At 46.1% G+C, this 72089-nt stretch overlaps 1 long non-coding RNA gene across 1 annotated transcript; it reads right to left on the bottom strand.

Annotated features, from left to right (window-relative positions):
* Positions 1–41904: 41904 nt before the first annotated feature.
* Positions 41905–43935, bottom strand: LOC140720234 (uncharacterized). The gene is made up of 2 exons (XR_012097135.1): positions 43870–43935; positions 41905–42117 (listed from the first exon to the last, which is right to left on the bottom strand). It is a non-coding gene; the product is annotated as an uncharacterized lncRNA (long non-coding RNA).
* Positions 43936–72089: the final 28154 nt, after the last annotated feature.

Genomic DNA, 72089 nt, shown 5'->3' with positions numbered 1-72089 from the left:
TTTCGGAATGAGACAGTCCAGATGAAGGATCACGAACCGGAAAGTCGAATGTACATTTCTCTCCACAGATGCTGCCTGACGCACCCAGTTCCTCCAGCATCATGGTTCTTAATCGAGATTCCAGCATCTGCAGTCTCTTGTGCCTCTCTGTTCAGAACTTGCCCCTTTCAGTCCTGCCTCAGACTGAACCAGGCTCTTCTCTCCGGCTTCATTTATGTTCTGCTTCTTCTTTAGCCCATCACGCCTACCGGGATACAAGCTGCCAACGGCAGCTCGCCAGATTCCTCTGCTCCGGACTTTCCCTTTCTCCACACGAATCAACCGTCTTCCAGGGAAGGTCCTTCCGATCCCAGGGATGAGGCCTTTGGAGATTTAGTTGACGTTTCTGTCGCACTGGGTTTTTACGGGATGGGGTTGCTAGAACCATGCCCAACACTCCTCCTTTCGCAGCAGGGCCGAGTTTTCATTTCTGTTAGGAACTACTGAATGTGTTTCTGATCCCACCCTGATATGCAAATAGTACAATTCTTTCCCACTGAATATGGGCAGCGACATAATCTTCATTCCCCGAGTCTGCAGCGCGCGTAGTGGACAATCGCGGTACTGCAGGGGATCAGCAGCTCCCCGAAAGTGAAAGCATTCTCAATCAGGAAGTGCCGGGAGTTAACATGGCTTCGAAAAGAAAGGCCGAGAGTTGGACCGAGGAGGCAATTTGTCCCGTCTGCCTGGATTTCTTCACCGATCCGGTTATACTGGAGTGCGGGCACAACTTCTGTCGCTCTTGTATCACACTGTGTTGGGAAAGGGAGGAGAGAAACTCCTGCCCGGAATGTAGAGAGGAGTTTGCTGACCGCACCCTCAGGGTGAATCGGGCCTTAGCAAATCTGGCTGAAAAAGCTCGAAATCTAAACCTGAATCCGAAAGGGAAGAGAAGTAAACTTTACTGCGAGGAACATGAGGAAGAACTGAAGATATTTTGTGAAACGGACAAGACACTGATCTGTGTGATCTGTGCGGTTGCGCAGGAACACAGAGAGCACCGCTTCATGCCGATTAAAGAAGCTGTTACACTCTACAAGGTAAAACTAACTCGAATTTGATTCTAACCCCATCGTCTATTGTCCACGACACGAGCCTCCATAAACAACATATCATTCCCCCCACCGTTCGCCATCTCTAATCGGATTCTACCACGAAGCACAGACCCTCTCCCACCCTCCACCACTACAACTCCCCGCGCTCTATAGGGATCGCTCTCTGCATAACTCCTTTTTATCCACTCGCTCCTCCCCACTGATCTCCCTCCTGACAGCGATACCTGCAAACGGGACAAGTGCTACACCTGACTCCTACCAACCCCTGCCTCACCACCATTCAGGGCTACAAACAGCCCCAAATCCCCCCCCCTCCCCGTTTCTTCCATGGTCGATTGTCATTTCGTATTAGATTCCTTCTTCTCCAGCCCTGACCTCTTCCACCTGTCCCCTCTCAACTTCTCACTTCATCACCCTCCCCCACGTTCCCCCTCACGTTGTCTCACCCGTCACCTGTCAGCTGGTTCTCGTCCCCAACCTTTTTATTCTGGCTTCTGTCCCATTCCTTCCCAGTCCTCATCCCGAAACACCGACTGTTTATTTCCCCTGAATAGATGCTGCCTGACTCACTGAGTTCCTGCGGCATTTTGTTTTGATAATCGGGTTTGATCACCTGTTTCTTTTGTTGCATCTTTGTTTCTATTTCCTTCACTCTCTGACTTCCAGGATCAGCTAAAATCTTCCTTAGACTCTCTCACAAAAAGGAAATCAGACTTCCAGGAAAAGGAGCAGCAACAGAAAGAGAAGATTTCCGGAGTTCGGGTGAGGCTTCCTGAGCGGAATTTCTGATATTACTGTCTAGTTTTGCTCCATTTAATGCAGAATAGCAGAGTATCGCAGCTCCAGTGATCTGGGTTCGATCCTGACCTCTGCTGCTGTCTGTGTGGAGTTTGCATGCTCTCCCTGGGGCCATGACGGTTTTAGACACATCCCAAGAACATGCTGGTTAAATGGTTAATTACAATTAACCCTGTGAAGGTGAGGGAGAGTGTGTGTTTGAATCAGGTGGGAGTTAATAGGTCAATGAGGGAGAATAGGTTTCAGGAAAACTTGAGGGAATGGGGTTGATGGGAATTTCTCAGAAGTAGTATGGACCCCAATGGACCGAATGGTCACCTTAATGTCATAAGGAAATACAACCCAGCAATGCAGTAAACTAATGTTCACCTTTCATTCGACAGAAACAGTCACACAGCGTTCAGTGCCACATCACATCCCAGTTTGCTGAACTGCACCAGATTATCACTGAGAAAGAGCAGAGCTTACTCAGGGATCTCAGGGAAGAAGAGGTGAGGATTCTAAATCCAATGGAGAAAAATCTTCTTAAGATTCAAGAGAATATAAGGATTATTCAGGAGGAAATCTCAAAGTTAAAGGAACAGATGGATCAGAAAGATGATGTGATATTTCTCAAGGTGAGGGATTACATTTCAATTTATTTCTGTCAAATTGAACTAAGTGAACAGTGGTATATTTGAAATAAACACAGCACAGTGGCCAATTCTACCAAATCAATTGCCGCTGCTGGTGTCCTCACACAGAGTGTTCTCCTTGCATGACGAACCTCCAATCACTCCGCTAATGACATTCTAAATATCAGAGATTGATATTCGATCCTTTATCAGCAACATACAATATTTAAGCGATGAATTTTCTGCATAATTAATCATAAATTAAATTGCAATTAATCTGTCAACAAAAGATACGACATCTGCCAGTCCCAGGCTCAAAACAGCCCAGAACAAAATACGAATACGTAACTTATTCCCTTCGCTTTTACCATGTCCCTACTCACCTGACTGGTTTTCGTAATAAACACGTAACTCAGAATACAATGCAGACAGAAAAAAGACGTGTTGCTCTTACACACAGCATTTACGAACAGTAGTAAACTGTTTCTCACCAGACAATTGATGCAACTATTCAGGGTTGTTGTTGTCCCAAAACTGGACTTCCACAACTTCTGTACATCCGAGGACAGAATGCAATCTTTTCTGAAATGATTTACTCTGATCATAACACAGAGCTGCTGATTGTGTCCTTAATTACCACATTAAATATCCTCTAAAACTCTCATTAACACCCAGTTCCAATCACAGGCTGTGAGTGTGTCTGGTGCGGTGGGTGTGAGGATCTCTTTGTCAATCAGTGAGAACAAAGAACTTGACCCACACATCAGACTTATCCTCCATATCCGGTTTCCGTCAGATTAGGGAAACTTTCCATGTTTCTTTAATTTTTCGTTTATGTTTCACATTAGAAACGTAGAAATATAAACATTGAAAACTTACAGCACAATACAGGCCCTTCGGTCATCAGATTACGGAAACTTTCACTCTCTCTACTTTTTTGGATAAGTTTTACATGGGATTGTGTCCCATTTTCTGTCATGAGCAGGCCATTAGGTCCATCTTCTATCAATTTCCCTGGTCCCTCACGTGTTTATCCAGCCTCCCCATTGCATTCAATCTCTGCTGTTCCATTTCAACCACTCCTGTGGCACTGAGTTCCACATCCTCCTCACTAAATTTCTTGTGGGATTTATTAAGAACCACCTGGCATTTTATCTTTGACTGAAGGTCTCCCCATAAATAGAAACATAGAAACACAGAAAACCTGCAGCACAATACAGTCTCTTTGGCCCACAATGCTGTGCCGAACATCTACTTACTTTAGAAATTACCTCGAGTTAGCCATAGCTCTCTATTTTTCTAAGCTCCATGTACCTGTGTAGGAGTCTTGTGAAAGACCCTATCGCATCCACCTCCACCTTTGTTGCCGGCAGCTCATTCCACCCATTCCAAAACACTTACCCGACATCTCCTCCGTACTACTTCCAAGCACCTGTGTCCTCTCGTGTTGGCCATAATGAGGTACTTTTTCCACCTTCGCGCAAGCAAATCCATCACTAATCTTAAATTGTTCCATTTTATCATTCTGACGCCTTATCCAGATGATAATGCACAGCCTGTCCTGTCTTTCCTGTAAGTTTCATCCTCTCAGTAATGGTCTGACATTCAGAAACTTTTCCTGTAATTTTCCCCGTGGTTCCGTATTGCTGGTGTGTGTTTGTGACTGTGGGACTGGGAATTTTCAACATTTTGTAATGATTTGGATGAAATTCAGGATGTGGACTGTAAGTCCAAGTCTAATCAGATTTGTGCTTTTATTTATTTCAGGAGGAAGCTCATCGAAACAGGAGGTAGGACATGATCTTTACTGAAAACCTGTATGGATTTGTAAAATAGTTCAAAATTCCAGTTTATCACCAGCAGTTTAATATTTACAGAATCAGTGATGATGTCCAGGAATTGTCAGTGACAGATGAGGCCCTACCGGTTGAAAAATTTGATCACCTCTATTTGTTGAACACAGTGCTGAGAGAAATACTTGATGCCATTAACCGAGGTAAAACTACAAAGATTCAGTTTTTCGTTTATCAGACACAATTAATTCATAATTTGAGGAAAAGATTGGCTGTAATAACAGGCTGAAGGGGAACTGAAGTTTATTCCGCATCAACCCCACCGACTGGGAGGCATCACTGTCACATGGTCAGCTGGAGATGTCAGACCCCTGGACACACCAGCACAGGGTCACAATACAACCAATACACGGGAGTGACAGATGAACACTGTGTCCTGATCACAGGCACACTGCACTAACATGCCAAAACACTAGTTTGTATCCTACCACAGGAGCTGAGAAATTAATACAGATTTCATGATACTGTAGGGAATAAAAGCGGGTATCAGTGTGGTGACCGAGATTGTCAGGAAAATACACAAGTCCTTTGTGCCCTGTGAGTCCAGTGTCTGATTGACACAGGTCTTCCACCTTCTGGATCAGCATCTCTCACTGTTGTTAGAGGCAGAAGAGGGGAGTGGTAGTGATAGGGGACTCAATCTACAGGGGAGCAGATAGGAGAATCTATGGAAATGAATGGGACACCAGAATGGTATGTTGCCTCCTTGGTGCCAAGGTCATTGACATCTCAGATCGTGTCTGCAGCATGGTGCTGGGGACAGGGATTCAGGTTCTTGCATCATCGGGATCTGTTCTGGTGGAGGAATGACCTGCTCAAAAGGGATGGGTCACACCTCGACCCGAGCGAGAACAATATTCTCACAGAGAGGTTTGATAGAGCTGTTGGGGAGGGTCTGAACTAATTTGGTGGGGGTGCGGGGGGTTGGAACAGGAGTGAAGAGATAGGATTGATGGTAAAAATGCAAAGATATCGTGCAGTCAGACTGTCAGATAGGGCGGACAGATACGATGACAAAATTGCAGTCAGCAGGGTGAGTATCAGTGCATTAGAGATGCAGAATTAAAAAGGGGTAGCAGATACAGTGCACACAGTGTTATATTTCAATGTGTGGAGTATGAGAAATAAGGTGGATGATCTTGTTGCACTATTACAGATTGTCAGGTATGATGTTGTGGCCATCACGGAATCGTGGCTGAAGGATGGTTGTAGTTGGGAGCTGAATGTCGAAGGTTACACAATGTATCGGTGGTATAGGAAGGTCGGGTGAGGGGGTGGCGTGGCTCTGCTGGTAAATCAGCAGATAGATGTGACATAGGATTGGAAGATGTTGAATCCTTGTGGGTTGAGGTAAGGAACTGCAAAAGTAAATATGACACTGACACGAGTCATATACAGGCCTCCCAACAGTCAGTGGGTTGAGGCCCACAGATTACAACTGGAAATAGAAAAGGCTGATGAAAAGGATAATGTTATGATAATCATGGGAGATTTCATATGCAGGTCAATTGGGAAAATCAGGTTGTTAAAGTATCTCAAGAGAGTGAGTTTGTTGAATGCAATGTGATGGCTTTCTAGAGCAGTTTGTCGTTGAGCCTACTCGGTGAACAGCTCTACTGGATTGGGTGTTATGTATTGAACCAGAGGTGAGTAGTTAAAAGAAACCTTAGGAAGCAGTGCTCACAACATGACTGAGTTCAACTTGAAATTTGATGAGGAGAAAATAAAGTCCGATATTGTAATATTTCAGAGAAGTGAAATAAATTACAGTGGTCTGAGAGAGGAATTGGCCAAGCAAATTGGAAGGAGATGCTGGCAGGAATGAGAGCAGAGCAGAAATGGTGTCAGTTTCTGGGAAAATGAGAAAGCTGAAGGATAGATGTATTCCAAAAATAAATAAATACTCAAATGGCAAAGTAGTACAACCGTGGCTGACAAGGGAAGACAAGTTAATGTAAAGGCAAAAGAGAGGGAATACAACTAAACAAAAATTAGTAGGAAGACAGAGGATTGGGAAGCTTTTAAATACCTACAGAGAGGAACTAAAATAATGTTTGGGAGGGGAAAAATAAACAAGAAATTGATTTGAATTGAATTGACTTTATTACTTACATCCTTCATATACATGAGGAGTTAAAAATCTTTACGTTATGTCTGCATCCAACTGAAATGTGCAATTTATAGTAATTTATGATGAATAATATGTACAACAGGCTGATAAATATAACATAGAATTTCAGTTGGGTCAACATGAGTTAATCAGTCTGATGGCCTGGTTGAAGAAGCTGTCCCGGAGCCTGTTGCTCCTGGCTTTTATGCTGTGGAACCGTATCCCGGATGGTAGCAACTGGTACAGTTTGTGGTTGGGGTGACTCTGGTCTCCAATGATCCTTCAGGCCCTTTTTACACACCTGTCTTTGTAAAACAAGTTAGCAAACAATATCAAATTGATTTTCAAGTATTGTAAAAAAAACAGAGATGAGAGTGGAAATAGGACAGCTGGAAAATGAGGCCGGATATATAATAAAGCGGGATAAAGAGATGGCAGATAAACCAAATATTTTGCACCAGTCTTCACCGTGGAAGACACTAGCACTGTGCCCGGTGTTGAAGAGTGTGAGGGAAGAGAAGTGAGTGCAGTTACTGTTACAAGGGAGAAGGTGCTCAAAAAGCTGAAAGACCTAAAGGTACATAAGTCACCCAGACCAGATGAACTGCACCCTAGTGTTCTGAAAGAGGTCGCAATAGAAATTATGGAGGCATTTCAAATGATCTTTCAAAAATCACTGGATCCTGGCATGCTGCCAGAGAACTGGAAAATGGCAAATGTCACTTAACTCTTTAAGTAAGGAGGAAGGCAACAGAAAGGAAATTATAGACCAGTTAGCCTCACCTCTGTGGTTGGGAAGAAATTGGAGTCAGTTGTTAAGTATGAGGTTATGGAATACTTGGTGACACTGGACAAGATAGGACAAGTCAGCATGGCTTCGTTAAGGGAATATCCTGCCTGACAAATCTGTTGGCATTCTTTGAGGAGATTACAAGCAGGATAGATAAAGGGGATGCAGTGGATGTTGTATATTTGGAATCTCGGAAGGCCTTTGACAAGGTGCCACACATGAAGGTGGTAACCAGGTTAAGAGGCCATGGTATTACAGAAAAGTTACAGGCATGGTTAGAACATTGGCTGATTGGTAGGAAACAGAAAATGAGAGTAAAGGGATCCTTTTCTGGTTGGCTGCCAGTGACTCGTGTTCCACAGGGGTCAGTGTTAGGCCACCTTCATTTTATGCTGTATATCGAGATTTAGCTAATGGAATAGACCATAAGATATAGGAGCAGAAGTAGGCCATTCGGCCCATCGAGTCTGCTCCACCATTCAGTCATGGGCAGATCCAATTCTTCAGTCATCCCCACTCCCCTGCTTTCACCCCATACCCTTTGATGCTCTGGCTAATCAAGAACCTAACTATCTCTGCCTTAAATATGACTTGGCCTTAACAGCCACTTGTGGCACCAAATTCCACAGATTTTCCACACACTGACTAAAGTAATTTCTCCACATCTCAGTTCTAAAAGGACGTTCTTCAATCCTGAAGTCATACCCTCTTGTCCTAGAATAGATGGCTTTGTTTCCAATTTTGCAGATGATACGAAGTTTGGTGTAGTGTTGAGGAAACAGTTAGGCGGCACAAGGACTTGAATGAGGAGAATGGGAAAGAAAGTGGCAAATGATATACAATGTTGGACAATGCATGGCCATGCACTGTGGTAGTAGAAATAATGTGCAGATTTTTTTTTCAGATGGGGAGAAAACCCAAAAAGCTGAGAAAAAAATGGACTTAGCAGTCATTCTGCAGAACACACTAAAGGTTAACTTGCAGGTAGAGTCAGTGGTGAGGAAGGCAAATCCAATGTTAGCATTCTGTTCAAGGGGTTTAGATAGCATTCAATTCAAGAGCATGGATGTGATGCTGAGGCTTGATAAGGCACTCGTGAAGCCTCACCTTGAGTATTGTGAACAGTTTTGGGCTCCTCATCTAAGAATAGATGTGCTGGTATTGCAGAAGGTTCATTTCATAAGGATGATTCCGTGAATGAAAGGGTTATCATACGAGGAACGTTTGATAGCTCTGTGTCTGTACTCGCTGGAATTTAGAAAGATGAGGGGCGATCTCATTGAAACCTTTCGAATGTTGAAAGGCCCAGACAGAGTAGATGTGGAAAGGATGTTTCCCATGGTGGTGGAGTTTAGGACAAGAGGGCACAGCCTCAAGATAGAGGGGGGTCTATTTAAAACAGATGCATAGAAATTTGACCCATCAGCTGGTGAATTTGTGGAACTTGTTGTGTGTATTTAAGGCAGAGCTTGATAGGTTCTAGATTAGACACTGTATCAAAGGTTACGGGGAGAAGGCCAGGTAGTGGGGCTGAGGAGGGAAAAAAAGGATCAGCCATGAGTGAATGGCAGAGCAGTCTCGATAGGCAAATGGCCTAAATCTGCTCCTATGTCTTATGGTGATCAGACCACTACATTGAAGCATTGTGAGAATGAGCTCGGACACACCAACAAGCATTGACATGGGTCAAGATTTCATCTCGGGAGAAGCACACACATCATAACCAGCCTGGCAAAGCTCCCTCACACACATACACAGGAGGGACTGGCAGATTGTATTCAGAGCCTCAGCAATGTACGTTGTCATTTCCCTCAGTAACCTGGAAACCAGTCTCTTCAGAGACAGTCATTTATTAATTTAAACAACTCATTCACGTCACACATTGTCAACACACACCAGACATGTGATGATAAACTGTAACATACAAATTCTTCAATATGCACACTCTCCTTCAATGTGTATACACACCACACGGATATTTACCACAATCAACACACACACACACACACACACACACACACACACACACACACACACACACACACACACACACACACACACACACACACACACACACACACACACACACACACACACACACACACACACAGATATACTATCAGAGTGTGACACACGGCCACAGAAATAGACACATATTTCCATTTAGGATTGAAAGCTGACGTCCTTACCCGGTCTGTCTGTTCTGTGGCACTGAGCTGCCCTCTGACGTGACGTCACATCAACACTTCACAGACAGACTCCGGGGTGAGATTCCTCAGGAGGACGATCTCGGAGGGTTTGATGGATGTTGAACCCACGGCCCACTTCATCAATCTGCAAGACTAAGATGTCTTCTTGAGCATGTCCCATTTGTGTATGTTTGCACCATATTCCCCTAACCATTTCCCATCTGTGTACCTGCCCAAATTTATTTTAAAATATTTTATTTTTACCTGTTTCTACCTTGTCTGAGGGCAAATTCAATTTACCAACCTCCCACTCTATGAGAATGTTACCCGATAGACCACTCAGAAAAATTTCCCGTCTCACTTTCAATCCGAGGCCTCTGGTTCTGTACTCCCATTTCTTGGAAAAAGAAACATTATTTAAGTTCCTTATGAATTATTTACCTCGATAAGGGGTCATACCTGAACATCCTACACTACAGCTGAATAGCTCAAGCTTATCCACTCTTTGCTTTTAACCCAAACCCCCAGTCCTGGTAACATCCTCCTGAAGCCTCCTGTCCAGTGTAATGACATCCTCCCCATATTCGGGAACCGGAAATGCAGACAAAACTCCAAGTGTGGCCTATCATCGACATCAAAGGCCTTACTGAATTTCATGTGGACAGTGTGGAACAGGCTGATGAATACATGACTGAAGCTGTTTTTTAGATTGGGACAAGAAGGGTGGCGTGGGAGCTAAATTCTGAAGGAAGGCAGTTTTTTAAAAAACTTCACATACAAGAACGGCGAGACTGCGCAGGACAGCGTGGAGAGTTTAAAACGATGACCACCCTATACAGCGGGCAGCGGAGTGGGTGGCAGCAGAGTGTAGGGCTTTGGCTCAATGGGCTTAGGTGGTAATGGGAAGAGGCGAGAGCTAGGCACCGACTCTTTTTTTCCCCTTGCCAAATCGGCCCGGACGGACGGGGGAACAGCAGGGCACATGAGCTAACGGTTTAAAAAGTTTGTGTGCTTGGCGAAGTAAGTGGGTGAGTAGAACTAACTTTCTTTGTTTCATTCCTGTAGAATTAGGTAGCATGTCTGCAGGGTTAGTGCTTTGTTCAGGGTGTCAGATGTGGGAATCCTGGGAGACCTCCAGCCTCCCTGATGGCCACATCTGCATCAGGTGAACCGAGATTCAGCTCCTCGGAGACCGTGTTAGGGATCTGGAGCTGCAGCTTGATGACCTACTGCTTATTAGAGAAAATGAAGAGGTGATAGACAGGAGCTACAGGGAGGTAGTCATCCCTAGGCTACAGGGGTCAGAAAACTGGGTGACTGTCAGGAGAGGGAAGGGAAATGCCCAGATAGTGGAGAGCACCCCTGTGGCTGCCCCCCTCAGCAACAAGTATATCATTTCGGATGCTGTTGAGGGGGATGACCTGACAGGGGACGGCCACGGTGACCGGGTCTCTGGCACTGAGCCTGGCGCTGTAGTGCAGGAGGGAAGGAGGGAGAAGAGGAATGCGGTAGTCATAGGGGATTCCATAGTCAGGGGAACAGACAGGAGATTCTGTGAGCCTGGTAGAGATACCCGCATGGTATGCTGCCTCCCTGGTGCCAGGGTACGGGATGTCTCGGATCGGGTCCAGAATATCCTGAAGGGAGAGGGCGAGCAGCCAGCTGTCTTGGTACATGTTGGTACCAATGACATAGAGAGGAAAAGGGAGGAGGTCCTGAAGAGAGATTTCCGGGAGTTAGGAATGAAGCTGAGAAGCAGGACCTCCAAGGTAGTAATCTCAGGATTGTTACCTGTGGCACGTGCTAGCGAGGGCAAGAATAGTAGGAGCAGGCAGATGAATGCGTGGCTGAGAGACTGGAGCAGGGGGCAGGGCTTCAGATTCTTGGATCATTGGGATCTCTTCAGGGGGAAGTATTACCTGTTCAAAAAGGACGGGTTAAACCTGAACCATAGCGGGAATGTTTAATAGAGCTGTTAGGGAGGGTTTAAACTAATTTGGCAGGGGAATGGGAAACCGGAATGATAGAGTGGAGGAGGGGGAAAACAGAAACAAATCTAAGATAGTGAGCAGTAAAGATGTCAGGAAGGACAGGCAGGTGATGAGGCAAATTTGCAGCCACTGGGATGAGTTGCAGTGCAATCAAAAGAAAAAGTATCAAATACTGGATTTAAGGTGTTATACTTAAATACACACAGCATAAGGAATAAGGTGGATGATCTTGTCGTACAGTTACAGATTGGCAGGTATAATTTTGTGGCCATCACTGAGACGTGGCTATAGGATACATGTCTCTGAGAGCTGAACGTCCAAGGATACACGGTGTATCGGAAGGATAGGCAGGTAGGCAGAGTGGGTGGCATGGAAATGATATTAAATCATTAGAAAGAGGTGACATAGGATCGTACGAATCTTTATGGGTTGAGCTAAGAAATCGCAGGGTTAAAAGGACCCTGATGGCTGTTATCTACAGGCCTCCTAACAGCTGCAGTGAGGTGGACTACAAATTACAACAGGAAATAGAAAAGGCTTGCCAGAAGGGCAGTGTTATGATAATTGTGGGGGATTTTAACATGCGAGTGGATTGGGAAAATCAGGTCGACACTGGATCTCAAGACAGAGAATTTGTAGAGTGTCTACGAGATGGCTTTTCAGAACAGCTTGTTGTTGAGCCCACTAGGGGATCAGAGGTACTGGATTGGATATTGTGTAATGACCCAGAGGTGATTAGAGAGATTGAGGTGAAGGAACCATTAGCAGGCAGTGATCGTAATATGATTGAGTTCACTGTGAAATTTGAGAAAGAGAGGCCGAAATCCGATGTGTCGGTATTTCAGTGGAGTAAAGGAAATTACAGTGGCACGAGAGAGGAACTGGCCAAATTTGACTGGAAAGGGACACTAGCGGGAAGGACGGCAGAGCAGCAGTGGCTGGAGTTTATGCGAAAAGTGAGGAAGGTGCAAGACAGATATATTCCAAAAAAGAACAAATTTTTGAATGGAAAAAGGATGCGACCGTGGCTGACAAGAGAAGTGAAAGCCAAAGTAAAAGCAAAGGAGAGGGCATTCAAGGAAGCAAAAATTAGTGGGAAGACAGAAGATTGGGAAGTTTTTAAAGGCTTACAAAAAGAAACTAAGAAGGCGATTAAGAGGGAAAAGTTGAACTATGAAAGGAAGCTAGCAAATAATATCAAAGAAGATACTAAAAGCTTTTTCAAGTATATAAAGAGTAAAAAAAACAGGTGAGAGTGGATATAGGACTGATAGAAAATGATGCTGGAGAAATTGTAATGGGAGTTAAGGAGATGGCTGAGGAACTGAACGAGTATTTGCATCAGTCCTCACTGAGGAAGATATCAGCAGTATACCGGACACTCAAGGGTGTCAGGGAAGAGAAGTGTGCGCAGTCACAATTATGACAGAGAAAGTACTCAGGAAGCTGAATAGTCTGAGGGTAGATAAATCTCCACGACCAGATGGAATGCACCCTTGTGTTTTGAAGGAAGTAGCTGTGGAGATCGCGGAGGCATTAGCAAAGATCTTTCAAAAGTCAATAGATTATGGCATGGTTCCGGAGGAGTGGAAGATTGCAAATGCCACTCTGGTATTTAAGAAAGTGGCAAGAAAGCAAAAAGTAAATTATAGACCTGTTAGCTTGACATCGGTGGTTGGGAAGTTTCTGGAGTCAATTGTCAAGGCTGAGGTTACCGAGTATCTGGAGGCATATGACAAGATAGGCCAAACTCAGCATGGTTTACTTAAAGGAAAATCCTGCCTGACAAACCCATTGAAATTTTTTGAGGAGATTACAAGTAGGCTAGACAAGGGAGATGCAGTCGATGTGGTGTATTTGGATTTTCAGAAGGTCTTTGACAAGGTGCCGCACATGAGGCCGCTAAACAAGATAAGAGCCCATGGAATTACAGGAACGTTAAATATGTGGACAGAGCGTTGGCTGATTGGGAGGAAACACAGAGAGGGAATAAAGGGATCCCATTCTGGTTGTCTGCCGGTTACCAGTGGTGTTCCACAGGGGTCCGTGTTGGGGCCGCTTCTTTTTACGTTGTATATCAACGATTTGGATTATGGAATAGATGGCCTTGTGGTTAAGTTTGCTGATGATACAAAGATAGGTGGAGGGGACGGTAGTGTTGAGGAAACAGAGAGTCTGCAGAGAGACTTGGATAGATTAGGAGAATGGTCAAAGAAGTGGCAAATGAAATACAATGTTGAAAAGTGTATGGTCATGCACGTTGGTAGAAGAAATAAACGGGCAGACTATTATTAAATGGAGAGAGAATTCAAAGTTCTGAGGTGCATGGGACTTGGGAGTGCTCGTGCAGGATACCCTTAAGGTTAACCTCCAGGTTGAGTTGGTGGTGAAGAAGGCGAATGCAATGATACATAACATATAAGAACATAAGAGATAGGAGCAGGAGTAGGCCAATCGGCCCCTCAAACCTGCTCCGCCATTCAACAAGATCATGGCTGATCCAATCTTAACTCGAGTTTTCATCGAATCCCACAAGGCAACAGTGCCAACCAACAGGGCACCATGCCGCCCATTTTATTTTATTATTCATCTCGCCCAAACCCATGTGATCACACGGGGGGGGAAAAAAACGAGTTGCCAATTGAGGAGAAAAAATCTGGCATTCATTTCTAGAGGAATAGAGTATAGGAGCAGGGATGTGATGTTGATTCTCGATAAGGCACTGGTAAGACTTCACTTGGAATACTGTGTGCAGTTTTGGGCTCCTTATTTAAGAGAGGATGTTCTGACATTGGAGAGGGTTCAGAGAAGATTCACTAGAATGATTCCTGGAATGAGAGGATTAAGATATGTGGAACATTTGACCGCTCTTGGACTGTACTCCTTGGAGTTTAGAAGAATGAGGGGGAACCTCACAGAAACATTTTGAATGTTAAAAGGCATGGACAGAGTGGATGTGGCAAAGTTGTTTCCCATGGTGGGGAGTCTAGTACAAGAGGCATGACTTAAAGATTGAAGGGCGCCCATTCAGAAGGGCGATGCAAAGAAATTTTTTTAGCCAGAGGGTGGTGAATCTGTGAATTTCTTGCGGCAGTGGAAGCCAAGTCATTGGGTGTATTTAAGACAGAGATTGATAGGTATGTGAGTAGCCAGGGCATCAAAGGTCATGGTGAGAAGGTGGGGGAGTGGGAATAAATGGGAGAATGGATCAGCTCATGATTAAATGGTGGAGCAGATTCGAAGGGCCGAATGGCCGGCTTCTGCTGCTTTGTCTTATGGTCTTATTTGAATGCACTAGTATACGTAATAAGGATCTTGTAGCAAAGGTAGAGTTTGGCAGGTACAAACTTAGCCAGGTATGACTTTGGTCGAAGAAATAAAGGCATAGACAATTCTGTAAACAGGGCGAATTTCAAAAATCAGAGGTGCAAAGGGACATGGGTGTCCTTGTGCAGGATTCCCTGAAGGTTAACTTGCAGTTTGTGTCAGTGGTAAGATTGGCAAACTCAATGTTTAGAGGATTAGAGTAGAAGAGCAAGGATATAATGCTGAGGTTTTATAAGGCATTGGTCAGACCACACTTAGAGTATTGTGAGCAGTTTTGGGTCCCTTCTATCGGAAAACATGTACTGGCATTGGAGGGGGTCCAGAAGATACACAAGAATAATTCCGGGAATGAAAGAGTTAACATATGAGGAGTGTTTGATGGTTCTGGGCCTGTACTCACGGGAGTTTAGAAGAATGGCTGATTTATTGTCCCTCTCAACCCTATTCTCCCGCTTCCTCCCCATAACTTTTGAGAATCTGACTAATTAAGATGTTTACTTATTAACTTCTGCTTTAAAAATCAAACAGGAGAAAATCTGCAGATGCTGGTAATCCAAGCTACACAGGTCCTGATGAAGGGTCTCGCCAGATCTCTCTGACACCTGTCTGGAGAGAGTTGATGTTGGGAGGATGTGGGTGGGTCGAGAACGGTAAGCACAGCCTCCGACTTTAGGGATGTCCATTTAGGACAGAGATGAGGAGGAATTCCTTTATCCACAGGATAGTGAATCTGCCACAAGCAGCTGTGGAGGCCAAATAATTGAGTATATTTTAAGCAGAGTAACACACACAAATTGTTGGGGAACAGCAGGCCGGGAAGTTTCTGTGGAAAACTGAAACACTTCATCAAGACCTGTGTTGCTTAAGGGTTCCTGCAAATTCATCCCCTGTCCAAATGAGGGGCTGCGGGGGATGGGGTCATGGGAAAGGGGACAAAGTCATCCGCATCTGCCATCTTTGCCCCCTCTAGCTTCTCATTACGTCTACACACACAGTTCGCCCACAGGCTTTCCACCCCTCCCCCTCCTGGTTCAATCTGCCATTCATCTGTCCGCTACTGGTTCCCATTATCACCTCCTTTACTGTCTCAAACCATCACACTGCCCCACTTCACACTCACAAATGAAAGTGAACATTGTATGACGGGCCTTGTCCTGTGCTGTACTGCTCTATGTTCTCTGTTCCACAGTATCCGACCCCCCCCCCCGATCCCTGGGTCCCGCTGCCCGAGTCACCCCCCGATCCCCGGGGCCGCGCTACCCGAGTCTCCCCCCGATCCCCGAGGCCGCGCTGCCCGAGTCTCCCCCCGATCCCCGGCCGCCCGAGTCTCCCCACCCGATCCACGGGGCCGCGGCCGCCCGAGTCTCCCCCCGATCCCCGGGGCCGCGCTGCCCGACTCTCCCCCACGCCCCCTCCCGATCCCCGTGGCCGCGCTGCCCGAGTCTTCCCCCCCCCCCCCCCGATCCCCGGGGCCGCGCTGCTCGAGTCTCTCCCCGATCCCCGGGGACTCTCTAATTCTCTGCTTCTCCCCCCAGTCTCTGTCACCCTGGATGTGGAAACGGCGCATCCGCGGCTCGAGGTGTCTGAGGATCGGAAGAGTGTGAGACCGACCGGGATCCGGAGGGATCTCCCTGACACCGGGAAGAGATTCACACACTGGCCTTGTGTGCTGGGATCGGAGGGAAACACATCGGGGAGACATTACTGGGAGGTGGAGGTGACGGGGAATCGATTCTGGTGGTTGGGAGTCGCCGCAGAGTCTGTGGAGAGGAAGGGATGGGTCAGACTGAGTCCGGAGACCGGATTCTGGGTCATCGGGCGGGTTGGTGACGTGTTATATCGGGATTATGACGTGTCCCGTGGTGTCCCCTCCGCCCCCGAGTCCCGTCTCCCTGCCGGTCCCATCCCCGGGAGGGTGGGAGTTTATCTCAGTTACGAGTCCGGGACAGTTTCATTTTACAACGCGGAGACCAAGTCCCATCTCCACACCTTCACTGGGAATAAATTCACTAGGAAACTTTATCCTTCCTTCATGACCTGGGATGGAAACCAGTGGCTGAGAATCTGCTCCGGTTCCGCTCCGGGTCTGTAAACGGGTCGGGTCCCGGGACCGGCGTCAGGAGTAAAGTCCCTGTAAATATAAATGTGCGGAGAGTGCAGCTAAATACGTGGCTAAGGAGATGGTGCAGGAGGGAGGGCTTCATGTTTCTGGACAATTGGGCTTTGTTCCCGGGAAGGTGGGGCCTGTTCCGACGGGACGGTTTGCCCCTGAACTGGAGGGGGACTAACATCCTTGCGGGTAGATTTGCCAGTGCTGCTCGGGGGGGGGGGGGGAGTGTGTAAAAAAGATTTGCAGAGGGAGGGGAACCAGAGTGTTAGAGCAGATAGTGAGGTGGAGGAGGATAAAGGTCATGCGAGGACTGCATGTATAGACAGAAATCAAATGTTTGTACATTAGGTTGTAAATTAATTTTCAGAGCTTTAGAAATTGTAGAGAATAAAGATTTCCAAAAACATTTTGATGAAGAACATGACCAGAACATATGTGAAAAATTGGCTAATTCAGTTTTACACCTATCGCAATAATTGTCTATGTTAGGAAATATTTTGGATAGTCTCTCCTTTGTTAAATAGTAACAGTGAACAATTTTAAATTGAATTAAACACTGATCGGCACATATTAAAGAAGAATTGACCATCTTCATTAACAAAGGTCATATTAAGTTCTCTCTCCCAAACTTGTTTAATCTTTAGTGATTAAGGGGATCTGTTTTTTTTGCAGATTTATTTATTTTTATTATCATTTATTTTGTCATGGTTGATTGATGACTTTTGAAGAGTTAATTAGCAAATATTCTCTCTCTCATACACACTTACTGCAATATCTTCAGGTTAGACTTTTTTTTACAGAACATAATTATCTAAGTTCCCATATATGCAAGAATCTGATTTGTTGGATACTATTTTAAATAGGAATCCTTATGTAAGAGAATTTGTAATTCTCATTGGTAGAATTTATAATTTATTTTTAATACATTAATACAAAAAGATAACCTCCCACCTAAGGTGATAGAAATATTCGTTGTTTCAGACGTGATAGAGGGGGAGGGATGAAAGGGGGAGGAGTGGCATTACTAGTCAGGGAAAATATCACAGCTGTGTGTAGACAGGACAGCCCGGAGGGCTTGTCTGCAGAGGCCATATGGGTGGAGCTGAGGAACGGGAAAGGTGTGACCACACTAATAGGGGTGTATTATAGACCGCACAATAGTCAGAGAGAATTGGAGGAGCAATTCCATATAAAGATAGTAGACCGATGTAAGAAACAGGAAGTTGTAATAGTCGGGGATTTTAACTTTCCACATATTGACTGGGACTCCTAAACTGTAATAGGGCTTGATGGCTTGGAGGTTGTGAAATGTTTTCAGGAAAGTTTTCTAAATCAATATATAGAGGTACTTACGAGAGAGGATGCAATACTTGATCTCCTATTAGGAAACCAGACAGGTCAGGTGACAGAAATATGTGTAGGCGGACATTTTGGGTCCAGTGACCATAATGTCATTAGTTTCAAGTTAATTATGGATAAGGATGGGTCTGGTCCTTGAGTTGAGGTTCTAAATTGGAGAAGGGCCAATTTTGTGGAAATGAAAAAGGATCTAGGAAGAGTGGATTGGGATAAGTATTTTTTTTCCTGACAAGGATGTGTTCAGTAAGTGGAAGGCCTCCAAATGTGAAATTTTGAGAGTGCAGAGTTTGCATGTTCCTGCCAGAATTAAAGACAAAGTTAACAGGCACAGGGAACCTTGGTTTTCAAGGGATATTGGCGATCTGGTTTAGAAAAAAGAGAGAGGTGTATAGCAGGTAGAGGCAACAAAGAGCAAATGAGTTACTTAAAGAGTATAGTAAACGTAAGAAAATACTAAAGAAGGAAATTAGGAAGGAAAAAAAGAAGACATGAGGTGGCTTTGGCAGATAATGTGAAGAAAAACCTGAAGGGTTTCTACAAGTATATTAAGAGTAAAAAGATAGTAAGGGACAAAATTGGTCCCCTAGAAGATCAGAGTGGTCGTCTCTGTGTGGAGCCTCACGAGATGGGGGAGATCTTAAATAGTTTTTTTGCATCAGTATTTACTCAGGAAACTGGCATAGTGTATATGGAAGGAAGGGAAAAAAGCAGTAGTGTCATGGAACATTTGAAGATTAAAGAGGAGGAGGTACTTGCTGCCTTACAGCACATAAAGGTAGATAAATCCCCCAGGCCTGACTTGATATTTCCTCGGACCTTGAGAGAGACTAGAGTAGAAATTGCAGGGACCCTGACAGAAATATTTAAAATGTCTTCAGCCACGGGTGCAGTGCCGGAGGATTGGAGGGTAGTTCTTGTTATTCAGTTGTTTAAAAAAGGCTCCAATAGAAAACCAGGTAATTACAGGCCAGTGAGCCTGACATCAGTAGTATGTAAATTATTGTAAGATGTTCTGAGAGATCGGATTTACAAGTATTTGGACAGCCAAGGGCTGATTAAGGACAGTCAGTATGGCTTTGTGCATGGTAGATCGTGTTTAATGAATCTCAAAGAGTTTTTCGAGGAGGTTACCAACTAATAGGTGAAGGAAAGGCTGTGGATGTTGTCTACATGAACTGTAGTAAGGCCTTTGACAAGGTCCCACATGGGAAGTTAGTTCAGAAAGTTCAGACATGAGGTATCCATGGAGAGGTTGGAGAGATTGAAAGAGTGCAGAGATTTACTAGGATGTCGCCAGGTCTTCAGGAGTTGAGTTACAGGGAAAGATTGAACAGGTTGGGACTTTATTCCTTGGAGCATAGAAGAATGAGGGGAGATTTGATAGAGGTTTACAAAATTATGGGGGATATAGACAGTAAATGCGAGTAGGTTCTTTCCATTTAGATTAGGAACGATAAATACGAAAGGACATGGTTTAGGGTGAAAGGGGAAAGCTTTCGGGGGAACATTAGGAGGAACTTCTTCACAGAGTGTGGAATGAGCTGCCATCTTACGTGGTAAATGCGGGCTCACTCTTAAGTTTTAAGAATAAATTGGATAGGTTCATGGAAGGGAGAGGTCTTGAGGGTTACGGAGTGGGTGCACGTCAATGGGACGAGCGGAATAAAGTTTCCGCACAGACTAGAAGTGCCAAATGGCCTGTTTTCTGTGCTGTAGTGTTCTATGGTTCTATGGAGTGAAATAAACACGACATGAGAATTGTCGATCGATTAATTTTAACTCGTTCAACGCATCCGTCAACCGAACAGAAACACCGGGGATACAGCAGCAGCCGTGGGCGGCTGGTCCTGAGCTCCCCTGGGTCCTAGAGTCCACCCGTAATGAGAGAGGTTAAATGGGACAAGTGGGGGCGGTGCTGACCGGAAAAGACAGTGAAGATTGTTCATTAAGTTCATCTGCCATTTCTTTGTCCCCCATTACATCCCCATTTACATCCCGGATGTAAATGTAGAATTACCTGGTTTTACTACGGTAAGATTTGACAGAGATGCCAAAAAGTGTGGGAAGAAGAAAGGAGGGGGACTCGCTGTCTACATTAACGAAAGATGGTGTAACCCCGGGCATGTGAGTACAAAGATCTCCGTTTGTGAAAGAGATATTGAGCTGATCGCCGTGAGTATGAGGCCATATTACCTGCCTCGAGAATTTGCAAGCGTCATTGTGGCGAATGTGTATGTCCCGCCACGTGCCGACGCAACGGTAGCGTGTGACGTCATCAGCTCCGCTGTTGCTAGGCTTCAGACACAGCACCCTGAGGCACTGGTGATAATTACAGGGGACTTCAACCATGTGACTTTGGACAAGACACTACCTGCTTTCTCCCAGTACGTGGATTGCTACACCAGGGGTAATAGGACTATTGACCTACTGTATGCAAACGTAGAGGAGGCATATAGTGCATCCCCACTGCCTTCATTGGGGAAAACTGATCACAACCTGGTTTTGTTATAGCCCAGATATAAATCAATTGTGATGAAGCATCCCACTACCACACGCTCTTTTAGGAAGTGGACTCCTGAAGCTGAACAGGCCCTGAGAGACTGCTTCGGTACTACTAACTGGGATGTACTGCAAGGGGGGCTCTGTGGGGGCGTTGAGGAGGTCACTGAATGCACAACGGACTATATTAACTTTTGTGTGGATGCAGTTGTCCCTGTTAGAACTGTTCATTGCTATCCCAATAATAAGCCCTGGATCACTAGTCACATCAAAGGCCTCCTAAACCAGAAGAAGAGGGCCTTTAAAGATGGTGATCGGTTGGAGCTTAAAAGAGTTCAGAAGGAACTCAGAGTACAGATAAGGGGGGCAAAGGAGCAGTATAGGAGGAAGCTAGAACAAAAGCTGCGGAAAAAAGCATGAAGGAGGTGTGGGATGGGATGAAGATCATCACCGGATGCGGTGCAAAGCGGGGGACAAACATAAGTGGGCATGTGGAGAAAGCGAACCAGCTGAACAACTTCTTCAACAGGTTCGACAGCTCAATCTCATCCTCACCGCAGAAATCCACACCAGGCTTACTTCCCTCACAGGAAAATAGCCACTCACAGGAGACCTTGCCCACGCCCAGGATTACGGCTGCACAGGTGGAAGGTCAACTGAGGAAGATCTGTACCAGCAAGGCGGCTGGACCGGATGGAGTTTCCCCACGATTACTGAGGGCCTGTGCGACTGAGCTGGGAGAACCACTACAGCGCATCTTCAACATGAGCCTGGAGCAGAGAAGAGTACCCAGACAGTGGAAAACATCCTGTATTGTCCCGGTACCGAAGAAACCACAACCAAAGGAGTTGAATGACTTCAGACCTGTTGCCTTGACGTCGCACGTGATGAAGACCATGGAGCGGCTGATAATACAGAATCTGAGGCCACAAACCAGGCACGCCCAGGATCCTCTTCAGTTTGCGTATAAGGAGAAGGTGGGAGTGGAGGATGCTATCACGTATTTGCTGCACAAATCACTCTCTCACCTAGAGGGGGTCAGTTGTGCTGTGAGGATTACATTCCTTGACTTCTCTAGTGCCTTTAACACCATCCAGCCCAAGATCTTAAGGCACAAACTAACGGAGATGGGAGTAGACTCTCACATGGTGGATTGGATAGTGGACTACTTGACAGATAGACCTCAGTATGTCCGGTTGGGAGACTGTAGGTCTGACACGGTGGTCAGCAGCACAGGGGCGTCGCAGGGAACCGTACTCTCTCCGGTCCTGTTCACCCTGTACACATCAGACTTCCAATATAACTCGGAGTCCTGCCATGTGCAGAAGTTCGCTGATGACACGGCCATAGTGGGGTGTGTCAGGAATGGACAGGAGGAGGAGTATAGGAAACTGATACAGGACTTTGTGATATGGTGCAACTCAAACTACCTGCATCTCAATATCACCAAGACCAAGGAGATGGTGGTGGACTTTAGGAGATCTAGGCCTCATATGGAGCCAGTGATCATTAATGGAGAATGTGTGGAGCAGGTTAAGACCTACAAGTATCTGGGAGTACAGTTAGACGAGAAGCTAGACTGGACTGCCAACACAGATGCCTTGTGCAGGAAGGCACAGAGTCGACTATACTTCCTAAGAAGGTTGGTGTCATTCAAAGTCTGTAGTGAGATGCTGAAGATGTTCTATAGGTCAGTTGTGGAGAGCGCCCTCTTCTTTGTGGTGGCGTGTTGGGGAGGAAGCATTAAGAAGAGGGACGCCTCACGTCTTAATAAGCTGGTAAGGAAGGCGGGCTCTGTCGTGGGCAAAGTACTGGAGAGTTTAACATCGGTAGCTGAGCGAAGGGCGCTGAGTAGGCTACGGTCAAGTATGGATAACTCTGAACATCCTCTACATAGCACCATCCAGAGACAGAGAAGCAGTTTCAGCGACAGGTTACTATCGATGCAATGCTCCTCAGACAGGATGAAGAGGTCAATACTCCCCAATGCCATTAGGCTTTACAATTCTACCGCCAGTATTTTTTACTGAGTTAAGTATTGTATTTAATTAGTTTTGCTACAACAAGTGTATGGGACATTGGAAAAAAGTTGAATTTCCACATGGGGATGAATAAAGTATCTATCTATCTATCTATCTATCTATCTATCTACCTATTACTACTTCACCAGCATCATTTTCCAGTGGTCCAGTATCAACTCTCATCTTCCTTTCACTCTTCATGTAACTGAAAACTAAACTTTTAGTATCCTGATTTATATTATTGGCCAGTTTGCCCTCATATTTCGTCTTGACCATTCTTATGGCTTTTTTTGTTGCCTTTTGTTGGATTTTAACAGCATCCCAATAATCCAACATCCCACTCACATTTGCTACCTTATATGCCATTTCCTTAGGTTTAACAAAATTATTACATGCCTTTTCCAGCTCAAACTGTGAATTGATTTAAAGTCAGTCCCATAATTTGATGAAGCTTTTACCTGAAAACTATCTACCCTCGCAAAGATTGTACTGAAGACTGCATTTGATTTTTCTTCAGCCTTGTACGCTTCACATTGAAATAGTATGTGTTTCAACAGTTTCATGATGACAAAATGTACACGACACAGAATGAAGTTTTCCAATTAGTTACAAGGCATAACTAAGCATAGTGTGGGCATTTCTATGTCATGTCAATATCATTCCTTCCCTTGTTTTAAGCCCTTCTATAAACCCAACAGGTTTATGTATTCTGTAAAGGTGTCTGTCCTTATGTCCATTATCCTACGTCTTGCCATAAGCCCCTAATTCTTAACACTACCAACCCTTTAGCTTCTAATTTGCTAAGTGGAAGGTCTATATCGGCAGCTTAACATTTAACAGCTTTTGGTGCTAAACAGTCAACATTATCATTTCCCTCAACAGTGTGATGTGCAGGGCCAATAATGTGCAGACATATAAATCAAACTTTATATATGAAATACCGTTTGAGGAGTTTCCAACAGTCAATCTGACCTACTGCCAGAATAATCTGTTTAAGACTCATCAAAACTGAAATGTACTCTGAGCAAATTGTAAGGACCAATTTCCTCCACCCACTGTAAGCCTATACTGTTGGGAAAGAATTCTGCTTCTATTGGAGAATATGAATATTATGGAGTATTGGAGAATATGAATATTATGGAGTATAAAACTTAATGCTAAAAACTATGGTGTGTTGGTATATGCTAGGGAGAGGTGGCTGAAAGCGGTCGCCTGCTGTGAAGTTGCTGTGTAACCAAAACTGTGTGAAATGCTAAAGGACAATGATGTGTCAATATATGCTAATCAGGTATCCAATTGAATGTAGAGACAATATGTGTTAATGAAACTCAGGGATATTTTGCTTTGAATTTGTCGACTACGTAATAAAGCAATGCAGAGAAAATATGTAGGGATATTTTGCTTTGAACAGGTCTGCTGTGTAATTAAAACTATATAGCCGATTAGAACGAATAAGTCAATAGGTAAAAACAATAGTAACTGTGATATGCACCGCTTTGATATGTTAATGCAGCTAAACCAGGTTTGCTTTAAAAAGCTGCTGTATCCAAGAATCGGGAGGCAGTCAGCAACCAGCTCAATGACTGTCTCAGCTTTGATTTGCAAATTAAAGTTTAACCCTTCTTGAAGAATCTTCTGCGTCTCCTGGTCATTTGAAAAGCACGAAAAGCCACGACATAATTGGCGTCAGTCGGCAGGATCGGGCAGAGACCCGCAGAAGGGAAACGGCAGATTGGGAACGCTTCCCGGTCCTCTAGGGACTCCCACAAGGCTAACAGAATTAAGGGTGCACCCAAAACAAAAGGAAAGCGCTTTTTTGTGACAATTTGGACTAAGAATTCTGTTGGCTTTGAGGAGGTCTTGGAGTCTCGGAAGTGTAGAACCGCTGCCAAAGGGACTCTCCGGTCCAAAGAATCTGGCAGAATTGGGGGTTAACGGAGGAGGCTCAGAGGATTGCTCAAGAACACTGCAGTGAGGGTAAGTACAAATAAGTTAGTACGTTAAGAAAAAGTCCTCACGGTTACCGCCTTGAGAGAAGGGTCTGCTCGGGCGAGGTGTTAGAATAGAATTAGGGAAAAAAGTCCTCGCGGTTACCGCCTTGAAAGAAGGGTCTGCTCGGGCGAGGTGTTAGAATAGAATTAGGGAAAAAAGTCCTCGCGGTTACCGCCTTGAGAGAAGGGTCTGCTCGGGCGAGGTGTTAGAATAGAATTAGGGAAAAAAGTCCTCGCGGTTACCGCCTTGAGAGAAGGGTCTGCTCGGGCGAGGTGTTAGAATAGAGTTAGGGAAAAAAGTCCTCGCGGTTACCGCCTTCAGAGAAGAAGGGTCTGCTCGGGCGAGGTGTTAGAATAGAGTTAGGGAAGAAAGTCCTCGCGGTTACCGCCTTCAGAGAAGAAAGGTCTGCTCGGGCGAGGTGTTAGAATAGAGTTAGGGAAGAAAGTCCTCGCGGTTACCGCCTTCAGAGAAGAAGGGTCTGCTCGGGCGAGGTGTTAGAATAGAGTTAGGGAAGAAAGTCCTCGCGGTTACCGCCTTCAGAGAAGAAGGGTCTGCTCGGGCGAGGTGTTAGAATAGAGTTGGGGAAGAAAGTCCTCGCGGTTACCGCCTTCAGAGAAGAAGGGTCTGCTCGGGCGAGGTGTTAGAATAGAGTTAGGGAAGAAAGTCCTCGCGGTTACCGCCTTCAGAGAAGAAGGGTCTGCTCGGGCGAGGTGTTAGAATAGAAGTAGGGACAAAAGTACATTAACAAGAGAGAATAACATGACAGGTAAAGGAACAGCAGTAGAGATTCTGAGCAAAAAATTCCCATTTTTTAAAAAATGAAATCACAAAAAACTTCAGAAAAATTGGAAAAAAGAACCAAAAACCTGGTCACAAAGTGACCAAAAGAAGGAACATCTGATGTAAGTTTGTGCGAAGAAATGGAGGAACTAACTAAAAAGTACAAATCAAAAGATAAATCTAAGAAAGGGAGCAAAAAAGAGAACAAGAAATGGAAGTGCTAAAACTCTTTAGAACGGAGGGAGAAAGGCTGAGGAGGACAGGTAGAATATTGATTGCAAGTGAGAAAGATACAGAGGTGCTGGAGAGACAGAGAGGACAGAGAGAGAGAGAGAGAGAGAGAGAGAGAGAGAGAGAGAGAGAGAGAGAGAGAGAGAGAGAGAGAGAGAGAGAGAGAGAGAGAGAGAGAGAGAGAGAGAGGAGAGAGAGAGAGAGAGAGAGAGAGAGAGAGAGAGGTACAGTGAGAGGCAGGCTTCAGCTCCGTACCGGGATGCGAAAGAAACAGAAAACCCCCCTCCCTATAATGAGGAAGGAACCCCTAAGTGGTGCCCCCTGCTAACGGGAACTGTAAACATGCAGGGAGAAGTACAGGTTTGGGATAATGAGGAGGAAGAAAAAAACCAATATGAGAGGGGGAAAAGCGGCGATATGGCAGGAGATACAGCAGAAAAGATAAAGATAGAACAGGTACAGGGAGAAGAACAGAATATGAACGGATGAAATACTTGAGGGAGGCGAAGGAATATGAGGAGTATTGGTATACCATAGGAATAAATAGACTAGAAAGAGAGTGGCTCATTGGAGGAGCAAGAGTTAAGTGGACAGAGAGAGAGGATGCGAGAATTTATGGGGAAGAGTTAGGGGGGCAGAAGCCTAGAAGGAACAGAAGGAGGCAGTAGGGGAGCGGCTTGCTGAAGTAGAGAGAGAGTCAGGTAAGTTACAAAAATGGGTAGTACCAGGAGAGATGCGAAAAATATTCAAGGGGCCATCCAGGCATTGAATCAAGACAGACAGGAAGGACTCCACAGGGAGACCGAGGGAAGAGCAGAACCCCAGAGACATTGTGTGGGAGGCAGTAAAGACATACCAGAGACAGATGGGGAGTCAGGGAGAGGAGGAAAGCCAGGGTAGGTGGGAAGGAGGAAGAAGAATGATGCCGTTGTTAGTTAAAGGATCAGGACAAGTGCAGTATATCCCTTGGGGATCCCAGGACCTAGAAGGGCTGAAAAAACACTCTGCCCAATTTACATGAAGGAGCGGGAAATGGATTAGAGCCTTTGAGGAAGAAACAGCAGGACGATTATTGGCTATGGGAGATTTGAAGGCACTGTTGATAAGGTTGATGGGAACTCCAAATTTAACGAACTAATGGAAATGGCTGGCATAGTAAACTCGAACGACCCAAGAACTGATGGAGACGGGTTTGACAGAATGAGGCAGAGGGTATGGCAGGCCCTCAGAAAGCTTTAGCTGCCAAAATGGACCCCAAAGCCTTAAAGGGGGGATCCACTGGGAAACACTGAAAACCCAGCAGCCTACGTAGAAAACCAGTTGAAAAGGTGGAGACTGGAGACTGAGCAAGAGGTGGGAGAACAGCTTATTTATGACCTCACTGTTCTGACATAGCATTTTGGATGCAATGCCTCCACAAGTAAAATCCAAACTGGAGGGAGGTGGTTGGGCTAACGTCAAAGACCTCACAAGAATTTAGAGACCACGTAGTCCATGCCGTTGAGACAAACAAAGGTTGGCTGAGCAGCAGGAAGAGGTGCAAAGAAAGTTAACACAAATGCAGCTCGAAGAACTCAAAAAGAGGAAAAAAGAGAAAAATAAAAAGATGCTGCCAACAACCACCGGTTCGAGTACAGCCACCGAACTGGACAAAGCACTGCTATATGGAGGGGCCGATCATACTGTAAGACAAGGGCTGGAAAACCCCATGCCAATAATTAACTTTGAGGGAGCATCCCCACAAATGGTCTATCAGGAACAAACTAAATTCAAACAGCCCAGACAGGACTGGAAGTCCCAAGGAGGGGGACAGAGGGGCTATGGGCAAAAGGAGACCAGTGAGAAGACAGTGGGAAAGAGAGGTAGAGAGATTGTGCTGGGAATGTAATCAGCCAGCCACAGTATGCCCGTCACCTTCCATGTCAGGAAAGTTTATTAAGACGGTAGGGTTCTCGGGGAACACAGTTAACACAGTGCACGGCTCCAGTGCGGTTGAGAATGGGAAGTAAAGAAATTGTTTTGCCGGTGCTAGTATTTAAAGGAACTCCGATTAATTTGTTAGGCAGAGATGCCTTGTTGAAACTGGAATTAAAATTAGAATGCACCAGAAATGGGCTGAGTGTGAAGGGGCTCAATTGATAGTGCAAGAAGACAAGAAGACTAATGTCTTTTGGATAGGAGACATCGCAGATCAGATTCAGGAAACCTGGGAAAAATGGAAAAAAGGGCGTGCAGGCTATATTACCCAGGGCTGTAATGCCCAAATCTGACGTACATTGTACAGTGATTTTTGACGAGACTCAGAACAGGGAGTTAGAGGAGCGATGGCACCTAGAGGTATGTACCCAGCAGCACCTGGAAGGGAGTGCTGTGATAATTGGAAAAGCAAGGGGCAGCTCTACAAGTTAAGTGGAACACCTTTTTAGAAAAATGGTACAGGATACCGGAGGCGGCGCCCCACGTAACGTTGTTGATAAATAAGGGATATCAGTCTAAAGACTTAGGACCTTTAGTTAAGAGTGCTGAAACCGTAACAGTGGGAGGAAAATCACGCCAGAGGTGTGGATATCAGAAGACCAACAATTGTATTAAAATAATGGTAAGTGTAGATATGGTAGGGATAGTGAGAGAGGTCGAAATAACTCCCCAACCACACATGCCCGTGCTGGGAAAAGAAAGAGGCCAGCAGAAAAGATAAGGGGTTAGATGAGTTGCCGCCTATTCTGTGGTCACAGCATGACGCGGATGTAGGGAAAATAAAAACAGCTAGTCCGGTGGAAATAAAGCTAAAGAGAGGAGCAATTCCACCCAGGAGACCACGATACCCACTAAGACCAGAAAATAAAGGAGGAATAGCGTCGACAGTGCAGGGGTTGCTTAAAATAGGAGTGCTTAGGATTTGTTTGCATTTACCTACAGAGGTGCTCAGTATACCTATACCAGAATGCCGCAAGGATTTAAACATTCACCACACATTTTTAATCAGGTATTGAAGGCAGACCTAGAGGGCATGCCATTGGAAAGTACATTGTTACAATATGTGAATGACCTGTTGATTTGCTCCCACAGCGAGGAACAATGTAAGCAGGACACTACAACTCTGTTAGAGAAGCTAGCGCACGGAGGACATAAAGTATCCAAAAAGAAACTGCGATTCTGCACGCAGCGTGGAATACTTAGGCAGGGTAATATCCAAGGGAGTGAAGGCGATAGCACTAGATCAGATTGAGGCAATAGCTAAGGCCCCAAAACCCCAGACTGTAGGGCAGATGATGACATTTTTGGGAATGGCTGGGTACAGCTCAGATTGGATAGGAGAATATGCCGAGATTGTGGCGCCTTTGAGAAAGATAATGAAAGAAGCAGGACATACTAATTTAAAGAATGGCTTACAGTGGAATGGAGAGGCGGAGATAGCTTTCAGTACTATTAAGCAGGAATTGCAGTCAGCACCACAAAGTAGCAGAACTGCTGGAAAAAGGGAAATTTGTGCTGACGCCAGCCAGGATAGCAACGTATCAGATGCTATTGACATTTCCTGACATAACTATAGAGATGCACTACCAGTAATATAGCCGATTTTATCCCTTTAGACTATGAAGGAGAACCCCATGATTGTGTAGGGAAGACAATGGCATTTGCCAAATTGAGAGCAGATTTACGGTCAGAACCACTAGAGGAGATAAACAGGTTCTGTTCGTAGACGGCTCTTGTTATAGGGACTATGATGGAAATCACGCAGGATTCTCAGTGGTGCAGCAGGATCAGTCGAGCTATAAGATTATTAGGATGGAGGCCTGTCCCCAACCGTGTTTTGCCCAACTAGCAGAAATCAAAGCTCTGACAGCTGCGTGTGAAATGATGGAAGGTGAGAAAGTAGACACCTATACTGATTCGGCATATGCTCACGGAGTATGCCATTTGTTCGGGGCAGTGTGGAAGCAGAGAGGTTTTTTAAAAAAAGTAGCAGAGATCCCATACAACATTGTCAGCAAATTCTAGACTTAATAAAAGCCATAATGAAACCTAAAGCATTGGCTATAGTAAAATGCCAGGCACATAAAAAGGGAAACGATGTAATAACAAAGGGAAATCAAGCTGCAGATGAGGCAGCTAGAAAAGCGTCTGGATGTACGTCAGCCGTCATTGCCCCCAGGTAAGCCTAACTCCAGAACCTGACGTGGAGGACCTAATTGAAATACAAGGTAAGGCAACTTTGGCAGAACAGACAATGTGGAGAAAAAGGGGGGCCAAGCAGAACCCGGAAGGCTTGTGGAGCACGGAAGACGGCTTGTTGGTAGCGCCCACCCCTCTACTGACGATTCTGATTTCAGAAGCGCATGGGATTGACCATTGTACAAAGGGGGAAGTGATAAGGAAAATAAAGAAGGATGGTTTTTGGTCACCTTATTTACAGGCTTCAGTGGACTTTGTCTTATCACGGTGCGAGGTATGCGCACAAAATAATGTTCGGAAGGGAATTACAACCCCAATAGGCCACATTTCCGTACCTGAAGGACCATTTAAACATTTAGTGATCGATTACGTAGACATGATAAAGCCAGTGAGAGGGAAAAGATACATGCTGGTAGTAATTGATAGATTTAGCAGATGGGTGGAAGCGGTACCTTCAAGAGATCAAGGGGCAAAGACAGTGGTAAAATTTCTGACAAATGAAGTAATCCCCAGGTTTGGAATACCTACGGAAGTTAGTTCAGACAACGGTTCAGCTTTTATCCAGAAAGTGGTCAAACTGGTACTACAGGCGCTGAGGATAAAGCAGAGGTTTGGATGATGTGTATACCACCCTCAGTCGCAGGGCATGGTAGAGAGAATTAATGGAACCCTGAAAGCCAAATTAAACAAAATTTGTGCAGATACTAAACTTAATTGGGTCGATGCTTTACCGTTAGCATTGATGAGTTACCGCATGCAAACTAATCGAATAACATGCCTGACACCGCACGAGATGCTCACTGGGAAGCTATCATACCTGTGATAGGGGTAAGCAAAAATGTTGAATGGATAAACTATATATACTATAATCAACAGAGATTCATCAACTACACCGATGATGCACTGGAGGCCTTAGGGCAACAGCTGGATGCAACTAGCAGGGTAGCGTGGCAAAACAGGTACTGGTTTGGCTTTTGGCAGAGAAAGGGGGTGTGTGTGTAATGTTTGGAGAACAATGCTGCACTTTCATACCGAACAATACTAGCCCAGAAGGGTCTTTCACCAGAGCAATGAATAAGTTAAGGAATCTGCGGACGGAGGTCAAACAGAATGCAGGGTTCGGACGTCAGTTCTTTGATTGGTTAGAAAGTAGACTCGGAGGATGGGGAGCATGGATGACTAAAGTAGTAATAACTGTCAGTATTGTATTGTTGAGCTGTGTGCTTGTGCTGTGCTGTTTTCTTCCTTGTCTCAAATCTTTTGTAGTGCGTGCTGCAACCAAACAGTTTCCGATGCTCGTGACGATTGCCGAAGCTAGCGTAGTGGAGACAGAAACACCGATAATGTATCGTTACAGCCTACAACACCTGCAGGATGACCAGGAGCAGAACGACAGTGTGGGAGTAGATTGTAAGGGCGTTTGAGTCTTTTTCCCTGTCTCAGGTACAAAGGGACAGGTTTTTGGCTCAACGGCCCAGGGTGGCAGGGAGAGAATACTTTGAGGTCTCGGCGCAGGAAATTTTAGTTTAACCCGGAATTTGGGAATAAGTGCTTGAGCTCATTGGGGCTTTTGTGCGCAGACTCTTAGTCTTCTCTCCGTGTGAGTGTGAGACCCGGAGGGGTCTCAAAGGGGGGATATATTGGAGAATATGAATATTATGGAGTATTGGAGAATATGAATATTATGGAGTATAAAACTTAATGCTAAAAACTATGGTGTGTTGGTATATGCTAGGGAGAGGTGGCTGAAAGCGGTCGCCTGCTGTGAAGTTGCTGTGTAACCAAAACTGTGTGAAATGCTAAAGGACAATGATGTGTCAATATATGCTAATCAGGTATCCAATTGAATGTAGAGACAATATGTGTTAATGAAACTCAGGGATATTTTGCTTTGAATTTGTCGACTACGTAATAAAGCAATGCAGAGACAATATGTAGGGATATTTTGCTTTGAACAGGTCTGCTGTGTAATTAAAACTATATAGCCGATTAGAACGAATAAGTCAATAGGTAAAAACAATAGTAACTGTGATATGCACCGCTTTGATATGTTAATGCAGCTAAACCAGGTTTGCTTTAAAAAGCTGCTGTATCCAAGAATCGGGAGGCAGTCAGCAACCAGCTCAATGACTGTCTCAGCTTTGATTTGCAAATTAAAGTTTAACCCTTCTTGAAGAATCTTCTGCGTCTCCTGGTCATTTGAAAAGCACGAAAAGCCACGACACTTCCTATGCTGATAAATGGCTACAAGTCATTTCTTTACCATTACCTGCAATTCAGGCACACAAAAACAGCCACACCAACATCCCCAGTTAACTTATCTTTTGATTCATCTGTAAAATACTGTACGATACTGTATGATAATGGTTACGGTATGATAATAACTTTCATTAATATACTGATGAGCCAACAGACTCTCAGGCAGAACTGAATCCGATCGTGTAACCTAAAATCAACTGAAGTCATTGAAAAAAACAAGATGGGGTTACAGAGAAAGCTACAGTGGGACATATTATATCATCAATTACACCCATATTCCCAGCCCCCGCAAATTAATCCAGTATGTTGACATCAACTTGAACCTCTGTTACTTTGAGGGCAATTGTCCCATTGCAATCAGTAAAGCCAAAACAGGAGACAACATTACCGCACCAGAACACAATCTTAAAGTCTGTAATTGTATCACATAAAAACATTTTTAATTTGAAGATGAAGCTGATCCATAAGCCACACAGACAAAATCAAGAACAGATCAAATTAAACAAATATAATTGGTCAACAAAGATTTTCATGTTGCACCCAAAAATACCCACATAGATGTCTGAGGAGATTTAAAGCTCCTTTACATTTATCAATTATTTTACTGATAGGTGCTTTCACGTCAGCTTATTATCCATCCACATACTGAGAAATCTTACCACTAACACTTCCTCAAGACATTAATCATGGAAGTTAAAATCAAGTGCAAGTCTATTAATGCTGTTTGCAAACCACGTAATGTGCTTTAACGACGGAAAGCTTAAAATCCTCATCAATCTGCCCACTGTTTGACCTATTAATTGTAAATTGCAATTAATACCTCTAATCTATAAAGCTACATCATCTGTATATTGTGATTTACCCAGGTATCCCATTTTCCCATCTCAGAGTAAATATTATTACTCATAATATTAAATAATGAAGGGCTACAAATACTGCCTTGTGGGATCCCATTCTCTATCTCATAGAAACACAAACATAACATACCGGTACTTGGACAGTCCATCAAAAAAAATCAGAAAAATTATACAATGTCCCCCTCACTCCTAATTTAATCAAAAGTCCTTTCTTCCATATCATTTCCCTTTTCAGTATCAAGAAATACTGCTTTTACAACATCTTTATTTAATTGTGCTTTCCGAATATCATCTTCCAAACCTAAAACTGAATCTAATGTCATTTCACCCTTCCAAAATCCACTCTAATAAAACACTTTATCACCACTCTTTACAAAATATAATTCAAGCGCTTAATGACCATACATTCCATAAGTTTACATAAATGAGACATTCACGATATAGGCCCTTAACTAGAAGGATCAAATGGGGATCTGCCAGGTTTCAGAATAGGCACTACTATTTCCATTTTCCATGAGGAAAGTAGATGCATAATTCAAACATTTAATATTTTCACAAAAGCGAATTATATACAATTACAGTTTCAAATATCACTCTTTCCTGGGGACACCTGACCTGCATTATTAATAGACTTCTTAAATTCATACAAAGAAATCTCTCCATCAGTGATACTATCATTGCTACAGCTGACTTCCAGCACATCAGGGTATTGACTGAAAAACATATCCCTACATTGTTTAACTTCTTCACTTAAATTATCCTGATTATGAATCTCTGCAAATGACCCAGCCAGTAACACAACCTTCCCTGTTTCAGTAACAATCATTTTTCCCTCATTAATCAACACTAGAATATTATGATCCCCACAAATCCCCCCATTTTCTAAATCATATCCCAAACAATTCCAACTTTGATATCCCTTCCAACATTATCTCCATATAACCTCCAGAAAATCACCTCCTTCCTCACCACAGCCTTTGCCCTTTTATTGTTAATAATGTAACTCGGAGACTGATGCACCATCACATAAAAACTCACATTTCTCCCAATTTGCTTCCTGTCCTGTTATAAATCCAAATTCAAACTCATAAAGACAGTAAGGCTGACTGACGTTCAAATAAACTAATCACCCTCTGAGTTCCCATTTTATCGACAGGCAATACTGCCAATGACAGCAGGGGTCAGTTTTACGTCAGAGCTACGATAGGCTGGAGGAAATCGGCCCATGATCAGCCCCTCCTCTTCCGCTCCATCGCCATGGCGGAGATCAGCGATTCGCTTCTGTCGGTGTCGCCGGCCTCGGCGCCCACAAGGACGTATGTGATTCCCCTTCGCGCCTCGGTGGGTCTGTTTCGGTGACGTCTGTGGTGGCTGACGAAACATGCTTTGACAGGGAGCGAGCGAGGACTAATGACTACAACTTCCTGAAGGCCCCACTGATGACATTGTGGTGTTGTTTAGGGGTAAGGTATAAAAGCAAATGGAGGAAAATGTAATGCATTACGTTTTCTGTACTGTGTTCAGCTTTCAATAAAAAATTAAATTAAAAGAGAGATTCCAGCGAGAAATAGATAGAACACAGAACAATACAGCGCAGTACAGGCCCTTTGGCCCACAATGTTGTGCCGACCCTTAAACTCTGCCTCCCTAAGCTTAAATTCCTCCATATTCCTGTCTAATAGTCTTAAATTTCACTTGTGTATCTGCCTCCACCACTGACTCGGGCAGTGCATTCCACGCACCAACCAAGTATAAAATCTTCCTCTAATATCCCCCTTGAACTTCCCTCCCCTTACCTTAAAGCCATGTTCTCTTGTATTGAGCAGTGGTGCCCTGGGGAAGAGGCACTGGATGTCCACTCTATTTATTCCCCTTAATATCAACTATACCTCTATCATTTCTTCTCTCATCCTCCTTCTCTCCAGAGAGTAAAGCCCTAGCTCCCTTAATCTCTTATCATAATCCATACTCTCTAAACCAGGCAGCATTCTGGTAAATCTCCTCTGTACCCTTTCCAATGCTTCCACATCCTTCTTATAGTGAGGTGACCAGAACTGGACAGAGTACTCCAAGTGTGGCCTAACCAGAGTTTTATAGAGCTGCATCCTTAAATTCTTAAACTCTATCCCTCGACTTATGAAAGCAAACACCCCAGAAGCTTTCTAAACTACTCTGTCTACCTGTGAGGCAACTTTCAGGGATCTGTGGACATGTAGCCCCAGATCCCTCTGCTTCTCCACACTTCCAAGTATCCTGCCATTTACTTTGTACTCTGCCTTGGAGTTTGTCCTTCCAAAGTGACATTTCTCCATGTTGAACTCTGTCTGCAACTTCTCAGCCCAATCCTGCATCCTATCACTGTCTCTCTGCAATCTTTGATAATCCTCTGAACTATCCACAACACCACCAACCTTTGTGTCTTCTGCAAACTTGCCAACCCATCCTTCTACCCCCACATCCAGGTCGTTAATAAAAATCACGAAAAGTAGGGGTCCCAGAACTGATCCTTGTGGGATACCACTAGTCACAACCCTCCAATCCGACTGTACTCCCTCCACCACAACTCTCTGCTTTCTGCAGGCAAGCCAATACTTAATCCACCTGGTCAAACATCCCTGGATCCCATGCCTACTGACTTTCTGAATAAGCCTACCGTGTGGAACCTTATCAAATGCATTACTAAAATCCATGTAGATCACATCCACTGCACAACCCTCATCTATATGCCTGGTCATCTCCTAAAAGAACTCCATCAGGCTTGTTAGACACGATCTGCCCTTCAGGAAGCCATGCTGACTGTCACTGATCAGACTGTAGTGGGGTGCTACGCGCAGCGCTGAAATTACGACACGGAGTCGATAAACTGCAGCCACAGAATTAGTTTATTTCAAAAACACAGTCTTGCTTTAAAGCCTGTCTCCCCCACTCGATACTTCGAGAGGCACGTAACTGAAACTCCTTGAGGCTATCTACCTTTGTCTCTGGCTCTGGCTAATTGTCAGCCGGATCGAGTGAGCTAGTAATTGGGTCGCCACATAACCCCCCCCCCCCCAAAACCGGCGGTACACCCCCCAATGTCCACAGTCTGGGCCAGGCCCTGGGAGGTCGGCCTCTGCGCCGCGGTGCCGGAAACTCGACCGGTTGCGCCAAGTCCACATGGGCCGGTTTGAGTTGGTCCACCCTCTCTCCCCCCAACGTCCAGCACGAACGTGGACCCGTCGTTTCTGATCACCGTGAACGGCCCCTTGTAGGGCCGTTGCAGCGGTGGCCGATGCCCGCCCCGGCGTACAAACACAAACTTACAGTTCTGCAGATCTTTGGGTACGCAGGTCGGGTGCTGCCCATGCTGCGGAGTGGGTATGGGGGCCAGGGCACCGAGTCTCTCGCGTAGTCTGCCCAGGACCGCTGCGGGTTCTTCCTGTCGCCCCCTTGGGGCTGGTATGAACTCCCCGGGAACGACCAGGGGCGCGCCGTACACCAACTCGGCCGACGAAGCGTGCAGATCGTCTTTGGGCGCCGTGCGGACGCCGAGTAGGACCCAGGGAAGCTCGTCCGTCCTGTTAGCTCCTCGCAGGTGCGCCATAAGAGCCGACTTCAGGTGGCGGTGGAAACGCTCCACCAGTCCGTTCGACTATGGGTGGTAGGCAGTGCTGTGGTGCAGCTGAGTCCACAACAGGTTAGCCATCGCTGACCAGAGGCTGGAGGTGAACTGGGCGCCTCTGTCGGAGGTAATGTGGGCCGGTACACCAAAGCGGGACACCCAGGTGGCGATCAGTGCCCGGGCGCAAGATTTAGAGCTGGTTTCTGTGCGTGGGACCGCCTCTGGCCATCTTGTGAACCGGTCCACGATAGTGAGGAGGTGCCGCGCCCCGCGCGACACTGGCAGGGGGCCCACGATATCCACATGAATGTGGTCGAAACGCCGGTGGGTGGGGTGGAACTGCTGCGGCAGAGCTTTGGTGTGCCGCTGCACCTTGGCCGTGTGGCAGTGCATGCACGTTCTGGCCCAGTCACGGACCTGCTTGCGGAGTCTGTGCCAAACGAACCTGCTGGAGACCATCCGGACGGTAGTGCGGATGGAGGGGTGGGCCAAGTTATGAATGGAGTCGAACACACGTCGTCGCCAAGGTGCCGGGACGACGGGACGGGGCTGGCCAGTGGCGACGTCACAGAGTAGGGTCCTCCTACCTGGGCCTACGGGGAGGTCCTGGAGCTGCAAACCGGAGACTGCGGTTCTGTAACACGGGATCTCGTCATCTGCCAGCTGTGCCTCGGCCAGTGCCTCAAAGTCTACCCCTTGGGAAAGGGCGTGAATGTTAGGGCGAGAGAGCGCATCCGCCACGACATTGTCCTTACCCGAGACGTGCCGGACGCCCGACGTGTATTCAGAGATGTAGGACAGATGGCGCTGCTGGCGGGACGACCAGGGATCGGACACCTTTGTGAATGTAAAGGTAAGCGCTTTCTGGTCCGTGAACGCGGTGAAGGGCCTACCTTCTAAGAAGTACATGAAATGCCGGATTGCCAGGTATAGCGCCAACAGCTCCCGGTCGAAAGCACTGTATTTGAGCTCGGGTGGCCGCAGGTGTTTGCTGAAAAACGCCAGGGGTTGCCAGCGGCCCGCGATGAGCTGCTCCAGTACCCCACCGACTGCCGTGTTAGATGCGTCCACTGTGAGGGCGGTAGGGACGTCCATTCTGGGGTGCACTAGCATCGCGGCATTCGCCGAGGCATCCCAAGGTAATATCCTTGCCCGGACCGGACAGCAAGGTGAACAGGGGGCGCATGATCCGGGCAGCTGAAGGGAGGAAACGGTGGTAGAAATTGACCGTACCTACGAATTCCTGAAGGCCTTTGATCGTGTTGGGTCGGGGGAAATGGCGGACCGCATCTACCTTAGCGGGCAGAGGGGTTGCCCCGTCTGTGGTAATCCTGCTGCCCAGGAAGTCAATGGTGTCGAGCCCGAACTGGCATTTGGCCAGGTTGATTGTTAGACCGTAGTCACTCAGGCGGGCATAGAGTTGACAGATGCTCTTGACGACTGCTGCTGGCTATGAGGATGTCGTCCAAATAGATGAATGCGAAGTCCAGGTCGCGTCCCACCGCGTCCATCAACCGCTGGAACGTCTGTGCGGCATTCTTCAGGCCGAACGGCATGCGGAGGAACTCGAAACGGCCGAACGGGGTGATGAGAGCCGTTTTGGGGATGTCGTCTGGATGCATCGGGATTTGATGGTATCCGCGGATGAGGTCTACCTTGGAGAAGATCCGTGCGCCGTGCGGGTTCGCTGCAAAGTCCTGAATGTGCGGCACAGGGTAGCGGTCCGGTGTTGTAGCCTCGTTCTGCCTACGGTAGTCGCCGCACGGTCTCCAGCCCCCTGTCGCTTTGGGCACCATGTGCAGGGGGGAGGCCCATGGGCTGTCGGACCGCCGGATGATCCCCAATTCCTCCATCCTCTTGAACTCCTCCTTCGCCAGTCGGAGCTTGTCCGGGGGAAGCCGCCGAGCGCGGGCATGGAGGGGTGGTCCCTGGGTCAGGATGTGGTGCTGTACGCCGTGTCGGGGCATGGTTGCCACGAACTGCGGTGCCAGATCCGATGGGAAATCCGCCAGGACTCTGGTGAAGTCGTTGTCGGACAGCGTGATTGAGCCGACGTGAGGGGCTGGCAACTGGGCTGCACCCAGGGGGAATGTCTGAAAGGTCTCGGCGTGAACCAATCTCTTTCTGGGCAGGTCGACCAGTAGGCTGTGAGCCCGCAAGAAATCCGCACCCAGAAGCGGTTGGGCTACGGCGGCCAGTGTGAAGTCCCACGTGAACTGGCTGGAGTCGAGCCGTAGCTGCACCGGACGGGTGCCTTAACTCCTTATTGTGCTGCCGTTCGCGGCCCGCAGGGGGGGACACGGCGCCCTGCTGCGGGTGTCGTAACTCGTCGGAGGTAAGACGCTGATCTCGGCACCGGTGTCGACCAAAAACCAGCGTCCCGACCTACTGTCCCACACATACAGGAAGCTATCCCGATGGCCAGCCGTCGTAGCCATCAGTGACGGCTGGCCCTGGCGTTTCCCGGGAACTGGCAGGGCGGGCGACAACGGCGGGCTTCTGCGCCCCACCGCTGGTGATAGAAACACTAGTGTTCGTTGGGCTCCCCACCCCTGCCTCTGGGGCTAGCGGGCTCTGCTGCCGGGCCTGGACTGGTTTGCTGCTGGGAGCGTGGCCGGGTGATCAGTGAGATGAATGCCCCACTCACCTTCTTGGCGTTCCACAGCAAGCCACCTTCCGGGGGTCGCTGAAATCCGCGTCGGGCAGCAGCAGGCGTATGTCCTCGGTCAGCTGCTCTAGGAATGCCTGCTCAAACATGAGGCAGAGTGTGTGTCCGTCGGCCAGAGACAACATCTCATTCATTAAAGCTGATGGAGGCCTGTCTCCCAAACCATCCAGGTGCAGTAAACGGGCAGCTCACTCGCGGCGTGAGAGTCCGAAAGTCTCTAGGAGCAGGGCTTTGAATGCCGTGTACTTGCGTCCACCGGGGGAGACTGTACGAACTCCGCGACCTGGGCCGCTGTGCCCTGGTCGAGGGAGCTCACCACGTAGTAGTAACGGGTGTCCTCTGAGGTTATCTGCCGAACGTGGAATTGGGCTTCTGCTTGCTGGAACCATAGGTGAGGTCGTAGCGTCCAGAAGCTTGGCAGTTTCAACGAAACCGCATGAACAGATGCGGCGTCGGTCATCTTCGGTCCAAAATCGTTTGGACCTTCGGGGTCACCAATTGTAGCGGTGTGCTACACGCAGCGCTAAAATAACGACACGGAGTCGGTAAACTGCAAAGTTTTTTTATTCGCGCTGCACAGCCTTGCTTTAAAGTCTCCCTCATCCCGCCCTCTGAAACTGCTCACCCTTTTCACTTCTAATCCCATGATGGGGACTGGTGTGTGTTCCCTCGACTTCCCTTTCCTGAATCCACAATCAATTCCTTTGTCTTCATGATGTTGAGTGCAAGGTTGTTGCTGTGACACCACTCAACTTGCTGATCTATCTCACTCCTGTACTCCTCCTCGACACCGTCTGAAATTCCAGCAACAATAGTTGTGTCATCGGCAAGTTTATAGATGAGCCTAGACACACAGACGTGGTGTAGAGAGAGTAGAGCAGTGGGCTGAGCACACATCGTTGAGGTGTGCCAGTGTTGATTGTCAGCAAGGAGGAGATGTTATTTCTGATCCACACAGACTGGGGTCTCCTGGTGAGGATCCAGTTCCAGAAGGGGATCCTGTGCAGTGGCTAGTCCATACCGATATACCACCTTTCTCACTTTTCATTGGTTAAGGATGAGCACATTACACATGTGCTGCATTTACGAAAATTATGCAGCATGTTAATTGAAAATAAATGATTTCATGCTTTCCTGGCGTAAATGATGTTTTCACTCTTCTCGGGCTTCCAACCGGGTACAAGTATCTATTTTAATCAACATGTCATTACCAAACTGTGCATCTTCGTCAGGGATGACACCTGGGCATGTCTGATCAGGGCGGTTGATGGAAATATATATATACCACTGGACTAGACATGCCCAGCATAATCCCTTATGAAGATGGCAGAGTTTGTAATGGAAACATCGGTTAAAGTTGACACCTGTACCCGGCTGGAAGCAGGAGAAGAATTTATTATCCTGTTAAAAAATTCATCATCATCGAAGTAAGTTCCTTTATCTTATTATAGAAGTGATAGATTTTTCAGAAGCGCTGACATTTTTGTCTTACACTTCTTGCCATCATTCTCAGCTCTTTGTTTAGTTTGCTGACGATTTGTATGTTTGTTTGTACTCTGAGATAAACTGAAACTTTGAAATTAAGGTCACTCGTTATTTTTAACTCCCGGGAGAACTCTAAGGATCAGAAATTAAACAGAGTTTCCACAGGAGAAGAAATCAGTCATGATGGGATGGCAGGCAGACTGGAAGGGCCTAATGTTCTAATTTTGCTCCTTTATCTCATGGCCCTTCGGTCTATCAACACGTGCAGCCGCATTTGAGGCTCCACGACGATGGGAGACCATAAAACACAGGAGCAGGATTCGGCCATTCGGCTTGTGACAAGCGGCGCTCGGTCAACACACTCCTTACACACGCAAATACTGTCTTGTCGTTCTGTTGTCATTCGGCTGACTATACGCACTTCAATGTCTTTAACGTTATTTTTAATAAAGTGTTTTAAACCGGGTTGATACGCTCGGGTTGGCTTAGTGGTCCCTTTCCGAACATACACGGCATCAACGTCTCTGGTGATGGGGATGTGTAAATGTGTATATGTTGTTTGTATACTGGAGACAGATAGATAATTATGTTTATTTTGTAACAGGATTGTAACAACATTGTGGAGTGCATCATGGTCTAATTTAGGTGCAGTCTTCAATAAACTTTCTGGGTAATTAAAGATGATGTGTCCTGGTTCCCAATAAATGGGTCTGGTCGCTCTTGCAAAAATGTGAGAGGCTATTTCAGACGTTTTTTCATTGAAGTGCCGAAGGGGAAGGTGAGGTGGGAACATTCACTCAGGGGGTGAGAGTGTGGAACGGGCTGCCAGCGCAAGTGGTGGATGCGGCTTCGGTTTCCACATTTCAGAGTGATCTGCACAGGTAATGAGGGCTGGGATTTGGGGAGCGACGCATCCGGTCGATGGCTCGAGGCTGCACGGTAGTTTGGCGTCTGATAGGTGGGATGAGTGGCCTGTTTTTGGTTCTATAATTCTATGTTCACGGTCAGTAGCGACTCTTTAACGGTGTGTCCCGCATTTCTCTCCCTCACGCTGCTTTGCCCAGGGTAAAGCGGGTAGGAATCAGTGACCAACGATTCGGTGTGATTAGGCTATTTTTATTTGCTTTTTCGAAATTTGTGTTTCTGTCATTCAAATATGGCTCGTGGTTCCTACATCACGATAGTAGGATGTCTGCTGATGATCAGTCCTCCACCCTGAGTGTGGCCAGTCTCACAGGTAACAACAATCGAGCTCATCATTCCAGAAGCTTCTGTCCACTGCGTCACTATACGGACACGGCCCCGGAAGAACCCTGAGGATCGGAAATCAAACAGAATTTGCACAGAAGAAGAAATCAGTCATGGTGGGATGGCAGGCAGACTCGATGGGCCTAATCTTCCCATTGAGACCCTTTCTATCATGGCCTTTCGCTCTATGAACCTGTGCAGCTGCTTTGAGGGAATCCTCCAACGTCCTCACATTCAGAAGTGTTGGAATCTGCCGAGGGAGATGGAGGGTTAATGTAGAACTGGCTCGTCTACGGTGAGGGACGTTTACAGCCTTTCCCCGACCACTTCAAGTTCAAGTTCCAGTTTGCCGTGATTCAGCCTTACACCCGCATACTGGCTGAAACAAAACAATGCCCTGGGTAAATTTCCTACTCTCCCTCTCTAAAACCTCCACGACTTTCCTATCAGGAGGAGACCAGAAATGACACAAAACTCTCAGTGTCGTCTAACTAGACTTTCAGAGAGCTCAACATGGCCCTTGAGATTAATGTCCCAACTAATTAAGTCCAACACACCGTACGCATTCTTAAACACCCGACCGGCTTCATTGTAAGGATGTGATGATGTGGGCAGCGGGGAGAATATCCCTCTAGGTTTGTCAACCTCCTCGTGGATACACCGTATCCCTTCACTATCCCAACTTTGAGATGGCCCACGTCTTCATTATCCAGGTCCCGCAAGTGTCTTTATTGGGATCTTTCTCCTCGTTAACCCCATTTTAAAGTTTTAAGATACCTGTATGTTCAGCTGGTGGGGTTATTACTGATAGACTGGGAGAAACAACACAGTTTTGCCCTGTCTTGAGGCTTTCTCAAGGGAATCTGCTCCGTTTAAAGTTTGGATTCTGAGCCTCCCCCTCCCGGAGTGTTCTGCCCAACCCCCAACAGTCCTCGGCATTGTTTTACCAAACCTGTTTGTCTGCTTCGGCTGCAGGTCCTGACTGTTGCTGGGATACCGGCCTGTGTGTTTAGTCTGCTCGAGGTCTGTAACATAGAAACACAGAAAGCCTACAGCTCAATACAAGCCCTCCACCCCACAAAGCTGTACCGAGTAAGTCCCGCTGGGCAGGTCCCTAAAATAACTTCATGACACAAACAGCGCCGATGGGGCGGTGTGTGCGTTTGCAATCTGTTTACTGGAAACCCCGAGGAGGTCGGAATACTCCTGGGAAACGTCTTGGGATCGTCATAGGTCGAAAACTTGGGAATGTCAGAGGCAGGAACGGAAACAGGGGTTACAGTCTCGGGAACTCCGTGAGCTTCTGGGAATCGGCCCAGGATAGAGCCATTCCCATGTTTCTGACCTATGATGATCCCAGGAAGTTTCCCAGGGCCACAACAGGGCCATGCTACGAAAACCACAGAAGCCCTCAGAAGAAGCGGCCCCAAGGGATTAGATAAAGTGAAATCTGTCAGGACCTCAGAGACGTGACAAACGTGTCCTGACACAAGTGGTCTCCCGTCAAGAGCGCTGGTATTCAGGTGATGGTCTAACTCAGACACTGGTACTCCTACTGGTCGGGTCAACCGCAGATCGTAAAAAAATACCTGTCGGTCTGGAGCCAGGGATGTGGGATCTTAGGGACCGTCACGGAACTCCATCCAACAACCAGTAGGTCTTTGGACTGTGGGAGGAAACCCACACGTGTCGGGGAGAAAGTACAAAATGATACTTCAAAATGAATTTGAGGATTATTGACAGTACCCGCTATCGATCGGACAGGGGGGTATTTCCACGTTGTCTCTTTCTGCACCTGAATCACTCCGTCTACTCACACTCACGTCCCAGTGGGATTTTGTACCGCTCGGTAAAATCGGCAAAGCTTCTTCTGGACGACTAACGAATATGGAGCAGATTGTTTTAGTTGTTTTTGTTTATAAAGAATGAATCTCTGTTGGAGCGTGTTTAATGTTAATGTACTGTTCATTTCATGTACAGTGGGTACTGAGCCATAATCAATATTAAAATGCCACCTCAACAACACCCTGTCCAATTGTATTTCTAAACCAGAACCCCTTACACACCGAGCGGACTAAACAAACACACAGGCCGGTATCCCAGCAACAGTCAGGACTTGCAGCCGAGGCAGACAAACAGGTTTGGTAAAACAATGCCGAGCACTGTTGGGGGTCGGGCAGAACACTCCGGGAGGGGGAGGGTCAAAATCCCAACTTTAAACGGAGCCCGTCTGAGGGGCGAACAGCAGATTCCCTTGAGAAAGCGACAGGACAGAGCGAAACAGTCAGTCAGTCCGTCGGTCGGTCGGTCGGTCGGTCGGTCGGTAGGTAGGTAGGTAGATACTTTATTCATCCCCATGGGGAAATTCAACATTTTTTCCAATGTCCCATACACTTGTTGTAGCAAAACTAATTACATACAATACTTAACTCAGTAAAAATATGATATGCATCTAAATCACTCTCTCAAAAAGCATTAATAATAGCTTTTAATAACTAATAACCCCACCACTGATAATTTTAAACTTTAAAATGAATTTAACGAGGAGGAAGAATCCAATAAAGACAAGTGGCTGATCTGGACAATAAAGAGGTGTCCAAATCAAAGTGGCAGGGTCAAGGGAGGCGGTATGTCCACTAGGAGATCGGTAAACCTAGAGTGGTATTTTCCCCCTGCACGCATCATCACATTCTTATAACGAAGCTGGTAGGGGGTTGAAGAAAGCGGATGGTATTCTGACCTTCATTAGTCGGGGCTGAACTACGTTGCAGGTCTCTAAATGTCTAGGTAGGGAACACTGAGAATTTTGTGTCAGTCCGGGCCTCATCCTGAATGGGATGTTGCAGTTTTTCGAGTGGGTGCATATAAAATTATTCTTTAGTTTTAGCTGCGTGCTGAATCACTTGAAGCGGTCGGGGGAAGGCTGCTGGAATGTAAACATCCCTCACTGTAGACGAGCCAGCTCTACATTAACCCTCCTTCTCCCTCGGCAGATTCCTACACTTCTGAATGTGAAGATATTGGAGGATTCTGCACAAAACAAATCAAAGCTCATGGAATATATGAAAAACGATGCAGGAAGAGACAGAGACGGACAAAACAATCAATGTGCAGGGAAAATAAAAGATGCAAATAAAAATAATCTATATTTTTATTTGTAAAAATACATCGAGTTGTAGGCTCTGTGAAAGTGAGTCTGTAGGTTGTGGAATCAGTTGTAGACTGTGAAAGTGAGTCTGTAGGTTGTGGAATCAGTTGTAGACTGTGAAAGTGAGTCTGTAGGTTGTGGAATCAGTTGTAGACTCTGTGAAAGTGAGTCTGTCGGTTGTGGAATCAGTTGTAGACTCTGTGAAAGTGAGTCTGTCGGTTGTGGAATCAGTTGTAGACTCTGTGAAAGTGAGTCTGTCGGTTGTGGAATCAGTTGTAGACTCTGTGAAAGTGAGTCTGTCGGTTGTGGAATCAGTTGTAGATTCTGTGAAGCTGAGTCTGTCGGTTGTGGAATCAGTTGTAGACTCTGTGAAAGTGAGTCTGTAGGTTGTGGAATCAGTTGTAGACTCTGTGACAGTGAGTCTGTAGGTTGTGGAATCAGTTGTAGACTCTGTGAAAGTGAGTCTGTAGGTTGTGGAATCAGTTGTAGACTGTGTGAAAGTGAGTCTGTCGGTTGTGGAATCAGTTGTAGACTGTGTGAAAGTGAGTCTGTAGGTTGTGGAATCAGTTGTAGACTCTGTGAAAGTGAGTCTGTAGGTTGTGGAATCAGTTGTAGACTCTGTGAAAGTGAGTCTGTCGGTTGTGGAATCAGTTGTAGACTCTGTGAAAGTGAGTCTGTCGGTTGTGGAATCAGTTGTACTCTGTGAAAGTGAGTCTGTAGGTTGTGGAATCAGTTGTAGACTCTGTGAAAGTGAGTCTGTAGGTTGTGGAATCAGTTGTAGACTCTGTGAAAGTGAGTCTGTAGGTTGTGGAATCAGTTGTAGACTCTGTGAAAGTGAGTCTGTCGGTTGTGGAATCAGTTGAGATTTGTTGGTGATTTAAATTATCCACACTGCTTCAGGAGCCTGACGGCTGTAAGATAACGACTGGTCCTGAACTTGGTGGTGTCAGACCGAAAGGTCTCCAGATGTAGTGGTGATAAGAGGGCATATCCTGAATGCTGGGCGTCCTTGATGATGGATGGTGCTTTCTTGAGGCAGTGGTCATTCTGAATGTATTCAATGGTGTGGAGAGGTTTGCCTGTGATGGACTGGCCTCTGTTCCTGAAGTACCAGGTTCCAGGACCAGGTTCCTGAAGTAAACATGACTGTAGGCTGACCCCGAATATCAGAACGTGGAACAAATTGATGGATCAGATGTGCAAAGGGAGTTGGGAGTTGATCAAAAGTCTGAAAGTCTAAAATTGCAAATATCACTCCACTCCTCAAGAAGTGATTTAGCCAATAGCCTGAGCTCAGTGGTTGGGAAGGTGTTGGAGTCGATTAATAAGGAAAAGGTTTCGGGGGTACTTGGAGGCCCATTATAAAACAGGCCAATAACTGCACAGTTTGAGTAAGGGAAATTCCTGCCTGTCTTATCTATTGGAATTCGTTGAGCCAACAACAAGCAAGGTGGACAAAGTAGTATCTGTGGATGTTGTGTATTTGGGTTCTCAGAAGGGATTTGACAAGGTGAGGCTGCTAAACAAGGTAAGAGTGCAGGGTATTACAGGAACGATACCAGCATGGATAAAGTATTGGCTGACTGGCAGCAGACAAAGAGTGGGAATAGTGGGAGCCCTTCCTGGTTCGCTGCCACATGGGTCTGTGTTGGGGTCATTTATTTTCATATTACATCTCAATGATTTGAATGATGGATTGGTGGTCAGGTTTGCAGACAACACGAGAGCAGGAAGGGGGCGGGGGTGCAGGTCGTGTTGATGAAACAGGGTTATAGCAGAAGAAATTAGATAGATTAGTAAAGTAGGAATCAGTGCACAATTGTAGTTAGTTTTAAACCCATAATATAGGAAACGATGGAGAGGGTTCAATAAAGGTTCACAATACTGGTTCAGAAATGAAGGACTTATATGAAGAGTGTCTGAGCACACCGGGCCTGTATTCACTGGAATTCAGAAGAATGAGGGGTGCTAATTGAAACCTACTGAATATTAAAGTGGCCTAAAGTCGATGTAGAGTGGAAGTTTGTAGTGTTGCAGCCTACGACCAGTGGACACGGGTTCAGAATAGAGGGACATTCCCTTGAATGAAAATGGGGAGGAATTTATGAAGAGTGTGGTGAACCTATAAAATTTCATTTTACAGACGGCTGCGGAGGCCTCATCACTCGGTGTATTTAAGGCAAAGGTTGATCGTTTCTGGATTGGTCAATGTGTGAAAATTATGGGGAGAAGGCAGGAGGATGTGGCTGAGAGGGCTAATAAATCAGCCACGATGGAATGGCCGAGCGGAGGTGATGGAGCAAATGACCTAATTCTGCTCCTATGTCTTATGGTCTAGTGATCTAATTGATTCTGGAAATGAATTATCTAACTGACTTTACTTGAGGTACAGGCATGGGGAACTGGAATTGCTGACACTGTAAGGAATGGTGTTGGTGGAAAACAGGAAGCTTGTGAAGTACTATGGGAATGGGAAAGGACCCTCATGCAGAGCTTAGCACAGCAGGACAACAGTGAAAGCTGATGTACCTGAGCATGAAGTTGGTACAGCTATTACATTCCCATTTGACAAAATTACCAGTAGAGCTCAATTTTCATAACAGAAAGAATTCATGAAATAATAGTCTAGGTCCTGATGATTGAATAAAATGTTTACGCACAGGTCTAACAGTACAACAAATTCTCTATGACAACAACTGGTGTACACCATAACGTCATTAGTGAAGTTCCTGAAACATGGGTGTCGTCACTGTTCCAATATACTGTTACTTACACTTTGAAATTACTCTAGTACTATTTATTTGAGTACTACAGCACAAAAAGGCCATTCAGCCCGTCTAGTCCTTACTGAACTATTATTTTGCCTGGTCCCACTGACCTGTACTGGCCCATACCCCTGCGACACATGTAGTCATCCAAACCTCTCATCAATGATGAAATTGATCTTCCGCTGGCAGCACATTCCACACACACCACACTCACAGTGAAAAAGTTCCTTTAAATTTTTCACATTTCACCCTTAATCTATCATCTCTAATGTTGAATTTGTTGAGGATGTGACAAAGTGTATTGAAGTTAGAGCAGTGGATGGGTGTATTCAGAGAGTCAGGAGGCATGGGATGCAGGGAGACAAGGCTGTGTGGATACAGAATTAACTTATAGAAGGCAGAGGGTAGGTGCATATAGAGGGTATTTTGCCTAGAGGTCAGGGACATGTGGTGTTCTGCAGGGATCTGAGCAGAACAATTGTTCTTTGCGATTTTATAACAGTCAAATGCACACAAAATGCTGAAGGAACTCATCAGATCAGACAGCATCTATGGAGATGAATAATAAATCTACGGTTCAGGTCGAGACCCTTCTTGCGGACTGGAAAGGAAGGAGGCAGAAGGGAGAATGAGAATGGTTTGGGAGGGGAAGGAATGCAAGCAAACAGGTAATAGATAAGGGTGAAGGAAGAGAAATGAAGTAAGAAGATGGGAGGTGATAGGGAGAAGAGATAAACATCTGAAGAAGGAATCTGAGAGGAGAGGAGTGCGGACAACTGCAGAACCGTAAGGAGGAGAGGTATCTGGGGAAGGTGCTGGAGATGTGAGGAGAAGACAGGAGGTGAAAGGAAAGCCAAACTGGAGGAGGGGAGAAATTTCTGTAAGTTGGGGAAATCAATATTCATGCTGTAATGTAGGCAGCCGGAGTATGATGTTGTTCCTCCAACCGGGGAGTAGGGTCATCGTGGCAGAAGGGTCGGCCATGGACAGGCATGTTGGAATGGGAATGGGGTGTGGAATTACAATGGGTAGCCAACAGGAGATGCTGTCCATCAGACCGCATGACATAGGAGCAGCGTTAGGCCATTCAGTCCATCGAGGCTGCTCCGCCAGTCCTTCATGGCTGATCCCAAATCCCAATCAACTAAAATACGCCTGCTTGCTTGTCATATCCTTCGAGGTCCTGACTAGTCTGGAAATATCAATTTCCGCTTGAAATGTACCCATGGACTTGATCTCCACCACATTCCACAGATTCGTTACTTTGACTGAAAAGAAACAAATTTTCCTCCCCTCTGTTCTAAACGGTCTCCCCTCAATTTTGAAGCTCAGCCCTTTAGTTCGGGATACCCCCACCACAGGAAACATCTCTCCGCATCCACCACGTTTCAACATTCGGTACGTTTCAGTGAGGTACCCTGAATTCTTCTAAATTCCAGTGGGCACAAGCACAAAGCTGCCAAACGCTCCTCATACGTATATCCCTTAATCATCCCCGTGAACCCGGAATCATAGGCCATGGTGAATATAGCAAAGTTACTGAACAAAATTTTCCCCAGTAGGTATCAGGTCTGGTCACTGCAGAGGAGACTGGAAAGAGTCCCAGAGTCCCTGTCCCCAACAATCTCACAGGTGAAGGGTCACCTCTCCTGGGGGTACTGCTTCTGACCTTGAATATTGGTATGTGAGTAGGTGAATAGGCATTTGTAGCACTTGCTGAGATCTGACGTTGATTATAAGCAGAGTTTGGCCAAACATGTTGTTTTCTCTGGAGTTGTGGAGGCTGAAGGGAGATTTAACAAATCTTTGTATGATCACAGAGTTATAGAATAGACAACTGGCGTAGTTGTCCCAGGACTAAAATATCACAGACTAACAGGCATGCATTTACACTGAGGGGAGTTAATTTGAATGGAAATATGCTGGACAAGTTTTTGTTCACATATTTTGGTGGGTACATGAAATGCCCTTCCAGGGCTGATACTCGAGGCAAGTATGACAGAGGCGATAAAGTCCCTTTTAAATAGGTGTTTGAATGAGCAGGGAATGGACAAGTGAGGGTATTATATCAGCAGATGGCATTAGTTCAGTGGGGCATTAAATGATACTTTAATGATATGTTTCTGGACTGCATTGCTCAGTGTTCGATGTTGATCGGAATGTTGTTCCACCCTGGGACTGGATACAGCAAATCCGGCTGATTATATCAGTTCTTGTGAAATCTTCATCACCATCCACACCCTCATAGCAATAAATCAAACCTAAATACTTTCTTGACAGTTCCACGCAAATTTATTATCAAAACCCGCATACATTACCACATACCTCATGGGCAGATTCCATTTCTTGTAGCTGCTTAGAAGAAAAATAAACACAACAGAATTTAATAAACACTACGCAGGGAGAGTCAAAGATGGAGAAACAACCAACGTACAGGGAAAATAAATTTGCAAATAAAAAATATATGACGATGAAATTGAGTTGTAAACTCCTTGAATGTGAGTCTGTAGGTTGTGGAACGAGTTGAGATTTGTTGGTGATTTAAGTTAGCCACAGTTGTTCAGGAGCCTGATGGTTGTAGGGGAACAACTGGTCCTGAACCTGGTGGCGTCGGACCATAAGGGTCCATTATCCCTCTCCCAGATGTAGTGGCGAGAAGAGGGCATGTCCTGAATAGTGGGCGTCTTTTGTCAGTGTTCCGTGGGAATGTATACAATGGTGTGGATGGGTTTGTCTGTGAATGGACTGGGCTGTATCCACCCCTTTCTCTACACTTTCTCTTCACTAGATTGCTTTAGTAAACATGATAGGATGTCGTCCAGGAATACGATACCTCCCATCTGCGATAGTTAGTCATAAATATTCATTCGGACCTGTCGGGGTATTAAAAGCTGTCTTCCACTCATCCCCTTTATGAATGCGAATTCAGTCAGAAGGGTTCCTCAGGTTCAGTTTTGTGACAATAGTTGGAATAGTCCTGGGAAATTTCCCGGGATCATCACAGGTCAAAAACTTGGGAATGTCAGAGGCAGACTCGGAAACAGGGATTACAGTCTCGGGAACTCGGTGAGCTTCTGGGAGTCAGCCCAGGATACTGCCATTGGACCATAAAGGGACCATGCTATGAAAACCACGGATACCGTCAGGTGAGATTGTCCTCAGGGGAAGAGATAAGGAGAGGTCTATCGGTAACCTCAGGGTCCATCAAACATGACACACGTTTCCTGGCTCAAGTGGTCTCTTGTCAGGAGCAGAGGCTCTCAAACGGTCGCCGAACTTGAAGTTTCATACTCCTACTGGTCGGGTCACAAGCAGATCTAAAAAAGAACCTCCAGAGATGAAGTGTATAAACGGCCGGAAGTGCCAGTTCCTTTGTTCCAAGACCAGGAACCCCAAAGACTGTGGGATGAGGAGGTATCTTCGAGACCGTCACGGAACTCCCTTTACCAACCAGTACACCTTTGGACTGTGGGAGGAGATCGGAGCAACCGGAGGAACCCACACGGACACAGGGAGAGGGAGAATGTACAAACCCATTAAAGGCAGCGTCCTATCTGAAACCCTGTACTGTATGGACCCGGTACTGTAAAGCATTGTCAACACTACGCTACCGTGCTGTCTCGTAAACCGGAGTACGGTCGAATGACAATTATACTTCAAGATGAACTTGAGGATCATCGACTGTAGCCGCCATCACTCGGAAAGGGGTGTGCTTCCACTGTGTCCATTCTGCCCCTGAATCACTCCGTCTACTCAAACTCACGTCCCAGTGGGGTTTTGTACCGCTCGGTAAAATCGGAAAACATTCTTCTAAACGACACAAAGAATCTGGAGCAGATTGTTTTAGTTGTTTTTGTTTGTGAAGAATGAATCTCTGTTGGAACGTGTTTAATGCACTGTTCACTTGCTGAGACAGGGGGTCCTGAAACAAAATCAATATTAAGATTCCGCCACGCCAACACCCGATCCAATTATATTTCTAAACTCGAACCCCCTACATACCTCGGGCGGACTAAACAAACACACAGGCCGATATCCTAGCAACAGTAAGGACTTGCGGCCGAATCAGACAAACAGGTTTGGTAAAACAATGCCGAGGACTGTTGGGGGTTGGGCAGAACAGTCCGGGAGGCGGGGGGAGACACAGAATCTCATGTTTACACGGAGCCCACCTGAGGGGGGTTGGGCAGAACACTCCGGGGGTGGGGGGAGACACAGAGGCTCATGTTTACACGGAGCCCACCTGAGGGGGGGTTGGGCAGAACACTCCGGGTGGTGGGGGGAGGCACAGAATCTCATGTTTACAGGGAGCCCACCTGAGGGGGGGGGGTTGGGCAGAACACTCCGGGAGTTGGGGGGAGGCAAAGAATCTCATGTTTACACGGAGCCCGTCTGAGGGGGGTTGGGCAGAACACTCCGGGGGGGGGGGGGGGGGTGGAGACACAGAAACTCATGTTTACACGGAGCCCACCTGAGGGGAGGTTGGGCAGAACACTCCGGGGGAGGGGGGGAGGCACAGAAACTCATGTTTACACGGAGCCCACCTGAGGGGGGGTTGGGCAGAACACTCCGGGGGGTGGGGGGGGGGAGGCACAGAGGCTCATGTTTACACGGAGCCCACCTGAGGGGGGTTGGGCAGAACACTCCGGGTGGTGGGGGGAGGCACAGAATCTCATGTTTACACGGAGCCCACCTGAGGGGGGGTTGGGCAGAACACTCCGGGAGGTGGGGGGGGAGGGGAGACACAGAATCTCATGTTTACACGGAACCCACCTGAGGGGGGGTTGGGCAGAACACTCCGGGAGGTGGGGGGAGGCACAGAATCTCATGTTTACACGGAGCCCACCTGAGGGGGGGGGGTGGGCAGAACACTCCGGGAGGTGGGGGGGAGACACAGAATCTCATGTTTACACGGAGCCCACCTGAGGGGGGGTTGGGCAGAACACTCCGGGGGGGGGGGGGAGACAGAGAATCTCATGTTTACACGGAGCCCACCTGAGGGGGGGTTGGGCAGAACACTCCGGGAGGGGGGGGGGAGGCTTGGCACAGAAGCTCATGTTTACACGGAGCCCACCTGGGGGGGGCGTGGTTGGGCAGAACACTCCGGGAGGTGGGGGGAGGCACAGAATCTCATGTTTACACGGAGCCCACCTGAGGGGGGGTTGGGCAGAACACTCCGGGAGGTGGGGGGAGGCACAGAATCTCATGTTTACACGGAGCCCGTCTGACGGGCGAAAAGGAGATTTCCTTGACAGTGTGTAACTGTGGGGGCTCTCCCAGTCCGCGAGTTATAACCCCATTCTGAGCATACACGTAACTTTAAACATTAAAATGGGTTTAATGAGGTGGAAGATCCCAATAAAAACACGTGGGATGCCTGGATCATGAGGAGGTGAGCCAATTCAAAGTGGCAGGGTGAAGGGATACGGTTTATCCACTAGGAGGTCACAAACAAGGGGGATATTTCCCTGCTGCCGCATCATCACATCCTTACCATGAAGCTGGTGGTGTGTTTCAGAATGCGTATGGTGTGTTGGACATCAGTCGTGGCATTTATCTCAAGAACCATGATGCAGCTCTCCAAAAGTCTAGTTAGGCAACACTGAGAATTTTGTGTCGGGTCTCGTCTCCTCCTGATAGGAAAGACGTGGATGTCTTTCGAGAGGCATAGGGGGATTTTACCAGGGCATGTTTAGTTTTCTCTGTGTGCTGGTGTACGGCTGAATCACGGCAAGCTGGAACTTGAACCTGAAGCGGTCGGGGAAAGGCTGCTGGAATGTAAACATCCCTCACTGTAAACCAGCCAGCTCTACATTAACCCTCCTCTTCCCGCGGCAGATTCCTACACTCCTGAATGTGAAGACATTTGAGGATTCTATACAAAACTGGGCCCCGATGGTTACGCTGTGGATAAAATCTTCTGGAATGATGAGCTGGTTTGTTGTTACCTGTGAGACTGGCCACACTCAGGGTGGAAGGCTGATCATCAGCAGACATCCTACCATCGTGATGTAGGAGCCACACAACATGTTTAAATGACAAAAACACAAAGTAAAAAGCAAATTAAAATATATCAGAATGGCTGCTGCCTGACGGTTACTGGTTCATATCCGCTTTACCTTGGGAAAATCACCGTGAGAGGGCAGAAATGCGGGATCCACTGTCAGAGAGCCGCTGCTGACCGTGGTGAACATAGAATCATAGAACCGAAACAGACCATTCGGCCCATCTAAATGGTGCCGAACTACTATGGTGCCTAGACCCATCGACCCGGTACCCCTCTTATACATGTACATATCCAAATTAATCTTAAACGTTGAAATCAAATCCGTTTCCACCATTTGCGCTGGCAGCTCGTTCCACACTCTCACTACCTGAGTGAAGTTTCCCCATCTCACCTTCGCGTTAAGCATTTCGACAAAAAATGGCTGAAATCGCTTCTCACTTTTATGCAGGAGCTCTTGGATAAACAGAATTATCTGTCTGTATCCAGTATACAAACGACATTTACACATTTACCCATCCCCATCACCAGAGACCTTAAATATTCCACCGTGTATGTTGGGAAACGCACAATAAAGCCAGCCCGAGCGTTTCCCCTCTGTTTAAAACCCTTTTATGAACACATTGAATTGAGTCCATTCAGCCGAACGACAGCAGAACGGCGAGTGTGTAAGGAGTGTGTTTACCGAACGCTCTCTGTCACAAACCCAGTGCCCAAGTTCTGCTCCGATATATTATGGTCTATGGTCAGAGATCCCTCAAAGTAGCTGGTGAAGTTGGTAGACAAAAGACCATGTTACAAAGGATTAGGCCAATCGGCCCATTGAATCTGCCCTGCTGTTCCGTCATGATTGATTTCTTCTCCTGTTTGATCTCTCTTCAATTTCTCATCCCACTGTTCGATAGGGAGTCAAACATAATGTGTGACCTTATTTTCAATATTTTAGCTTGTCTTAGAGAACAAGCACGGAAATAGTAAGGAAACCATATACAGAGCTGAGAAACGATGCTAATGCTAAGAACTGTAAGGCAAAGCAATACAAGCTGGTGCTTCTTAAGTCTGTTATTTTGATAATAAAAGACTATTCACAAGATACCAATTTATTAACTAATAGCCTACTAAACTCTTCCCGGGCTTCCATCCGGGTGCAGGTATCGATTTAAACGATATTCCGATGACAACCTCTGCCATCTTCATCAGGGATGATGCAGGGACATATCTAGTCCAATGATGCCCAGGCATCATCATCCGGAGTCATTTCAACTCGCCTGCAGTGGCTGGCGTCTATCCACATACTTTTAACTTCTACCTGAACTGCTGAATTGGTAATCAACCGTACTTGGTAAGGACCTTCCCACCGAGCTTCCAGGGGTTCCTTATGCGGTTTCCTGACCAGGACCCAGTCGCCATGGATCAAGGTATGTCCTCCTGCTAATGGACCACTTCAAGCAGCAGAAACTGGCTGAGAATCAGACTGAACAGATCTGTCAGTTTTGCAAAATTATCTACTAAACTATCTGACATAACATGTCAATCAGCCTCTCTGAGATCGAGAGCTTCCTGTAGTGACAGAGGTCGTCCCGTCACCACTTCTAATTGCCTACATTTCGTTCTCATTGTTGGGGCTGCCCTGATGCTCCATTTCATCAAACGGGGGCCATGGTACGTCTTCCTTGTGAGAGTTGGTCAGCCATTGTTTGATGATGCCCATTTATTCCATCAACTTGTCATGATCTCTCTGGTGGATGTGGACAGTGAAAAGCCATTCAATATTCATCATTCAACATAATTATTGACAAATATTTCCAGTGAGATGTGCCTCTGGTTTAAAGTCAATGGGCCACGGCCATCCCATCGAGGAATATAGTCCTGAATGGGGGTTCTGGCTGTGTGTGTGACAGTAGGTTTTCTTTCTGGGATGGCTTCTACCCATCCTGTAAATGTGTCCACTGCTGATAGATATAAATATCCTTGGCTCGTTGGTGAAGTGACGTCATCCACTTGCAGATGTAAAAATGCATCAGGTGGGCAGCAGGGCTTGGTTGAGGTAGCTTCCCCGGTGATCCAGGTCTGTTTTCTGTTTCATACATCTCTCGGCTGTCAGTCGGGCTTGCATCATGAACTATGGATTCCACCTCCATTGGAAAATCTGTCAATTACCTTTTGCACTCGAGTGTGTCCTCAGGAGTGGATTAGCCGTGTGAGATCAGGAAGCAGTTCAGCTGGCGCTACCAGACTATGAGTATTACCCCAAATACAAGCCCCATCGTCATTTAATAACCCACCATTTTCCATCCAGTACCACTGTTTTTGAATATCTCACACCTTCGTCACCTACCGGGTTTTCTTCCATTTCTTCGATTTTCTTTAATCCTTCTCTTGCAGCCCTTTTTGCAGTTTTGTCTGCAAATACATTTCCACAGCTTTCCTCAATGGTTATTTTAGAGTGACCTTTACTTTTTAACACTCAGACTTCTGACAATAGTTGCATGACTTCCATAAATTATCGTGTTCGTTCACCATTCTTGATTGGAATTCCTACGGCTGTAAGAAATCCTCTTTATCTCCATGAATTTCCAAAGTCATGAATCACTTGGAAAGCATATCGAGAATCCGTGTAAATATTTGATTATTTCCTTCTGCTAGCTTACAGGCTTCAACTAAAGCTTTCAGCTCTGCCTGTTGTGCCAAGGTACCAGGAGCCATGTGTCCTGATGGCATTACTTTTCTGTGACAACAGGCCGACCAGCCATTCAAATTCCTACCTAACAAAGAGCTCCCCAATGGGTGTCAGGCCTGGTCACTGCATAGAAGACTGGAAACAGTCAGTGACACCGAAACACGCACAGGCGAAGTGTCACTTCCCCTAGGGGTGACTGTTCGGGACTTTGAATATTGCTGTGTGAGTACATGAATAACCAGGTGTAGCACCTGTTGAGATCAGACATAGATTGAAAGCAGAGATTGGACAAACCTGCGCTGTTTTCTTTCGAGCTGCGGCACCTGAAGGGATATTTAACAAATGTTTGCAGGATTACAGAGTCATAGATAGACTAGACACAGGACTGAACAATCACAGACTAGGTGGCATGCGATTACACTGAGTGGGGTTAAGTTGTAAGTAGATATGTGGGGCAAGTTTTTGTTGGCATATTGTGGTGGGTGCATGAAATGCCCTTCCAGGGGTGTTACTCGAGGTAAGTATGACAGAGGGAATCAAATGTCTCTTAAATAAATACATGAGTATGCAGGGAATGGACACATGGGGACATTATTTTGGCTGATTGCGTTAGTATAGTAGGGCATTAAATGATAAATTAATGGCATGTTTCTGGACAGTTTTTTAATGAGTTCGATGTTGATAGGAATGTTGTTCCACCCTTGGACTAGATACAGTAAATCCGGCTGATCACATCAGTTCTTCTGCAATCTCCATCACTATTCTCACCCTTACAGCAATAAATCAAACCTACAATCCTTGCCTGACAGTTCAATGTAAATTTATTGTCAATAACCGCATGTTACCACACACTTCATGTAGATTAAATTTCTTGTTGCTGCTTAGATGAAAACAAGCACTACAGATTTTATTAAAAACTACACAAGACACAAAGACGGAGAAACAGCCAATATGTAGGAAAAAGAAAATTTGAAAGAAAAAAAAAGACGAAATCATTGAGTTGTAAACTCCTTGAAAGTAAGCCTGTAGGTTGTGGAATCAGCGGAGATTTTTTGGTGGTTTAGGTTATCCACAATGGTTCAGGAGCATGATGGTTGTAGGGTAACAGCCTCTACCAATAGGATTCCTAAATGGTCATTGAATCTTTGGACACTACCTCACATATTTTAACCCAGGCAATCCATTCATATTCTATATCTTCACAGTATAACCATATAACTATATAACAATTACAGCAGACCATTGGTAACAGACCATCTCAGCACTTTTAGTCCGTGCCGAATGCTTACTCTCACCTAGTCCCACCTATCTGCACTCAGCCCATAACCCTCCATTCCTTTCCTGTCCATATACCTACCTCATCTTCTTTAATGACAAAATCTAACCTGCTTCAACCAGTTCTACTGGAAGCTCGTTCCACACAGCTACCACTCTCTGAGTAAAGAAGTTCCCCCTTGTGTTACCCCTAAACTTTTGCCACCTGACTCTCAACCCATGTACTCTTGTTTGAATCTCCCCTACTCTCAATGGAAAAAGCCTATCCACGTCAACTCTATCTATCCTCCTCATAATTTAAATACCTCTATCAAGTCCCCCCTCAAACTTCTACGTTCCAAAGAATAAAGATCTAACGTTCAACCTTTCTCTGTAACTTAGGTGCTGAAACCCAGGTAGCATTCCAGTAAATCTCTTCTGTACTCTCTCTATTTTGTTGACATCTTTCCTATAATTCGGTGACCAGAACTGTACACAATACTTGAAATTTGGCCTTACCAATGCCTTGTACAATTTTAACATTACATCCCAACAATGCTCTGATTTATAAAGGCCAGCATAACAAAAGCTTACTTCACCAACCTATATACATGAGATTCCACCTTCAGGGAACTATGCACCATTATTCCTAGATCACTCTGTTCTACTGCTTTCCTCAATGCCCTACCATTTACCATGTATGTCCTATTTTGATTAGACCTGACAGAATGTAGCACCTGACACTTATCAGCATTAAACTCCATCCGCCATCTTTCAGCCCACTCTTCAAACTGGCCTAAATCTCTCTGTAAGCTTTGAAAACCTTCTTCATTATCCACATCGCCACCTACCTTAGTATCATCCTCATACCTGCTAATACAGTTTACCACCCCATCATCCAGATCATTAATGTATATGACAAACAACATTGGACCCAGTACAAATCCCTGAGACACACCACTAGTCACCGACCTCCAACCTGAAAAACAGTTATCCACCACTACTCTCTGGCATCTCCCATCCAGCCACTGTTGAATTCATTTTACTACTTCAATATTAATACCAAACGACTGAACATTCCTAACTAATCTTCCATGTGGAACTTTGTCAAAGGCCTTACTGAAGTCCATATAGACAACATCCACTGCTTTACCCTCGTCAACCTTCCTAGTAACCTTTTCAAAAAATTCAGTAAGCTTTGTCAAACCTGACCTTCCACGCACAAATCCATGTCGACTGTTCCTTATCAGACCCTGTCTATCCAGATAATTATATATACCATCTCTAAGAATACTCCACATTAATTTACCCACCACTGACGATAAACTTACAACTTACTGATAATTGCTAGGTTTACTCTTAGAACCCTTTTTAAACAATGGAACCACAAGAGCAATACACCAATCCTCTGGCACCATCCCTGTCTCTAATACATTTGAAGTATTTCTGTCAGAGCCCCTGCTATTTCTACACCAACTTCCCTCAAGGTCCTAGGGAATATCCTGTCAGGCACCGGAGACTTATCCACTTTTATATTCTTTAAAAGCTTCAGTACTTCCTCTTCTTTAATCATCACAGTTTCCATAACTACCCTACTTACACAATTCAATATGTTTCTCCTTAGTGAATACCGAAGAAAAGAAATTGTTCAAAATCTCCCCCATCTCTTTTGGCTCCACACATAACTGTCCACTCTGATTCTCTAAGGGACCAATTTTATCCCTCACTATCCTTTTGCTATTAATATAACTGTATAAACAATTTTGACCCGGCCCAAAAATCCCCTCATAACAAGTGTCTATATCAAATTTTGAACCAAAAATCTATTTAGAATGTATAAACAGCCTATCTGACATTAATAAGTGGGTGATTAATCCTTAATTAATGTCTCAGAGATCTAAAATCCATTTCAATAGATACGGGTCAAATTTGACCCGGTACAGCCTCAATGTACAAAAAAATTGTAGCACGTGTACAAAAGTATAAAATTTAAAGTAGTTTCATTTTGGCTCATTTTCGGTCACTTTAGGAAAATCATAAAATTTCGGCTAAAAATGGCATTTAGGGTGTCTTTATCCTGCTGTCAAATTTCAAAACGGGTCAAATTTGATCTGAACAGTATGTAAGGGTTAATATACAGTGTTTCTATTTTTTTAATCTACCCAGTATAAGTATATCATAATTGACTTACTTATCTATTATTACAATTTTTAAATGTTATTATTTATTATTATTATCTCTGCTAGATTATGTAAAAGAGATCATTGTTGACTTCAGGAGGACACGGAGCGACCACTCCCTGCTGAACATCGACGGCTCCTCGTTAGAGATCACCAAATTTGTTGGTGTTCACCTGGCGGAGAATCTCACCTCAACACCAGCTCCATAGCAAAGAAAGCCCATCAGCATCTCTACTTCCTGCGAAGGCTGAGGGAAGTCCACCTCCCACTCCCCCCATCCTCATCACATTCTACAGGGGTTGTATTGAGAGCATCCTGAGCAGCTGCATCACTGCCTGGTTCAAAAATTACACCATTTCAGATCGCAAGACCCTGCAGCGGATAGTGAGATCAGCTGAGAAGATCATCGGGGGTCTCTCTTCCCGCCATCACGGACATTTACACCACACACTGCATCTGCAAAGCAAACAGCATTATGAATGACCCCATGCACCCCACATACAATTTCTTCTCCTGCCTGCCATCTCGGAAAAGGCTCCGAAGCATTCGGGCTCACACGACCAGACTATGTAACGGTTTCTTCCCCCAAGCTATCAGACTCCTCAATACCCAGAGCCTGGACTGACACCTGACTGCCCTATTGTCTTGGTCATTATTTATTGTAATGCCTGCACTGTTTTGTGCACTTTATGCAGTCCTAGGTAGGTCTGTAGTCTAGTGTAGTTCTCCCTGTGTTGTTTTTTACGTTGTTCAGTCTAGTTTTTGTACTGTTTCATGTAGCAGCATGGTCCTGAAAAATGTTGTCTCGTTTTTACTGTGTACTGCACCAGCAGTTATGGTCGAAATGACAATAAAAAGTGACTTGAGTTTTGTTTCAGAAATAAAAGGTTTGACTAAAAGGGAAAGTGACAGAAGAAGAGAGCAGTAGTGATAGGGGATTCGACAGTGAGGGAACAGACAGAAGATTCTGTGGACATGGACGGGACACCTGGATGGTATGTTACCTCCCAGGTGCCAGGGTCAGGGATGTCTCAAATCGCATCCACAACATTTCGGAGAGGGAGGGGTAGCAGCCAGTTGTCTTGGTACATATTGGTACCAATGACATAGGAAGGAAAAGCAATGAGGTCCTGAAAAGTGAATTTCAAGAGCTCGGTAGAAAGTTGAGAAGCAGGAACTCCCAGGTAGTAATTTCTGGATTGCTACCTGTGCCACGTGTCAGTGAGGGCAGAAACAGGATGATTTGGCAGATAAATACATGGCTGAGAAGCTGGTGCAGAAGGCAAGGCTTCAGGTTCTTCGATAACTGGGATCTCTTCTGAGGGGATGACCTGTTCAAAAGTGACGGGCTGCAGCTGCAACCGAGGGGGACCGATATTATCACAGGCAGGTTTGTTAGAGCCATTGGGAAGGGTGTAAACTAACCTGGCAGGGCGGGGTGGGAATCGGAGTGAAGGGACTCAGAATAGGATGGATGGTAAAAAAGTAAAGATAGCATGCAGTCAGATTGTCAGGAAGGGCAGGCAGGTGATGGGACTTAGTTGTAGTCAGCAGGCTGAGTATCAAATCATCAGGGATGCAAAATCAGAAAGGACAGCAAATACAGAGCTCAAGGTGTTGTATCTAAATGTGTGTAATATAAGAAATAAGGTGGATGATCTTGTTGCAATATTCAGATTGTCAGTTATGATGTTGTGGCCATCACGGAATCGTGGCTGAAGGATGGTTGTAGTTGGGAGTGGAGTGTCCAAGTTTACATGTTATATTGGAAGGTAGGCAGAGGGTGTGATGTGGCCCTACCGGAAATGAATGGCATCAAATCAGGGGAAAGATGTGACATAGATTCAGAAGATGTTAAATCACTGTGGGTTGAGTTTAGAAACTGCAAAGGTAACAGAACGTTGAGGGCAGTTATACACAGGACTCCTAGCTAGTGAGGCTAGAAATAGGAAGATAACGCAGCTAAATACGTGGCTAAGGAGTTGGTGCGGAAGGGAGGGCTTCATGTTTCTGGACAATTGGGCCTTGTTCCAGGGAAGGTGGGACCTTTTCCGACGGGACGGTTTGCACCTGAACTGGAGGGGGACTAACATCCTTGTGGGAAGGATTGCTAGTGCTGCTCCGGGGGGGGGGGGGGGGGTTAAACTAGATTTGTGGGGGGAGGGGAACCAGAGTGTTAGAGCAGATAGTGAGGTGGAGGAGGATAAAGGTCATGCGAGAGCTGCAAGTATAGTGCATGGACTAAAGCCAGATCTAACATATAAAGAGGCTTTGAGAAAAGAAAAACAGAATAAAGGGTGTAAAGGTAGTAAGGTTGAAGGGCTAAAGTGTATGTACTTCAATGCAAGAAGCATCAGGAACAAAGGTGATGAACTGAGAGCTTGGATACATACATGAAATAATGATGTAGTGGCCATTACAGAGACTTGGCTGGCACCAGGGCAGGAATGGATTCTCAATATTCCTGGATGTCAGTGCTTTAAAAGGGATGGGGGGGGGGGCCAGGAAGGAGAAGGGGTGGTGTTACTGGTCAGGGATACTATTACAGCTACAGAAAGGGTAGGTAATGTATCAGGATCCTCTTTTGAGTCAGTATGGGTAGAAGTCAGGAACAGGAATGGTGCAGTTACTCTACTGGGGGTATTCTATAGGCCTCCTGGTAGCAGCAGAGATACCGAGGAGCAGATTGGGAGGCAGATTTTGGAAAGGTACAAAAATAACAGGGTGGCTTTAACTTCCCTAATATTGATTGGCATCTGATTAGTTCCAATGGTTTAGAGAAGGCAGAGTTTGTTAAGTGTGCCCAGGACGGGTTCCTGTCACAGTATGTTGACAGGCCGACTAGGGGGAATGCCATACTAGATCTAGTATTAGGTAACGAACCGTGTCAGGTCACAGATCTGTCAGTGGGTGAGCATCTGGAGGACAGCTACCATCGCTCCCTGGCCTTTAATGTTATCATAGAAAAGGATAGAATCAGAGAGGACAGGAAAATTTTTAATTGGGGAAGGGCAAATTATGAGGCTATAAGGCTAAAAATAGGGGTGTGAATTGGGATGATGTTTTTGCAGGGAAATGTACTATGGACATGTGGTCGATGTTTAAGGATCTCTTGCAGGATGTTAGGGATAAATTTGTCCCGGTGAGGAAGATAAAGAATGGTAGGGTGAAGGAACCTTGGGTGACAAGTGAGGTGGATGGAAGAAGGCACCATACGTGAGGTTTAGGAAGCAAGGATCAGGTGGGTCGATTGAGGAATATAGGGTAGCAAGAAAGGAGTTTAAGAAGGGGCTGAGGAGAGCAAGAAGGGGGCATGAGAAGGCCTTGGTGAGTAGAATAAAGGAAAACCCCAAGGCATTCTTCAATTATGTGAAGAACAAAAGGTTGACAGGAATGAAGGTAGGACCGATTAGAGATAAAGGTGGGAAGATGTGCCTGGTGGCTGTGGAAGTGAGCGAGATCCTCAATGAATACTTCTCTTCGGTATTCATCAATGACAGGAAACTTGAAGATGGTGAGGACAATATCAGTAAGGTTGATGTTCTGGAGCATGTTGATATTAAGGGTGAAGAGGTGTTGGAGTTGTTAAAATATATTAGGACGGATAAGTCACCGGGGCCTGATGGAATATTCCCCAGGCTACTGGGGAATAGGGTAGTTACAAAACCTTATGGGCAAAGAGTTTAAGAGTCGCGATGTAATGATGCAGCTCTATAAAACACCGGTCAGGCCACTCTTGGAGTACTGTGTCCAGTTCTGGTCGCCTCACTATAAGAAGGATGTGGAAGCATTGGAAAGGGTACAGTGGAGATTTACCAGGATGCTGCCTGGTTTAGAGAGTATGGATTATGATCAGAGATTAAGGGAGCCAGGGCTTTACTCTTTGGAGAGAAGGAGGATGAGAGGAGACATGATAGAGGTGTGCAAGATATTAAGAGGAATAGGTAAACTGGATAGCCAGCTCCACTCCCCCAGTCCACCACTGCTCAATACAAGAGGACATGGCTTTAAGGGAAGGGGCGGGAAGTTCAAGGGGGATATTAGAGGAAGGTTTTTCACTCAGAGAGTGGTTGGTGCGTGGAATACACTTCCTGAGTCAGTAGTAGAGGCAGATACACTGGTGAAGTTTAAGAGACTACTAGACAGGTATATGGAGGAATTTAAATTGGGGGGTTATATGTGAGGCAGGGTTTGAGGGTCGGTGCAAGATTGTGGGCCGTTGTCCTCGTTGTCCACGGGAATGGTACCAGAGATTTAGAGGGAGGCAAATGTTGTCTCCTTGTTCAAAAAAGGTATTAGGGATAGTACGGGTAATTATAGACCAGTGAGCCTTACGTCAGTGGTGGGAAAGCTGTTGGAAAAGACTTTTAAAGATAGAATCAATGGACATTTAGAAATCATGGTCTAATCAGGGACAGTCAGCATGGCTTTGTGAAGGGCAGATTGTGTCTAACAAGCCTGATAGAGTTCTTTGAGAAGGTGACCAGGCATATAGATGAGGTAGTTCAGTGTATTGATCTACTTGAATATTAGTAAGGCATTTGACAAGGTACCACACTGTAGGCTTATTCAGAAAGTCAGAAGGCATGGGATCCAGGGAAATATGGCCAGGTGGATTCAGAATTGGCTTGCCTGCAGAAAGCAGAGGATCGTGGTGGAGGGAGTACATTCGGAAAGAAGGGTTGTGACTAGTAGTGTCCCACTAAGATCGGTTCTGGGACCTTTAACTTTTCGTGATTTTTATTAACGACCTGGATGTGGGGGTAGAAGGGTGGGTTGGCAGTTTGCAGACGACACAAAGTTGGTGGTGTTGTGGATAGTGTAGAGGATTGTCGAAGATTGCAGAGAGACATTGATAGGATGCAGGAGTGGGCTGAGAAGTGGCAGATGGAGTTCAACCCAGAGAAGTGTGAGGTGGTACACTTTGGAAAGGACAAACTCTAAGGCAGAGTACAAAGTAAATGGCAGGATACTTGGGAGTGTGGAGGAGCAGAGGGATCTGGGAGTACATGAACACAGATCCCTGAAAGTTGTTTCACAGGTAGATAGGGTAGTTAAGAAAGCTTATGGAGTGTTAGCTTTCATAAGTCGAGGGATAGAGTTTAAGAGTCGTGGGGTAATGATGCAGCTCTATAAAACTCTGGTTAGGCCACACTTGGAGAACCATGTCCAGTTCTGGTCACCTCACTATAGGAAGGATGTGGAAGCATTGGAAAGGGTACAGAGGAGATTTACCAGGATTCTGCCTGGTTTAGAGAGTATGGATTATGATCAGAGATTGAGGGAGCGTGGGCTTTACTCTCTGGAGAGAAGGAGGATGAGAGGAGACATGATAGAGATTTACAAGATATTAAGAGGAATAGAAGAGTGTACAGCCAGTGCCTCTTCCCCAGGGCACCACTGCTCAATACAAGAGGACATGGCTTTAAGGTAAGGGGTGGAATGTTCAAGGGGGATATTAGAGGAAGGTTTTTTGACTCAGAGAGTGGTTGGTGCGTGGAATGCACTGCCCGAGTCAGTGGGGGAGGCACATACACTAGTGAAATTTAAGAGACTACTAGACAGGTATATGGAGAAATTTAAGTTGCGGGTTTTCTGACAGGCAGGGTTTAAGGGTCGGCACAACATTGTGGACTGAAGGGCCTGTACTGTGCTGTATTGTTCTATGTTCTATGTTCAAAGCAAAGATTAGTGGGAAGATGGACGATTGGAACATTTTAATAAACCTATAGAGAGCAACTAAAAAAGGCAAAAGATGAAATCTGAAACCAAACTAGAAATGATATCGACGTGGATAGTAACAGTTTTCTCAAGTATGTTAAAAATGAAAGAGAAATGACAGTGGATATAGGACCGCTAGAAAATGAGGCAGGACAAATAATAACAGGGGACAAGGAGACGGCTGATGAACTAAATAAGTATTTTGTGTCAGTATTCACTGTAGAAGACACTAGCAGTATGCCTGAAGGAAGGTAAGTGGGTGCAGTTACTGTTTCAAGAGAAAAGGTGCTCAAAAAGATGAAAGACCTGAAGGTACACAAGTCACCCGGACCAGAGGAACTGCACCCTAGGGTTCTGAAAGAGGAGGCATCAGAGATTGTTGTAGAATTAGAAATGATGTTTCAAAAATCAATGGACTATGCCAGATGACTGGAAAATTGCAAATGACACTCCACTCTTTAAGAAAGGAGCAAAGCAGCAGAAAGGAAATTATAGACCAGTTAGCCTGACCTCAGGGGTTGGGAAGATGTTAGAGTCAATTATTAAGGATGAGGTGATGGAGTACTTGGTGACATAGGACAAGATAGTACAAAGTCAGAATTGTTTCCTTTAGGTAAATCTTACCTGATGAATCTGTTGGAATTCTTTGAGGAGATTACAAGCAGGATAAGTAAAAGGGATACTGTGGATGTTGTGTACTTGGACTTTCAGAAGGCCTTTGACAAGGTGCCACACATGAGGCTGCTTACCAAGTTAAGAGCCTATGGTATTACAGGAAAATTACTAACCTGGTTGCAACATTGGCTGATTGGTAAGAGGCAGTGAATGGGAATAAAAGGATTGTTTTCTGGTTGGCTGCCAGTGACTAGTGGTGTTCCACGGGGGTCGGGATTGGGACCGGTTCTTTTTATGGTCTATATTAATGATTTAGATGATGGAATAGATGGCTTTGTTTCCAAGTTTGCAGATGATACGAAATTGGTGGAGGGGCTGGTACTGTTGAGGAATCAGGTAGGATGCAGAAGGATTTAGACAGATTAGGAGAATGGGCAAGAGAGTGGCAAATTAAATACAATATTGGAAAATACCTGGTCAGTCACTTTGGTGGTAGAAATAAATGTGTGGAATATTTTCTAAATGGGGAGAAAATCCAGGGATCTGAGATGCAGAGGGACTTGGGGGTCCTTGTGCTGAACACCCTGAAGGTTAACTTGCAGGTTGAGTCAGTTTGTTGGTGAGGAAGGTAAATGCATGTTAGCATTCATTTCAAGAGGTCTAGAACACAACAGCAAGTAGGTGATGCTGAGCATTGATAAGGCATTGGTGAGGCCTCACCTTGAGTATTGTGAGCAGTATTGGCCCCCTCATCTGAGAAAAGATGTGCTGGCATTGGAAAGGGTCCAGAGGAGGTTCACAAGGATGGCTCCAGGAATGAAAGGGTTATCATACGAGGAACATTTGATGGCTCTGTGTCTGTACTCGCTGGAATTCCGAAGGATGAGGGAGGATCCCATTGAAACCTTGTGAATGTTGAAAGGCCGAACAGTGTAGATCCAGAAAGGATGTTTCCCATGGTAGGAGAGTCTAGGACAAGAGGGCACAGCCTCAGAATAGAGGGGCGTCCTTTCAAAACAGAGATGCAAGGAAATTTCTTCAGCAAAAGGGTGGTGAATTTGTGGAATTTGTTGCCCCATGAAGCTGTGGAGGCCAGGTCGTTGGGTGTATTTAATGCAGAGATTGACAGCTTCTTGTTTGGACATGACATCGAAGGTTATGGGAAGTAGGCCGGGATCTGGGGTTGAGGAGGAGATTTAAAACAAAGGATCAGCCATGATTGATGGTGGAGTAGACTCGATGGGCCAGATGGCCTCATTCTGCTCTTATGTCTTACAGTTCTTATGGTCTTATGGACTATTTTCTAAATGGAGAGAAATTTCAAAAACTGAGATGCAGAGGGATTTGAGAGTCCTTGAGCAGGATTCCCTGAAGGTTAATTTGCAGGAGTCTGTGGTGAGGAAGGCATATGCGATGTCACCATTCATTTGAAGAGGGCAAGACTATAAATGCAAAGATGTAATGTTGAGTCTTTATAAAGCACTGGTGAGGCCTCTCTTGGAGTATTGAGAGCAGTTTTGTGCCCCTTATCTTGAAAAGGGTGTGCTGAAACTGGAAAGGGTTCAAATGTGGTTCATGAAAATGATTCCAGGATTAAATGGCTTGTTATATGAAAATCATTCGATGGCTCAGGGTCTGAATTCACTGGAATTCAGAAGAATGAGGGGTGACCTAATTGAAACCTATTGAATACTGAGAGAGCTTGATGGAGTGAATGTGGAGAAGGTGTTTCCTCTGGTGGGCATGTCTAAGGACACAGCCTCAAAATAGAAGGGTGTCCATTTGGAACAGAGATGAGGAGAATTTCTGTAGCAGGGAGAACTGAATCTGTGGAAATCTTTGCCTCAGGCAGCTTGCGAGGCCAATTCATTCTGTATTTTTAAGACAGAGGTTGATTGATTCTTGATTGGTCAGGGCATGACGGGGACGGGGGCGGTGTTGGGGGCGGGGGGGGGGAGATGGGCGATTGCTGCAGAGAGAAAAAATGGATCGGCCATGATAAAATGGCTGAGCAGACATGATAGGGAATATTTTCTTATGGTCTAATACAAGAATAAAAATCTCCTCTGAAGGTGAATGGGGTCCTGTTGAGAGCCTGCATGGAACACTGTGCACAGGTCTTGTCCCCGTCCCAGAGGCAGTCTATCGGATAAAGGGAATGAAGAATTTTCCCAGATTGATTCTGGGTTGTGGTAGTGTCCTCAGAGAGATTACAATGATTGGGCCTGTCTCAAAACTAGAGAAATAAGAGGTGGTCTGACTGAAACAAACACAGACTCACAGGGTAGGGGCAGGAATAATGTTTTCCCTGGTGGAGGGGGGGGGGGAGTTGAACAATGGGTCACAGACTCGACATCCGAGGTCACCTCAGCAGGGCTGAGATCCGGAGAAATTTCCTCACCCAGATTGTGGTGAATATTTGAAATTTTCTCGACAAGTTTTCTATATTCAAAAATCAAATTTAGGGTCTCAGCGATGATGGGAACGTTGCAGGAAAGTGGCGCTGATGTCAAAGATCAGGACTGTTGTGAGGAAAGAGTAGAATAGGCGCAACGGGCCGAGTGGCCTGGCACGCTCCTGTTTCTTATTTTCTAAAGCACGAGTTTACCTTTGCGCCTTGTTCTCCCTTGGTTTTCAGCCATTCGGATTGCACAGGGGAGCGGTGAGAGCTCCGGAGATCCATCGGCAGCCGCTGCGGGGCTGCTCCCGTCTCCCAGCAGGAAGGGACGGGTCTGCGAGACAACACCAGACAACAGGCCCCGATCCTCGGCGGGGAAAGGCCGGGCGCCCTCCGTGTAGCTGAAACATCTCACGGAATCTCCGCCAGTCTCTTCAGCTCTGCCTTCGAAAGGATTCATGACCCGCCGGTGGTGCAGCCGAAACCCGAGGCGCAGCTCCCGGTCTCCGGCCTCACTCGGTCCCGGTTCCAACTTCCGGCCGGGCCTGGCGCTTAGCGTCCCGCCCACTGACACCCCTCAGCCAATGCGAGCAACCCTCTCCCAGCGGTGGTCGCTGATTGGCTTTAAGTGTGTGAGGACGGGCTGCTGCTGGGAGCTGGAGATGTCAGTCGCAGTTTGTTGTCAGAATCAAAGGAAGTTCCCCGAAACTCAAATTTCTAAATAAATTTTATTATCAGAGTACAGATAAGTCACCCGAGAAGCATTTTCCTGCGAACATACTTAGAAAAAGTATAGAATAGTAACCATAACAGAAGAAAGCAGTGAAAGATCAGCCAGAGTGCTGAAGGTAACAAACTGTGCAAATGAAAATATGGGGAAACAGCGATAAATAACAAGAGCATGAAATAACCGCAGCGGCTGCTGATGGATCTCCGGAGCTCTCACCGCTCCCCTGTGCAATCCAACAGGCTGAAGACCATAGGAGCAAGGCGCAAAGGAAAACTCGTGATTTAGAAAATAAGAAACAGGAGCAGGCGTGGCCGTTCGGCCCGATGCGCTGTTCTGCCCCTCACTCAGAACATGGTTGATCTTTGACCTCAGCGCCACTTTGCTACCGAACATCGCCGAGCCCATAAATATGTCCGTTTAATTTAGAAAACTTGTGGAGAAAACTCCAAATATTCACTGCACTGTGTTGGGGAAATTTCTCCTCATCTCAGTCCTGCTGAGGAGACCTCTGATTTTGCGTCTGTGATCAGTGGTTCCACTGCCCAGCCAGGAGAAACATCATTCCTGCCCCTACCCTGTAAATACCCTGTGAGACTGTGTCTGTCTCAGTCAGGAAGTTTCTCCGTGTGAACCTTGTGTTAATGAAATTGGTGACAGTTCTTTCAGACCAGCGGCTTTGACCACAAGAACACCAGACAGTGGTCAGCACGGAATGTCCTGCAGTTACTGCAGGAGAAGGACTGGATGGACACAGTGGAGTGGTTCCCTGAGCAGACAGTCCAGACCATCTGGCAGAATGCCTCCTCACCAGATCTCACCTGTCTGGCGGGGAAAGGGGCCTCCCAGTCTGATCCTTGCTGCATGCCCGGAGATCACTCCCACAGCGCGCTGCCCCGAGATTACTGCAGTGGAGACAAGACGGTCACTCACCTCTTTGCGGACTGTGGGCTGGCGAAGATCTGTGGAGAAAGATGCAAGGGCCTGTGCCACAGCAGCTGCGTGACAGAAGGCTCACTGATCCTCGGGCTGTTCCCAGGACTGTTGGCTGGCGACTGTCACATTTCAGACTACAGGGACACCATTGGAACTACAGGGATCCTCTACACTGTACAGGGAGGGGCCGGGTTGGCTGAGGAAGCCTCACAGTTATTGTAGTAGTGAACCACCCCAGGGGGGCGCATCGCTTCTCCTTTCAGCGCAGGACTTCAATCGTCTTCCAGGGGAAGGGCATTCCTACCGCAGGGATGGGGCCTTCGGAGATTCAGCTGACGTTTTGTCGCTCTAGGGTTTTAAGAGATGGGGTTGCTGGCAATACGGCCAACCCTGCTCCGCTTGTAGCCGGTCTTAGACAGTCCATGGCCACGTTTTCTCCACCTGTTGCCCGTTTAATGTGTTTTTGATCTCACACTAACATAGAAATGGCCAGAATTTCCACTGAACACATCCAGCAAAACCATGTTCATTCCCTGAGTCGCAGGGACTCAGCGCGCATAGTGGACAATCGCGGTACTGCAGGGGGATCATCAGCTCCCGGAAAGTGAAAGCATTCTGAATCAGGAAGTGCCGGGAGTTAACATGGCTTCGAAAGGACAGGTCGAGAGTTTGAGCGAGGAGTTAATTTGTCCCGTCTGCCTGGATTTCTTCACCGATCCGGTGTCACTGGAGTGTGGACACAACTTCTGTCGCTCTTGTATCACACGGTGTTGGGAAAGGGAGGAGAGAAACTCCTGCCCGGAATGCAGAGAGGTGTTTGCTGGCCGCACCCTCAGGGTGAATCGGGCCTTAGCAAATCTGGCTGAAAAAGCTCGAAATCTAAACCTGAATCCGAAAGGGAAGGAAAGTAAACTTCACTGCGAGGAACATGAGGAAGAACTGAAGCTGTTTTGTGAAACGGACAAGACACTGATCTGTCTGATCTGTAGAGACGCGCAGGAACACAGAGAGCACCGCTTCAAGCCGATTAAAGAAGCTGTTAAAATCTACAAGGTAAAAGTAACGTTAATTTGATACTCAACCCATTTTCTCTTGTCCTACATAACATCACATGAGCCTCCAAAACGAACACATCACTGTCTGCAACTTCCGCCATATCCGATGGGATTCTACCGTCTCTCCGTCCCACAGCCCACCTCCGCACCCCGCAACTCTCTGCTCTCTGTAGGAATCGCTCCCCGTACTGTATCGCACTTATCCACTCTCTCCTCCCCACTGATCTCCCTCCTGGCACCGACACCTGCAAACGGGACAAGTGCTACACCTGACTCCTTACCTCCTCCCTCGTCGCCATTCAGGGCCGCAAACAGCCCAGTTCCTCCCGTTTCTTTCATGGTCGATTGTCCTCTCGTATTAGATTCCTTCTTCTCCAGCCCTTTACCTCTTCCACCTGTCCCCTCTCAGATTAACACTTCATCACCCTCCCCCACGTTCCCCCTCACGTTGTCTCACCCGTCACCTGTCAGCTGGTTCCCATCCCTTTTTATTCTGGCTTCTGTCCCATTCCTTCCCAGTCCTAATGAAGGGTCTCATCCCGAAACACCGA

Source organism: Hemitrygon akajei, unplaced genomic scaffold (assembly GCF_048418815.1).
Source record: "Hemitrygon akajei unplaced genomic scaffold, sHemAka1.3 Scf000038, whole genome shotgun sequence".
NCBI classification, from domain to species: domain Eukaryota; kingdom Metazoa; phylum Chordata; class Chondrichthyes; order Myliobatiformes; family Dasyatidae; genus Hemitrygon; species Hemitrygon akajei.
The sequence above is the reverse complement of the archived record's forward strand: the minus strand, read 5'-3'. Positions and strand labels throughout refer to the sequence as shown.